General features: G+C 47.3%; 1 protein-coding gene across 1 annotated transcript; it reads left to right on the top strand.

The window, feature by feature from the left end:
* Positions 1 to 29,946: 29,946 nt before the first annotated feature.
* On the top strand, positions 29,947 to 58,669 carry LOC146171615 (uncharacterized). Its single transcript, XM_084586463.1, has 2 exons — positions 29,947 to 30,582; positions 58,316 to 58,669. The coding sequence occupies exons 1-2, from the start codon at positions 29,947 to 29,949 to the stop codon at positions 58,667 to 58,669; spliced, it is 990 nt and encodes a 329-aa protein (XP_084442589.1).
* Positions 58,670 to 72,089: the final 13,420 nt, after the last annotated feature.

Raw genomic sequence — 72,089 nt, 5'->3', positions numbered from 1 at the left:
CGAAAATGGCGGGAAGTAATCACTTTCAGGTCAAGAATTTTGAATGAGTACTCTGTTCCACGCTTTTCAGGGTCCGATCAGGTTTCTTTTTTAGCTTTCGATACGTCTTACATAAAGCAAGGGTTCCTGAACTTTTGTCATCTCCGACTCAACCTCGTGCTAAGAGAAAGGTTCACTGCCTTGACCGCTGCTGATCTTTGTTTCTACTCTCTACCCTATAACTTATTGGCAAGGTGCGGATGAAAGTTCCGGCAGGAGACTTAAGGGTCCCTCGTAGCGCCAAGCACCAGCATCTCGTTACACAAAGTACCACTAGAGGAATGAGATACGTAAAATCGAGCCGTTAGCGGCTTATACCAAGGAAAGCATAGGGGTGTATTTTATATTGATTAATGCAATATTGTACAATCATGGAGGTAATTGATTGAAAAGCGTTTCTTTTGTTTATAGGGTTTAAGGTCTCAAAGTGACTCAGCTTATGAGGGCGGCATAGAGAAAGACTCCTAAAATAATGACCCCTTGAGGTTTTTCAAAGTGCGCACTGGCATCGCACTGCATACAGGCGCATTGTTTTCCGCTTCAATAGAAAAGCTGCCGCCGCGGCGGAGATTCGATCATTTGGGTCAATAGTCGAGCGCCGTAACGACTGAGCAACCGCGGCGAAAAATGAACTTCAAGATAGAAAAAAAAAGCATACATATGGCGCCGGTGTTATTCCAACCCATGGCCTGTGAATTTCGCCGGTCCAGGGCCCTGGGAAACTTTTCAGTTTCGAAGAAGCTAACTGCAAAACGCTGTTGTTCACATGTTCATAGAAGCGGTGTAAGGTTCTGATGCGTGGCTGCAATTTTCTTACAATGATTTTAATGTTAAAACTTTCATCCACAAGGTTCGAAATCCGAACCCAAATTTGTGTGTTTCTTGCCCTTCAAGAGATCATCTCAGCTTAACATAGAGTCACAGGAAATAGAATATTTTCAGAAGGGGACAGATTCGAACCTACAGGGTTCATATTGGAACCGAGTAGTTATCGTCGATCACCCCGTGTGTTCCATTGCCACGCTCTCGCATTGCGCATTGCATGCCGATGCTGTCATCCCCTTTTAAACGCAAAACCTTTCACGGACAAGGCTATTCGCGTGCTTTCACACATATACTTATTTTATTACGTTGAAACGCTACCACGTTTTCCTGTGCTCGCATCCAGTACCTAAAATTGGCACAGAAAACCAATGGGCTGCATTTTAAACCAGAGCTTGCGCAGATCATTCAGTCGAAAAAAGCATGTCGTTGGGATTGCTTTCGCCTTCTCCTAGTTTTGAAAGGACAAGTTGAAATATAAGCACGTGGCTTCCTATCAAAATTGCCAGGAAACCATTCTTGTTTGTGCAGCGTTCACGGCGGTGTCATAACGTTTCGCATCCCATCTGGCATTCATCTGCTACCGAAGATGGAGACTAGTGTGCGGTACGAATTCGAATGCACGACATATGAACTTGCCATTCATTGTAAGTGTAAGCGTCCACCGGGAAGTAAAACAGATACATCACCTTTTCTTCCTCAAGAACCACATCAGCTAAAGACGTTTTTCACTTTGATAAGACTTGTGCCAGTCCGCAATGCCGAAAAGTTGCAGAATTAGAACTCGCTGTTGAAGGTGCTAATGCACGTACTGTTAGCTTAAGCTTAAGTGTCCTCGAGATTTATAAAACGAATCGTTAGGTAGCTGATATAATATAGGATACTCTTAGGTGATTGAAAAATTGAAAGTATAATTATGACATATTAGAAGACAAAGTGATAAGGTCTGATTCCAATGCACACTAAAATTTTGTTTGTTTATAATTTTCTCCTCACATAAAAATAAATATATCATATAAAAATGAGCTACGTTTCAGGAAGTAATTAGCTAAGCACTAGAAGCCTATCGAGGAACGAAGTGCACATCTGTTGATAGTTACCGTGAATTCAAACAATATATGATAAAATTGCGTTCAAAAACACTCTCGGGAAACGTCCTGATATTCTGGGTATTAGTCCGGGGTCCTATCTGCTGACCTGCGGTGACGAGTGTGTCATCTTCTATTTTCTTACGCACTCACATTGCATGTGACAGTCAGTGTTGCAAGCTAACTCTCCTCCAAGCGGCTACCGTGGAAGGCCCTGTGACAACTCAAGTGTCACCTGGATCGTTACCTAACAAAAAACGCTGGGAGCTGTATCATAACCTTCTTACTTTATCTATGATATCAAGAGCCCAGATTAACGGCCGCCCTCGTTATGCCAATCAGCAAACAAATGTAAGGAAAATGAAGGGGTCGTTTACAGGAGGTACTAGGAATGCAACCTCAAAAATCTCAGATCGTGGGTTTGAATCTGACTGACGGGAAGTGATCGGTTTATTTTGCTGTATTACGCCGTAATCATATTGTTACTTCATATTAAAAAAAAAGAATCCTGAATGATTTCCTTGGTACAAGTAGATCTTGGAGGCGTCTCTCATAGCCTGAGTGTGCTCAACCCATTAGGTCATTAAACCAAGCAGTGGGCCTTTCGTAATGGACACCAGTTGAGGTTACGAACGTATTAAGAAGTGTTTGTAATTTGAATCAAAGTAGCTTTTATGAAGAGCGAAGCATGAGCCAAAACAACTGCTCTGCGATTGGCGACAGTGAGCGCTCGCTTGCAGGCTGTCAAGTTAGGTTAGGTATGGAATCGACTAAAGTTGCAGTTGACACTTTGCACGAAAAGGTGCCGTCAGAGGAGTAGCAGTGGCTACCATCGCCGGAGAAGTCTTTAGGCCACAGCTACATTCTGTCTCTGCTCATTTCCTTTTTCACTGATTTAATAAATGCACTGCGTTCCACAGTTTTCGTTTAGGCGGAAAGATGTTCTTGTCCAAGCAGTAAGAAACAAAGAACCACTTCTGGCACGACACACATTCAACGGTAAAACGCTTCCTGACTAAACCATGGTCTCACCCGCAATGAATATGCGCACGGAGATTGCGTACTGTTATCAGACTGTCGACGCGTTGTCAGGTGGTGCGTTTTTAAAAAATATTTTCATGATACAGCCGGTTTGCTCGTGCCACTGGCGACGCCTAAAAACACCGCCCATTTTTGTTTATATAACTGTAGAGCCATCATTTTAGTTATAATCATAAATAGACATTCACCAGGCGGTGGCAGTAACGACCCGCCGCTCTTGGATGATAGGACGGCCATCCACAACTGTAATATGATTATAGGCTAGCGCTTGCTCCACAGCACCACTTTATCGTCGTCCTCTGCAGATAATGTCTTGCAAGACACTGCAGTGACGTGCCGACAGCGTTTTGTTGGGTCAGATGTCACATTGTATTTTCAACAACGGGATCAGGTCTGCCAGCGATTACGTCCCTTCGTCTCTTATGTTTCAACGGTTGAGGGTATTAATGTCCGTGAACACGGTGTTACAGTAGACTGCAGCCGGAAAGCACCGTATCACGTGTCCCAGGAATGAGTAACGGTGTCTGGTTGACAGGCGAACTCGGGCAAAGCTCAATAATTATGACAGGTCGCGAGCCTCGCTAAGGCCTGTCATGGAGCGGCCAATAGCAGCTTTGAGCTACGCAAAGCGTCAGTGTGACCAAAGTAAAATTCCAGCGCAATTTTCGCCTGCAAAAAATCTGGTTTCACTGCCTGTGTGGAGAGCCAGATGAGGACTAATTTTTTGGAAGACTGCGTGGTGGACCATGAGTACTTACAGTCGAAGAGCCATGTCTATGCATTTTTAGGTCCCATGGGACAGATAACAAAGCGTTAACAACAGAAGCGTTAACAGAACAGATAACAGAAGCGTTAACAAACATAAGTACACTCGTGACCACAAGTGGTATTAACATGCAGTCGGTGGCGGAGCTTGCGAAAATTGCATTGCAACGCCATCTACCAAGAGCTGTCTAGGATCGAAAAAATAGTTGTAGTTCCCCATTGTTTTTCAAAATGCATGTGTCGCTGTCGCTAGATGGCCTTCCAACAAAGTTTATCCGAGGTCTTCCACCGGCTTCGTGTTGTATACCACTTTTGCTCACGATTGTACATCTCTGATTCGCTATACACGTGTAGTCACCAACACGCTTAGCGCTTACCGAGCAGGAAAGCTTCCTTCTTCTGTGCAGATCATAAAGGTTGCTCAAAGATGGACGATCGGAGAACAAAATAGCATTACCTTTTGTGAGCTGTAAAAACTGCGAAGAAAGAAGAAACCGCTTAACTCTATTAATTTTTTTGGAGGCGCTAAGACGAGTAAGCAGAATAGCACCATTCAGTGCCGATACAGAGCTGGTACAAACTGAAAACAGATTTAACCTTGAAATTGAAAAACATTTGAATTTGGAGTTGAGAGTGGGCATAGATTCAACGCTGCTTTATAAGGCATCTTACCTTGCTCGCTTTGCTGAGGACGTTCCTCATTTTAGGACTAAGGAGTACGCTAAGCTGTCAGCATAGTACTATTCTAGACAAAAAATTTGGTCCCAGAGAAAGAATTCAAGAAACCAGGTTCCTAGAAAGCAGCTAGGACCTCACTTCCAGGTGATTTCGATCGAGTTGAGTCGGTTAGATGTGCTGCCAGTATACATATCGTGGTCCCGCGTATTGTGTACACACTGGTCTACACGACAGCGGAAATTCATCAAGAAGTGCTTAGAAATGAGCGCGCCCTCGGGCACAACCACCACCGTAATCATATTATAAACTGATATCTAGTATCAGTTCAATCTTTATTAAGTAACTGTACTTCTTTAGTGCAGTATAAGAACAATCCAAAATCACAGGACTAAAATTCCCAGCATCTGTAATAAACGGAAGGGGCTAAAAATATCAAGTGGCCAATGACAAGCTAACGGATGCGTTATATTCTTTGCAATTGAAGCAGCAAAATCAATGTGTGCTTGCATACTTATGAGGGCTGAGTCATCCATTTACCTTTGCTATATTTTTGGCGCACTGGCGGAAAGTGTTGGTGGACTACCGAGATATTATACTGTAGCCTTTTGGAAAACGAAAGAATGTACAACTGCAGCGCAAAACTAGCCTCAAAGGCGACCGCTTCATTCAATTCCCTTGCGGAGCCTGCCAGGCCCCAAGAAGATTGGAGGCATCTTCCGTAGAGTCTTTGCGTGATATATACTCTGCTCCAGCTGATCATGCGGGCGTTGTCTCTAAGCACAGAGCAAAACGCATTATATTTCAACTTACTTTAAACCGCATTCAGTGCGCATCTTGCATACCGTAAAATGGTTTATGTACTATAATGTTAGTAAAGAAATGAAAGGTCAGTTGTTCATTTTCAAGTAAGACGCTCGATGAAACTATAAAGAAGATGAAGAAGACTCAACACGTGAGCAAACGTTGTCGGCTGACCTTCAAGAGACAACTAGTAATCATAATCTTATATCGGCTCTAGACAAACTAATGGAACTGAAAGGCGTGCGGAGAGGTAATTTTCATGTTCTGATACTATTAGTCCATCTCAGACATCGCCAGAGTTGAAGGAAATTTCAAGTTTAGGCAGACTGGGTCATCCTGTGCAGCACTGCATACAACATAGGAAGTCGTCTGATGGCAGTGGATTTTCGAGGGTTTCATGCCTACGTGAATTGAGAATATCTTCCAATTAGAACAACCGAGTTCCTGTGCTTCAGTGCTGTGCCACTTGAAATGTTATGACGTGGTTTTATACAGGCCATAGCGACACCAACTTCGGATAGTGTAAAAAATTCCACAAATCGTACTTGGGGATTCTTTTTTACTTCTCTAACGGCTGCGGTGATTTCCGATACCATGGTTTTATACAGGCAAGGAAGAAAAGGAAGCACGTTTTCTTACGGTGAGACATAAAAGACGAAGCTTAGATACGTACATTTTCACCTTTGGGAAACATAGGAGTAAGCCATATGCAGTCCACACTATGATTTCGCCGAGAGAAAAAGGCGCAGCTGTGCTTCTCGCCATCGCCGGCTGCTTCACTCTCCGGCCAGTGGACGTCGTGGAAGCAACAACAACCGGCGTGGCCCCAGAATCTGCAAACAATCTTCGACCAGAAGGGCCCGCTGTGGAGCAGAGTTACGTACGTATTCAAAGAATTGTTTTCTCGCTAGCCTTTCCCCGGCAATAGTAGTGGAGCGGCCCCAGTCATTTTCAAGCAGCTACGCACAAATCGTACCGAGAATTAATTTTTTTTATTTGCCTCAATGTGAGAAAAGGTGGAGAACCGTGTGGACAATTAATTCGGTTATATGTACAGCTGATTTGGGAGGCGACGATGGCTTCTAAACACAGCTGAACTTTCTCTAGCATTGCTTGACCTCGAAAGCCCTCGGGGAGTAAAATAATTGTGATCATCCAGACATTTAGGACTCTCACTTTCTCTAAACTGTGCAGTTTAACCGAGTGAATTTTTTGGAATCTGGTTTGAGCGCGAATATAGCGAGTTTATAGTGTCGAAGTCTGAAAAGAGCTCTAATATTCTGACTTATTGGGAAACCTACTGAATCAGTTGTAGAGAATCTGACGTCTGTGCGGACGAAGCAAGTTCGTATAGTGACAGTATGAAATATGCTCTGTAGATTTGGCGTCCTTAGGACGTCTTAGCGATCCAATTTTAAAGAATTTGGTTTACCTTCCAACAGAGCGATTTCACTTATAGGGAATGCGCGAAACAAGCTCTGTAACATTTGCCCTGTTAGTATGCCTCGAGTGAACAATACTAAAGGCCTTATATTCACTACAAACGAGCAATTTCATATAGTGAAAGCGCGAAACAAGCTGTATGAAATATGATTCATTAGGTAGCCTTATTAAACTGATTCTATTAACCTGACAGTACTTAAGGTTGCACTTTCTACTTGAGTTCCAGTGAAATATATTTTCAGTTAGTTGGGTTCATAAGCAGCGACTTCCTACAGAGATTTTTTACGCAGACTTATTACTGCGTTCCCACAGAAGTTCAAAAGAAACTCATTTTTACAGGTAACAAGATAATAAGTATTGTGACAGGAGGAACGTTATTTCCCCAAAGAATAGTGAGTAACAAAATAATTTTGAGCAGTGCAGTCTTACGTACCGCGTAGTTTATTCTTTGTCCACTCCATTCACTTCCAAAGCAGCTAATTGATGCCGCGGGTGCCTTCTCATCCCATTTCAAACGACCTTAGCTACTTCCTATGCTTTCATGCTAGGAAACGAGGCCAATGTGTAGGAAGAAATGCAGCATTTATTTTTTGAAGAAAAGTGCTGAAATAATGTTTTGTCCTATATGAATATATAATGAAATATAAAAAAGCAACACCTTAAATTATTCTGTTGTGAGTTATTACTAAAGTGGTGTACGCACGAGAAAAAGAAGGATTACGCTGGTGCTGTAAAACAACTAACCGTGTGGTGTTTTCCAATACGCTTCATTTTATGCTCGGTTACAAACGTCGAAAAGTGTCGAGCCAGCAAATTTCCTGCCTGAAAATATAGTGTCAAGGTGGACGTCTACAAGGATTCAAACTGATTTTCTCAAGCAAGTACGAGCTGGTCGAGTGCCAAATCTGGGACAATTGGCAGAAATCACGTTCTTAGCTCATCTGCCGAATTCTGAGGCCCATGCATTTCGCAGATGGAGCAATTCGCCTTCAAGAGTACACCCGCCAAGCTGGATGTCCTGCGTACGCTGCTCGCCACCTACCCGGACAACACGCGCTTGGAAACTGTGGCGGGTGGCGACGAGCCCGTCTACGCACTGGTGATCTCGGCTCACACTTCTTCGCGTGCCTTCCTGGTGCCGCGCGTGCAGCTGAGAGCAGCTTTTCCCGCGGGCGATGGCATGCTGGTGCGCTTCGCCCGGCATCTGCTCGGGAGGCGAACCTCCGACCCGCATGTGGCCGCACTGGTCAAGCACACCGAGCTGCACTTACTCTTCCATTTTTCGGGGTACCGCTCCACCAGCTTCCACAAAGTAAGCGCTCAGAAAGCTCAAAAGCGGCTCTTTCGTAAGTTGCGCAATCCTGCTCCTTTTTTGCCCACTGACGACTCCAGCGCTTTTATAAGTGAACTACTGTGACGAAAGACAAAAAAAAAATACGTTTAGGAAACATTTATGAAAAATCCGCACCAAATACAAACAAGAGCAGCAAGTAATCCAGTCATACAGGTGCATACAAGTAGATTATTGCATTTTAGAAACCAAGGAAAGTCAGATGCAAGTCATAGAAAACTTTCCGCAAGCGTTCACTGTACAGAAAAAAAAAAATGAATAACGGTGAAAAGACAAAGTGAACTTGCAATGATTGCACTAACACTTTTCTAAATGTTCTGGTGGAACCGAAATTTTCGGCTTTTAGCGCAGTGCTTTGGGCGCACGTACAAGCATATCTAATTGATCAGACAAAGCAGAGCACTAAGCGCCTCAGTGTCCTCACTAAATGGCCCTACGTTCTTCTTTGTCCTGCTTTTCTAATATTTCGTGACCTACTTGCGTCAAAATAAATTTTCGTTTATAGCAACGCTGGAACGTTCGCTCTCTTACGCATAGCTGACGTCAGACCTCCACACTGGATCATCCAAGGCAGCGTTCTTAGATTTTGAGTTGGAAAACTGGGCGGTACGAAGTTGGCCAAAACGATCGCTGGGTGAGGCCATTGAGCTAATACACAGGCGGAAATTTTAAAATACTCTAAACCCTCTTCTTTCAGCAATGCACCAGAAAATAAAATTTCGTTTGCGTTTTTTAAAGACCTCTTTGCATGCATGAAACGCCACCGCGTTTGTAGACGTATCTCCTGCAGGCAGTTAGCAGACGATACGATTCAGCCGCGTATGCAATCTCCTTGCTTCAGACGCATCAGTAGACGTGGTGGCTTTCATATGCGTTCAAAGATGTGTTAAAAACGCATTTTTATTTTCTGTAGCATTGCTGAAAAAAGAGGGTTTGTAGTTTTTTTTTCTTTTGGTATTTCCGCCTCTGCATTAGCTCGATGGCCTCGCCCATCTACGCAGCGGGGGAGAGGGGCGCTTCGGTAGCTTTGTTTTTAAAGCGACGACTCCGACGGCTCCAGAGCATGAATCAGCAGCGATGGACTATGCAGCTGCATTATGTCGTCCTGCACCCCGACGCGACCTCCCAAGCCAACGCGACCTCCCAAGCCCTCGTCGCTACCATCCTGCTTCCGAAAGCCGCCCCTTGGTCCCCGCCCGCCAAGCCTACCAACGACCCCCAAGCCCCAGAAAGTGCGACGCCTGGAGAACAGCAAACAACCGACCGCTCTGCTTCCATTGTGGTGAGGCAGGACACATCATCCGTCACTGCCCGTACAGGCGGATCGGCCTCCGTGGTTTCGCTGTCGACGCTCCACGACCCCGTCCTGGCGAGCGACCACATGAATCAATGACCACATGAAATCAATCAATCAACGACGGAGCCGAGATCGGACACTAAGGCCCACGTGCAATGCGAGGACGCGAACAAGTGACCTTGAAGTTGATATCGACGGTCGCGGAGTCACTGCCCAAGTAGACACAGGAACTGACTATTAAGCCATCAGTGGATCGTTAGCCTCCCAGCTCAGGAAAGGTACGACCGCTAGGGATGGCCCGCTAATTTGCACCGCAGGTGGCAACCTGATTACTCCATCGGGACAATGTACTGCAAGCATAACCGTAAATGGGCGTACTTACCCCCCTAGCTTTTTGGTCTTGCAGCAGTGCTCACGCGACGCGATTATAGGCATGGACTTCCTAAATGAAAATAGGGCTATCATCGACCTCCGATCTAAGCTCATCAAGCTTTCTGCAGACAAAGCCATACCTGCTACGACGACTTCGACGCAACACGTCGCTCTAAACGTCCTCGACGGAGAAATGACCGTGCCACCCCGATCAAGCGTCGCAGTCAGCGTAGGTAGCACAGACATCGAAACCGCTGAAGGCATAATCGAAGGAAATATCCAATTGCTCCTGGAAAGAGGTGTCGGCATCGCAAGAGGCATCGCGAAATTCCGGAGAGGACAAGACCAGGTGCTGGTAACAAACTTCACTGAAGAATACCGGCATCTCAACAAGGGCACGACCATCGCTTTTCTCGACGAATTAGCGGACCTCAAAGAGATATTTACCCTCCACGACCAAACGCTGGAAGACGCACCGGTCCAATTCCGTCAGCCCACATTTGACATCAACCCGGCATTGACCCAAAGCAGGAAAGACCAGATTCTGTCTTCTTCGAAGCTACGGGGAGTGCTTCTGGTAATCATCGAATGTACGACAAACACCACTGGCCAAGCACCGCATTATAACGGACGAACACGCCCGACCTCTGCGCCAAAGCCCTTATCGTGTATCGCCGCGAGAACGGCAGGTCATTCGCGATCAAGTTGAGGAAATGCTGCGTGATGACGTAATCCAGCCATCGAACAGCCCCTGGGCGGCACCAGTCGTTTTGGTCAAGAAGAAAGACAGCACACTTCGTTTCTGCGTTGATTACCACCGCTTGAATAGCATAACGAAGAAGGATGTCTACCCGCTTCCCCGCATCCACGACACTCTCGACCGGCTCTGCAATGCAAGGTACTTCTCATCGATTAACCTGAAAAGCGGATATTGGCAAATTGAGGTCCACGAAAGAGATCGCGAGAAGACCGCATTCATCCCACCGGACGGCCTTTATGAGTTCAAGGTGATGCCATTTGGCCTCTGCTCCGCACCAGCCACGTTTCAACGAGTAATGGACACAGTCCTGGCAGGCTTGAAGTGGCAAATTTGTTTGGTATATTTGGACGACGTTGTTGTCTTCTCGTCAAACTTTGAAGACCACATAAAACGACAGCAGACAGTGTTGGAAGCCATCAAGTCATCGGGACTAATGCTAAAAGCAGAGAAGTGCCACTTCGCCTACGAAGAACTGCGGTTCCTAGGTCACATCGTTAGTAAGGATGGTGTTCGCCCAGACCCGGAGAAAACAGCTGCAATCACACAATTCCCACCGCCGGTCGACAAGAAAGCTGTGCGCCGATTTCTTGGGTTCTGCGCTTATTATCGACGATTTGTCAGAAACGTTTCGCGCACCGCCGAACCATTGACGCAGCTTACAAAGGCTGACGTACCTTTTAAATAGGAAGCGCCGCAAGGAGAAGCCTTCGACGAACTTAAGCGCCGCCTGCAGTGCCCTCCTGTACTTAGCTACTTTGATGAAAATGCCGAGACCGAAATTCACACTGAAGCGAGCAGTGTTGGCCTAGGAGCCGTTCTCGTCCAGAAGAATGCCGGACAGGAGAAAGTAATCGCCTACGCTAGCAGGGCTCTCACAAAAGTCGAAGTCAATTACTCGACGACCGAGGAGTGCCTTGCGATCATCTGGGCCACTTCTAAGTTTCGTCCATACCTATACGGCCGACCATTCAAGGTGGTAAGCGACTATCACGCGCTCTGCTGGCTGGCTAATTTGAAAGATCCCTCCGGCCGCCTTGCCAGATGGAGCCTACGACTTCAAGAATTTGACGTGACTGTAGTCTATAAGTCGGGCCGGAAGCATTCCAACGCAGACTGCTTATTCCGCGCTCCCGTCGACGCTCCCCCGAAGGACGATGACGACGACGCCTTTTTCGGACCGGTAAGCGCCAGCAGATTCGCAGAACAACAGCGATCAGACCCTGAGCTGAAAGCGCTAGCCGATTACTTGGAAGGAAATACCGCTTCCCCTCCTGGTGTGTTCAGGCGACATTTATCATCGTTCGCGTTAAGCTATGGCCTCCTCGTGAAGAAGAACTTCGCACTCAACAAGACCGCGCAGCTTCTCGTAGTGCCTAAAACCCTCCGGCGGGAAATTCTGCAGGCGTTGCACGATGAGCCCACAGCAGGCCATCTCGGATTTGCGCGCACGTTGCATCGAATCCAGGAGAAGTACTACTGGCCGCGACTGCCTGCCGAAGTTGCCTACTATGTGAAGACGTGTCTTGAGTGCCAACGACGCAAGACGCCGCCGATCAGACCAGCAGGACTACTAAACCCGATTCCGCCCCCAATCATGCCCTTTCAACAAATTGGGATGGATCTCCTTGGCCCCTTTCCATCTTCGTCTATGGGTAACAAGTGGATCACTTACCACCTTACCCGTTACGCCGAAGCAAAAGCACTACCCAATGGTACCGCGGCAGAAGTCGCCAAATTTTTTGTCGAACAAATTCTCTTGCGACACGGCGCCCCAGAAGCGCTCATCACAGACAGGGGAACGGTGTTTACGGCAGAGTTGACGCAAGCCATCCTGGAATACAGTCACACAAGCCATCGACGAACTGCGTACCATCCCTAGACCAATGGCTTTACGGAGCGCCTTTAACAAAACAATCGCGGACATGATCGGTATGTACGTCGACGCTGAACACAAAACCTGGGACGCCATCTTGCCGTACGTGATCTTCGCGTATAACACGGCAGACCAGGAGACGACCAGAGCGACTTTGTTCAAGCTTGTGTACGGTATGGAGCCCACGACGACGCTCGACGCAATGCTACCGCACGTAACCAACGAGGACAACCTCGACGTCGCCGCCTACCTGCAGCGTGCAGAGGAAGCTGGACGACTCGCACGGCGGCGTATTACAGACCAACAGAGCACCGACAGCCGACGATACAACTTACGACGGCGCCACGCAGAGTACAATCCAGGAGACCAAGTGTGGGTTTGGACACCAATTCGCCGTCGCTGACTTAGTGAAAAGTTGTTGCGTCGATACTTTGGGCCGTACAAAATCATTCGCCGCGTCGGACCTCTTGACTATGAAGTCATTCCCGACGGAACGTCATCATCACAACGGCGACGCGCAAGCCCAGGAATTGTACATGTTGTACGACTGAAGCCATATTACGCGCGTTAAAGAATCTGTGGTGTTTAAACTTCGCAGTGTTTATGTTTAAGTTGCTTTGTTTTGGAACATCGAGGCGATGTTTTTTAAGGGGGGAGTAATGCCCCGAAACCTTCAAGACTGTATTTGTTATTTTTTAACAGCCGCCGGCATACAGGCTTATCACTCTGATTCTGGACCGCGTATCGGTTCCGTAATCTTTGTTGGTTGTCGCGAGTCACACCTTTATCAGTTTTGTTGTAGCGCAAGATGCACCGAGATCTGACTCGAAGGTTCCGGCCACTCGGGTGTCTTTCCACAATGCTCCAGCCAGTGCTTGTAGCTGTTTGCGACGTTATCTAGATTGTTCTGCGCAGCCTTTAAATTGAGCGTTGACGAGTGTGACGGGCATTCCTTGTTCAAAGATCGACGAGCACGTTTGTTGCTATCGCCGCCGCCGAGTTGCTTCGTTCTTTTGCGGGCGCAAGTCAGCCCAATGAAGAGTTTCTTCAGTGTAATCATTGACCCTTCATTTGTGTCGTCGACCTTGTCACCCCTACGTGACAATATCTAAGAACGTTGATCCAAGGTTATCGCCGCTGTAGAACGTGTCCAACTTTGTGGCGATGGATTGCGAATAAAAGATTAAAAGCGACATTATGTACTATTTTATTTGTCGCGTATCTATAGTGATTTTTTTTCTTTGCATTACTGAGGAAGTAAACTTCAATGAAGACATATCATAAACCTCAAGAAACTCACAAGCATCAGGAACATTCCAGATAAACGCCAAGGAACGCTTGCATATACATGCAGGTAAGCAGTATAAAAACAAATGAGTGGAGAGGAAATAACGAACACAGAAGCCCTCAAGCAATTTAATTACTTTGACAACAAGGTTGTACACAGCATCCTCTTTTGGATAAATAGCAAACAAAATACCAGCATTATGTTATAAGCGTAGCAAAAATGCTAAGCAGAAAAAGAGAGAATAGGGAATGATCGGCTCGTTATGATTCACTAAGAAAAGAAGTCAGCAGTTAGCGAGGCACAGGAAACTATAGGGCATTCTTTTGCTATTCACCCGAATTAATATTTGGTCCATTTAAGTAGAAAGACAAATAAACACAATGTTGAAGGAAGAAGAACGCGCCGATGGTGCGAACCCAACCCACGACCTTGTAATATCGCGTATTGTGCTCATACCAACTGAGCTACATTGAGGACTGTACGACCTTCACCTAGCTTTTTTGGTATTATGTTGGCTGCGACACATGTTAAAAAAACCCAGGGGGTCAAACTTTCGGGAGGCCTCCACTACGGCGTCTCTCGTAGCCTGAGTCGCCTTGCGACGTTAAGCCCTATAAACCAAACGAATGTACGTGTAACAGACCCTTGAGAGTGTTCACCAACGCCACCCTTATCCAGAGCGGCGTACTTGGAACGTCCTGTGTTACCGCCAGTGTCATAGGCGTGATCAACAGAACTCTTTTGCGCTATACCTATGGTAACAGAATTCTGATTCAGTTTATTCAGACAGCCCATGAGGACCCTGTCTTTGTCCATCGTGGCAGTCCCTGGAAGCTTCTTGATTGTCCTCAATAGCAAACCCGTGGATCAGCTCATATCATTCTTGCCCTATGCCAGGCTGCAAATCCTGCACAGTGGGGTGCGCGCGAGCTGCCCTCGAGTGCCCAACGGGGGCACTCGAGGGCAGCTTGTTTCGCGCCCACAATGACCAGCAACTCAAAAGTTTGTTTGTGCTACGGGGGGGAATTAATTTATCACATGGCGTGACATCTTTTCAGCCTGGTATTACATCGTCTTCTCTGCGGGAGGTAAACACACTTTCCAGTTCATGTGCATACTTCTAGCCCTTTACATTGGCAGTTCCACACTTTGGTTAAGAATACCTACAAAGCTGCAGATGGTTCTAGTGCAGTGTAGGGTATTTGCAATCTATCAACAAAAGTGTGTAAGCAGTGGTTATTTACTGTGCGTATGCTGATAACCTTACTGTGTGAATATAGCTTGGAGTATTTCTTCCAAGAGCAAACATTGTATTTTCATTAAATCAGGCTTAAGGTTACACACATTTCAATCACAATTGCCCAAATGAACATCTCGTTAAAGTGTCCTCATAACCCTGCAAGCAAATAAATGCAATTTTATTGGTCTTATTCTTTAAAGCCTTCAATATTCCGCGCGTTCGGAATTATTATACATTTATCAGACCTCCATATTCCTGGTATGATTGAGGTCACGTGATATTGGGAGTTACCAATTTTTCCAACTTAGTAAGGGCTCCTTTATATTTCGGCAAGCAATCTTTTGGGAATAGCCGATTAAAAGCCACGTTATTTGAAAAAAAAAAAAAAAACAAAAGAAGACTACATCATTAATGGTTACTGAAACGTAATGATTTGTGATTATGTTGGCAAAAACATGTCGGACGAAATCTACCCATTGGCCTAAGAACTCATTACCACGGTTTAGAAAAGTCTTAACGAAAGGAATGGGTCCAGGTGTGCGCCTCGGACGCTGGCAGTGACCTTGTCCGGCTGCTGAACATCGACGCCTCGGGTAGACAGGAAGCAGGTGCCAGCGCCGCCTACCGTGGCTCGCGCAGCAGCCAGCGGCTAGTGCTGAGCGGCGTCCTGTTCGCGAACGCGCCAGCGCCACCCTCCGTAGAACCTGACGGGCAGCAAGGGCCAAAGGCTCCCGACCAGGATGTGTTCTCGCACATCTTCAGCCGGTTCACCCAGAAGCAGCCAGAGCTGGATAAGGGCGCCGCGTGTGCATCTCTAGGCACGGAAGCTAACAATGAAACCGTGAAGCCGTCGGCACAACGTAAGGTGAGCGTTTCGCCGCAGAACGACGAATACCGCATTGAAACGCAATGCTCAGCGTTGGGCACATTCGCTGTGCACATTCGCTGCTTCGCTGCAGATTCGCTGCAGTGTGCACATTCGCTGCTTCGTTCCGGACGTCGCCAAGCGCCGTCTTGAGTAGAGTGCGTTCTAAAAGAGCCTGACCAGCATGCAAGTTTTACTCAAGTCTTGCTTTGCAAATGAACAAGCTGAATAGAGACGGGAAAATTATATGGGATAGATTTTGTCAAGTGCTGTTCTCTAATTAAAGTTTCATCCCCACGACCACGCAGAAATATCTATTAAAATGAGATTTATATGACATTCTCAGTTCACCTGAGTTCCAAAAGTGATTAAAATAAATACCCCGAGAAAGAAAGTCAAATGAAGCGCAGCAACCGTCACGTAAATAATTTCTTGAATTAACATTGAATTTTGTTCTCCACGAAGGTAACAGTAGCTGTATTTTCTTTATTGAAACGTCCAGGCTTCCAGAGCGACCCCTGGGCAGCCGAATTGAACTCATAGACAAAGCGTACTTACGACCTTTTACTATTCACTCGTTAATGAGCTTTGTGAATTGCAATGGTCTGATGCGTTGCGCTTCTCTTGAACGGTGTAGGGAACTTGTAGCTGTTTCCTGCTCGGCACAACGAAATGGAAGCTTTCAGCAGTGATTATTGCGGAACTATTGGGTCAGTGATTAGGCGGAGCTTGAAGTGAGAGTAAGTGCAGTTTATGGGCGTCGAATAAGTCGCTTTCTTCCTACCCCTCAATTTGATCACACAGGTTAACTGCTTCGTTGAAATGGACTGCTCCATCATCAGAGACTACAACTAATGGGACCTGGCTGTACGGGACTGTATGTAGCACACTGTAGACGTTGCGACAAAGCGTTGAAAACACTAGCAAAGGAGCAATGTGACTATTGTTTAGTTAGGCATGAAATGCTTGCTTCGAAATAAACGGGAGGCGCTTCCGAAGAGTTTACAGCCAATAGAAGAGGAAGATCAGGCGAGATTGCTTAGTAAAGTGTGGGTTTGGGCCAGTCGGTTATTGAGATCTAACACAAAACGCACGAGCAAGCGCTTCTCTGTACCTCTCCGGTCGGTGATTTCTGCGCTGTGCTCAATCGGAACTGCTCTTTATTCTCTTTTGGAAGCGGAGCCCATAGAAAGCTGTTTGTGGTTTCAGTGGCAGCTTTGTCCCCGTAACTGGAAGAGCGAACGAGGATCGAAGCTGTGGACGAAAGAGAGCGAATGCGGAAGGCAGTGCCGATGAAACTGGGGGTATACCGACCCACGGAATGAAGGAAGGAGAGGCAGTGCAAGCGACAAGAAAAAATCGAAGGAGGGGGGGGGGGGAAAGCGCGAGTAGAAAAGTGTAGTTTTTGGCGTGAGTATAGCTGGAGCACAGGTTCAAACGTTCGTCTTTTCTTCTGCACCTTCCTTCTTACGAGGTCCTTGTCAACTATAGACAGGTGAAGTGTAGATTACACGGAACCGAAGGACGATGACACAGAGAAAGAGACAAGCTAATCTATATACATATATATTGTAAAGCAGCACTTGCACGAACGTCGGTTCCTTTCTAGAACCAGCTGGCACACAGCGCGCGACGCTCCGAGCAGCAGTCAGCGATGATGATGATGATGATGATGGATTTATACAGTTGAAAGAGGTGAAACTTCACGCACTGCGCTCACACAAATCCCCGCCACAAGAATGCGACCACCCTGGTCGCTGATTACAGGGATGAGGGGCGACGGGAATAAGGCTTCATGCGCGAGACGTGGACGATCTCTTCGGAGCAACGACATCGATATTTGACGGTGTGCGAGGGAATAACGCGATAGTTCACCGGAGACGTTTGTTGGAATACTGTATAAGGGCCAATGTAACGATCGAGGAACTTCTCACACAGGCCAGGATTGCGGACTGGTGTCCACAGGAGAACTTCATCACCGGGGGTAAAAGGAGGGAGTTCGATGGCGTTGATCATACAGGGCTTTGCGTTCTTGTTGGGCATCTTCAGTGTTCAAACGGGCACGTTGACGACTCTGGGCCATACGAGTGGCAAACTCTTCGCCCAGAGATTCAGACGTAGATGAGGGAGCAGAGAAGAAGTAGTGTCGAATACTGTCGATGATTGACGGCCATAAACTAAAACGAAAGGGCTATAACGAGTAGTCTGCTGAACAGCGGAATTGTAGGCGTAGGTGACAAACGGTAAAACGTCCCAGTTCCGATGATCAGGAGCGATAAACATGGATATCATGTCGGACAAAGTGAGATGAAATCGCTCGATGTGTCCATTTTGGTCTGAGGGTGGTAGTTAGATGAAGTCTTATGGACGGTGTTGGCGGCACGCAGCACTTCCTCAAGGGCTTGAGAAAGAAATGTCTTTCCACGGTCGCTAATGAGAATACGGGGAGCTCCATGACGCAAAACTATCGCACGCAGGAAAAATTCGGCGACTTCAGAGGCGGCACCGGAGCGAAGGGGGACGGTTTCAGCGTACCGCGTTAGATGGTCGATGGCAGTGACACCAAAACGGTTGCCGTCTGATGTAAAAGGAAGAGGACCAAACAAGTCAAGGGCGACCGTGTCAAAAGGCACAGATGGGCAATGTAGAGGTTGTAGTATGCCAGCAGGAGGGGATGTTGAACGCTTGCGATGCTGGCAAGACGGACATGATGAAATGTATTTGGCGACACTGGCAGAAAGCCCAGGCCAGAAGTAGCGGCTCTTGATACGGTCGTAAGTTTTAAAGTGGCCTAAATGTCCAGCAGTGGGGTCGTCGTGGTAGAAAAGGCAGTGTTGTCCTTGTCTGCATCGTGCATAGGAATTTGCCAGTACCCCGAGCGAAGGTCTACTTAGCGCCTTGGGACAATCTAATGCGTCATCAATACGAGGCAATGGGTACACGTCCTTGCGCGTGATCTTGTTAAGTGCCCGGTAATCCGCGCAGAAGCGGACTGAGTCATCTATATTTCGAACGAGAACCACAGGTGAGGACCAAGAGGTCGTGAATGGCCAGATGACATTTCGAGAAAGCATGTCAGCAACTTGCTCCTCAATTACTTTGCGTTCTGCTGCCGAAACGCGATACGGCCGTCGTCGAACAATAGCAGAGCCGTCCGTCTGTATGCGATGAGAGGTGACGGAGTTCTTCCCTAACGCTGAGGCACACACATCAAAAGATTTTCGGTGCCGCAAGAGGACGTCTAGCAGAGCTGTGGACTGCTCGGATGTAAGGGCAGGGCTGATGGCGGCTGCGAGCGCAGAGGATGTCGGAAATGGAGGCATGGCAGCAGGCGGTGGGGCACTGGAAAGTGTGTTGAGGGGAACGGGATCGGAGTCAAAAATAAACCCAACTGTGGCTCCTCTGGGAAGTAAGAACGGCTGGAGAGTTGTATTCAGGGCCGCAACCACAGCGCAACCAAGGGTGAAGGAGGTGAGGCACGAGGCAAGAGCTAGGCCGTCGGAGGTCCACCGAGTAGCGGGCATAACGAAGGCCTCGCCATCGAGAGGGCAGTCCAATGCCACTATGATCAACTGCTCGCGTCCTGGGGGCAAAACGAAATCAACTTCTGCGAACACGTGTGGTGGTGAACAATCAGAAGTCGGTAATATATCGGGGTCCGCAAGATGAATAAGGCGCTCACGGCAAGAGTTGAGGGCGGACGCCGAAGATAAGAAATCCCACCCCAAGATCATGAGATGAACGCAGGTGGGGAGCACAATAAATTCAATATGATGCCGCTGGTTATCGATGAGAACACGTGCTGTGCATTGGCCCGTGGGCTTCATAAGAGTTCCATTAGCTCCACGAAGTGGCGGACCGATGTATGGCGTTAGAACTTTGCGCAGATGAGAACACAGAGAGAAATGCATGACGGAATAAGCGGCGCCGGTGTCGATGAGGGCCTCAACATACAATCCTTCAAAACTCAATACTAACATATTCGATGGTCGCCCAGGAGGTTTTGTAGATTTCGAACTCGAAGCAGCTTTCCCTCCAAAAACTACTTAGGTTAGTTTTCCGTTCTAGGTTCGAAGAGTTGCGAGGCAGGACGAAGCGGTGACGTGCGTCGAAAAGGCGAAGGGGATCAGCGTCAGGAAGGACGCGAGGGCCGTGAAACATTGGTGGGATCCGGAGGGGAGGAAGAACGCCGGTAAAAATCTGAGTAGGGCAGTGTAGAATCATCAGGCTGGCGGAAGCGGGCACGTTCAAAGGGAGCATAATCCCTTTGCTCGTCTTGCTGGCGGTGGCGACAGACACGGGCAATGTGGCCACGTATCCCACAATAGTAGCACACAGGGCGGGAGGGGTGCCAGGCTGGAATAGGACGGTGCACTGTAAGATATGGTGCCATGGCAGCGACCTGACCACACAAGGATGCCGAACAAGTCGGGGGATCGCGCTGGCGGCTGGTGACTGTCCAGGCAGGGGCAGTCGCAGTAGGAGCAGGAGACGCCGGGGGTGAGCGAGCACCGTTGCCCTCATTCATAGCACAGGGCCGTTGACGCAAGCGAAGGCCTGAATGGAGCTCCAGACAGAACGGGAGGGGGGTCTAAAGCGAGAGGTGGGGAATACTAATCGCACCTCCACCACTTGTAAGGCAGCACTTGCACTAACGTCTGTTCTTTTCTAGAACCAGCTGGCACACTGCGTGCGACGCTCCGAGCAGCAGTCAGCGATGATGATGATGATGGATCTACACAGATGAAAGAGGAGAAAGCTCACGCACTGCACTCACAATATATACATATATATATATATATATATATATATATATATATATATATATATTGCCGCGAAACCTTCAAAACAGTATTTGTTGTTTTTTAACAGCCGCCGGCATACGGGCTTATCACTCTGATTCTGGACCGTGTATCAGTTCCGTAATCTTTGTTTGTTAATGCTCGATGTGGCGAGTCACACCTTTATCAGTTTTGTTGTAGCGCAAGATGCACCGAGATCTGTCTCGAAGGTTCCGGCATCTAGGGTGTCTTTCCACAATGTTCCAGCCCGTGCTGGTAGCTGTTTGCGACGTTATCTAGATTGTTCTGTGCAGCCTTTAAATTGAGCGTTGCCGAGTGTGACGAGCATTCTTTGTTCGACGATCGACGAGCACGTTTGTTTCTATCGCCGCCGCCGAGTTGCTTGGTTGTTTTGCGGGCGCAAGTCAGCCCAAATAAACAGTTTCTTTAGTGCAATCATCGACCCTTCAATTGTGTCGTCGACCTCGTCACCACTACGTGACATCTGGTGGAGGTGCTGGGTAACGATCCCAGTACCTCTCGCCGGTCGACGAAAGAGATCGCGAGAAGACCGCATTCATCACACCGGACGGCCTTTATGAATTTAAGGTGATGCCATTTGGCCTCTGCTCCGCACCAGCCACGTTTCAACGAGTAATGAACACAGTACTGGCAGGCTTGAATTGGCAAATCTGTTATGTATATTTGGATGACGTTGTTGTCTTCTCGTCAAACTTTGAAGACCACCTAAAACGACTACAGACAGTGCTGGAAGCCATCAAGTCATCGGGGCTAACGCTAAAAGCAGAGAAGTGTCATTTCGCCTACCAAGAACTCCGATTCCTAGGTCACATCGTTAGCAAGGACGGTATTCGCCCAGACCCGGAGAAAACAGCTGCAATCGCACATTTCCCACCGCCTGCCGACAAGAAAGCTGTGCGCCGATTCCTTGGGCTGTGCGCTTATTATCGACGATTTGTCAGAAACTTTTCGCGGATCGCCGAACCGTTTACGCAGCTTACAAAGGCTGACGTACCTTTTAAATGGGAAGCGCCGCAAGGAGAAGCCTTCGACGAACTTAAGCGCCGCCTGCAATGCCCTCCTGTACTTGGCCACTTTGATGAAGACGCCGAGACCGAAATTCATACTGACGCGAGCAGTGTAGGCCTAGGAGCTATTCTCGTCCAGAAGACTGCCGGACAGGAAAAAGTAATCGCCTACGCTAGCAGGTCTCTCACAAAAGCCGAAGTAAATTACTCGACGACCGAGAAGGAGTGCCTTGCGATCATCTGGGCTACTTCTAAGTTTCGTCCATACCTATACGGCCGACAATTCAAGGTGGTAAGCGACCATCACGCGCTCTGCTGGCTGGCTAATTTGAAAGATCCTTCCGGCCGCCTTGCCAGATGGAGCCTACGACTTCAAGAATTTGACATGACTGTAGTCTATAAGTCGGGCCGGAAGCATTCCGACGCAGACTGCTTATCCCGCGCTCCCGTCGATTCTCCCCCGAAGGACGATGACGATGACGCCTTTTTGGGACCGGTAAGCGCCAGCAGTTTCGCAGAACAACAGCGATCAGACCCTGAGCTGAAAGCGCTAGCCGATTACTTGGAAGGAAAGACCGCTTCCCCTCCTGGTGTGTTCAGGCGACATTTATCATCCTTCACGTTAAGCAATGGCCTCCTCGTGAAGAAGAACTTTGCACCCAACAAGACCGCGCAGCTTCTCGTAGTGCCTAAAACCCTTCGGCAAGAAATTCTGCAGGCGTTGCACGACGAGCCCACAGCAGGCCACCTCGGATTTGCGCGCACGTTGCGTCGAATCCAGGAGAAGTATTACTGGCCGCGACTGCCTGCCGAAGTTTCCCACTACGTGAAGACGTGTCATGAGTGCCAACGACGCAAGACGCCGCCGATCAGACCAGCAGGACTACTACACCCGATTCCGCCCCCAATCCTGCCCTTTCAACAAATTGGGATGGATCTCCTCGGCCCCTTTCCATCTTCGTCTATGGGTAACAAGTGGATCATCGTGGCCACTGACTACCTTACCCGTTACGCCGAAGCAAGAGCACTACCAAATGGTACCGCGGCAGAAGTCGCCAAATTTTTTGTCGAACAAATTCTCTTGCTACACGGCGCACCAGAAGTGCTCATCACGGACAGGGGAACGGCGTTTACGGCAGAGTTGACGCAAGCCAACCTGGAATACAGTCACACAAGCCATCGACGAACAACTGCGTACCATCCCCAGACCAATGGCCTTACTGAGCGCCTGAACAAAACGATCGCGGACATGATCGCTATGTACGTCGACGCTGAACACAAGACCTGGGACGCCATCTTGCCGTACGTGATCTTCGCGTATAACACGGCAGTCCAGGAGACGGCCAGAGCGACCCCGTTTAAGCTTGTGTACGGCAGGGAGCCCACGACGACGCTCGACGCAATGCTGCCGCACGTAACCAACGAGGACAACCTCGACGTCGCCGCCTACCTGCAGCGTGCAGAGGAAGCCGGACGACTCGCACGGCGGCGTATTACAGACCAACAGAGCACCGACAGCCGACGATACAATTTACGACGACGCCACGCAGAGTACAATCCAGGAGACCAAGTGTGGGTTTGGACACCAATTCGCCGTCGCGGATTAAGTGAAAAGTTGTTGCGTCGATACTTTGGGCCGTACAAAATCCTTCGCCGCGTCGGACCACTGGACTATGAAGTCATTCCCGACGGAACGTCAGCATCACAACGGCGACGCGCACGCCCAGAAATTGTACATGTTGTGCGGCTGAAGCCATATTACGCGCGTTAAAGAATCTGTGGTGTTTAAACTTTGCAGTGTTTATGTTTAAGTTTCTTTGTTCTGGAACATCGAGGCGATGTTTTTTTTAAGGGGGGAGTAATGCCGCGAAACCTTCAAAACAGTATTTGTTGTTTTTTAACAGCCGCCGGCATACGGGCTTATCACTCTGATTCTGGACCCTGTATCAGTTCCGTAATCTTTGTTTGTTAATGCTCGATGTGGCGAGTCACACCTTTATCAGTTTTGTTGTAGCGCAAGATGCACCGAGATCTGTCTCGAAGGTTCCGACATCTTGGGTGTCTTTCCACAATGTTCCAGCCCGTGCTGGTAGCTGTTTGCGACGTTATCTAGATTGTTCTGTGCAGCCTTTAAATTGAGCGTTGCCGAGTGTGACGAGCATTCTTTGTTCGACGATCGACGAGCACGTTTGTTTCTATCGCCGCCGCCGAGTTGCTTGGTTGTTTTGCGGGCGCAAGTCAGCCCAAATAAACAGTTTCTTTAGTGCAATCATCGACCCTTCAATTGTGTCGTCGACCTCGTCACCACTACGTGACAAATATATATATATGTATATATATATGTATATATATATGTATATATATATATATATATATATATATATATATATCTATATATGTATATATGTATATATATATATATATATATGTATATATGTATATATTGTGAGTGCAGTGCGTGAACGTTCTCCTCAATATATATATATATATATATATATATATATATATATATATATATATATATATATATATATATATATATATATATATTGTTAAGCGGGGATCCAGGCACTGGTAGCGAGCAGGACCGGAGCAGGGGTGGCTTAACTTGCAGTCAGCTAGTCCGCAAAATCACTTTCTCTTCCTCCTTCTCGGTGATCTGCCCAATTAATGGGAACCTCTTATTTACAATCTGGCCCTCGCAGAAAAGAGGAGCCATCCTGGCGACTCAAGGAGACGAAAGGAGTGCGGGATCGTATTAAGGTTTCAAACGGTCGACGTGAACAATCTCACGCCCACGGCGGCGAAGGTCAGTGGATGCGGCGAGCGGTTCAATTAGGTAATTCACTGGAGAAGTCTGTTGGAGCACTAGGTAGCGTCCGTGGTACTTGGAAATAAACTTGCTGCTCAGGCCGGGTGGTGTCGATGGGACCCAGAGCCGTACGCGAGCACCGGGAGAGAATTGATGCACAGGGTGGCTGCTGTCGCTGTGCGCTTTCTTCTGGGCTTGCTCGTCCGAAGTAAGCGAGCGAGCCAGCTTGCGACATTCTTCAGCGTGCCTGGCAGCTGCTGAAAGTGATGTGTACTCTGACATATCAGGACGGTAGGGGAGGATGGTGTGGAGTGGAGACGAAGGTTCACGTCCGTACAACAGAAAAAATGGTGAGAATCCGGTAGTTGCTTGAACGGCGGTGTTAGAGGCATAGGTTACAAATGGGAGAATCTTGTCCCAATCAGAGTGGTCGGAGGCGATGTACTTCGACATCATGTCACCTAGTGTGCGATTGAAGCGCTCTGTCAGTCCGTTGGTTTGAGGGTGGTACGCGCTGGATGTCCGGTGGGTGGTTTGACATTCGCGTAGGAGCGCTTCGACAACCTCGGATAGGAAAGATTTGCCTCGATCACTTAGAAGTTCTCGGGGGGCACCGTGCTTCAGAATGAAATGATGAAGAAGAAAGGACGCGATAGTGGGTCCCGTGGCATCCTGAAGTGCTGCTGTCTCCGCATAGCGAGTAAGGTGATCGACGGCCACGATTACCCAACGATTTCCTGCAGGTGTGTACGGTAGAGGTCCATACAAATCGTTGCCAACACGATCGAATGGTCGATATGGGCACGGAAGGTGCTGTAGTGGAGCCGGCTGATGGAGAGGAGGCGGCTTGCGACGTTGGCAATCGATGCACGAACGCACATACTTACTGACGAAGGTATACATACCGCGCCAGTAAAAGCGCTGTCGCAACCGTTCATAAGTCTTAAATACACCCACATGGCCACACTGCGGATCGTTGTGGTGAGATGCGCAGATATCACTTCGGAGGTAGCGGGGTAAGACGAGAAGCCACTTACGGCCATCTGGCATATAGTTGCGTCGATAGAGAAGATGGTCACGAAGGGCGAAATGCTGCGCTTGACGACGAAGGGCGCGAGGAGCCGGTGAAAGTGACGAGTTCGTAAGAAGATCGATTAGTGATGTAAGCCACGGATCCTTGCGCTGTTCTGATGGCATGTCGTTGATGGACAAAGAAGACAAGGCGGAGCTGGAGGCAGGGGACAACGGAGCGTCAGGCGACACTGGCGAGCGGGATAAAGCGTCTGCGTCGGAGTGCTTACGCCCTGTACGGTAGATGACTCGGATATCATACTCTTGTAGTCTAAGCGACCAGCGGGCGAGACGGCCGGTGGGGTCTTTTAGTGAAGACAACCAACATAAAGCGTGGTGGTCCGTAACAACATCAAATGGGCGCCCATACAAGTATGGCCGAAATTTCTGAAGCGCCCAAACAATTGCCAAGCATTCCTTTTCTGTCACCAAGTAGTTGGTCTCGGCCTTGGTCAGCGTTCGACTGGCGTACGCCACAACGTATTCATCAAAACCGGGTTTTCGTTGTGCAAGAACAGCGCCGAGGCCGGCGTCGCTGGCATCGGTGTGCACTTCGGTAGGAGCAGCCGGATCGAAATGGCGCAATACGGGGGGTGAGGTAAGTATCTTGCGCAATTTCGTAAAAGCAGCATCGCAAGCCGGCGACCAGGCAGAAAGATCTTTGTGAGCGCTGAGAAGTCGCGTCAGAGGGGCAATGATGGTCGCAAAGTTCCGAACGAAACGCCTAAAATAGGAGCATAAGCCTATAAAGCTGCGTAATTGCTTGATAGATGTTGGCTTCGGGAACTCAGCGACAGCGCGAAGTTTAGATGGATCAGGGAGGATGCCATCTTTGGACACTAAATGCCCTAAAATAGTGAGTTGCCGAGCGGCGAAATGGCACTTTTTCAGATTGAGCTGTAGACCGGCGTTGCTAAAGCATTGCAAGACGGTTTCAAGGCGAGTTAGGTGGGTCGCAAAGTCGGATGAAAATACAACAATATCATCCAAGTAGCAGAGACATGTGTGCCACTTCAAACCGCGGAGAATATTGTCCATCATGCGTTCAAATGTGGCGGGCGCATTACACAGGCCAAATGGCATCACGTGGAACTCATAGAGCCCGTCGGGGGTGACAAAAGCTGTCTTGGGGCGATCGTCCTCAGCCATCGGAACTTGCCAGTAGCCAGAACGTAAATCGATTGAAGAGAAAAATTCCGCTCCATGCAAAGTGTCCAGCGCGTCGTCTATGAGTGGTAGCGGATAGACGTCCTTTCGTGTGATTGCATTAAGGCGTCGGTAGTCCACACAGAACCGAATAGACCCGTCTTTCTTCTTGACTAAAACGACCGGGGACGCCCAAGGGCTACTGGAAGGCTGAATTACACCCCTACTGAGCATCTCGTCGACTTGCTCATCAATAATGCGGCGCTCTGAGGCTGATACACGATAAGGGCGTTGGTGTAATGGGGCGTGCGTACCAGTATAGATGTGGTGAGAAACAGTTGACGTACGACCCAAGGATAGCTGCTGGATGTCAAAGGAAGCTTGGAATCGGTTCAGTAAGTCGAGGAGCTTGGCGCGTTGATCTGGAGCGAGAGCACTGTCGATGGCTTTGTCGAAAGTAGCCAGAGGCGGTGAAGGAGACGAGGAACGAGGTGGGCTAAGGGCACTGACGTTGTGGGATATTGTGTCGGCACAGGTGGAGAAAACCGGTGGGACAGTCACAAAATTTTCTGACCGAACAGGCTCAGCATGCCCAACGCACTCGCCACATTGCAACGTGAGTGGATAGAACGAATCGTTAGTAATGGCAAGTTCGGTGCGTCCGCTTCGTACACTAAGGACGGCGCAGGGCAGGGGAAGACAGCGTCGCGAGACGAAGAGGGAAGATGAGGTGAAGAGCGCTGTACAGTCTTGAAGAGAGGGACAGTTTATAGGCACAATCGCAGCAGATGAAGGCGGGATATCAGTAGCATCCGCAACGTGGCGTTTGGCTTTCCCAAGAACGTTAGCGGCAGCCGGTGCGGTGCACAACGGAAAAAACTCTACTTCGGCACGAGAGCAATGAATTACGGCGCGACTGCGACACAAGAAGTCTCATCCTAAAATAATGTCATGAGAGCAGTCACGGAGAACGATAAAACTGATGACGTAGAGAACGTTCTGAATGGTAACTCGAGCCGTGCAGGTACCGATCGGTTCGATGTGCTGAGCAGTGGCGGTGTGCAATGAAACCCCAGAATATGGCAGAACAACTTTTCGTAACAAGCGGCACAGTCTAACGTCAATAACCGACACAGCAGCACCAGTATCTACAAGAGCAAGAGTACAAACATTTTCAATGGTAACTTCTATTAAATTGTTCGGTGGCGAAGCAGGACTTTCACTGTTCGACGAAAGCGCAGTTCTTGCCTGCGGAACTGCGTCTAGTGGTTTTCCGGCATTGGCGAGGTAGAACGGCGGCGCATCGGCGACGGAGAGCGACGGCGCGGAGAGGTTGAGCGGTTGTCATAGGTTGAGCGGTTGTCATGCGAAAAGTGGTCAAAGTGAGAGGAGGGCTGAGGTGGCGCACGGGGTGGGGACGGCGGCTGTGCGTAGGCAGCCGGGCTCTGATCGAAAGCGTACGGTGTCGGACGACGGCGGCACAGGCGTGCAACATGGCCAGGGAGACCACATGCAAAGCAAATTGGCTGGTTGTCAGATGTGCGCCAAGGGCGTAGAATAGGTGGCGCACGACGCTGAGTGAAAAATGCGCGCTGAGGCGGACCATACGATGGCAAAGGCGTAGGAGGGGTGGTCTTGCGGTAACCTCAGCATAGGACAGTGGTGTAGGTCCGGACGTCGGAACAGCGTCGGCATGAATGAGCGGAGCTATCAGTGGTGTGGAATGAGGAGTAGGTTGTCGAGGGGGCGGAAGTGCGTCGGCAACTTGTTCCTGAATAACCTGGCGTATGGTCGGAGCCAGGTGTGAGCTGGAATGCGGAACGTTTGAAATTAGCGATAATTGACGTGCAACTTCTTCCCGTACGAAGTCTTTAATTTCTTGAATTAGTGTGGAGCTGACAGGGGCGTCAGACATAGCCGCGATCGTGGCTTCAGGTTGTCGAGGGACGATGCGTTGCCGACGAAATTCGTCGTAGCTTTGACACATCGTGACAACTTCACTTACAGTACGGGGCTCTTTTGCCATCAGAATGTTGAATACGCCTTCGTGGATGCCCATCATGACGTGGCAAATCTTCTCGGCTTCAGTCATTGATGCGCTTACACGATGACACAAATCTAAAACGTCTTCGATGTAGCTGGTAAAGGTTTCTCCTGTCTGCTGCCTTCGCTCGCGCAAACGGTGTTCGGCGCGAAGCTTGCGGACCGCAGGTCGACCGAAGACATCAACAAATCGGGATTTGAACGAGGCCCAAGTTGGAATGTCAGCCTCGTGATTTGTGAACCATAACTTTGCTACTTGGGTCAGGTAGAAGATCACGTTGTTAAGTTTTAGGACGTCATCCCACTTATTGTGGGTGCTTACGCGTTCATACGAAGAAAGCCAGTCCTCGACGTCCTGATCGTCGGTACCGCTGAAGACCGGTGGGTCCCGCTGGCGAAGCACCCCGGAGCATGGAATAGAAGGGGCCGAGGTAGCGGGGCCGGTGGTGTTAGAGCTGGAGTCGGTCATTGAGGTAGGAATTCGGCGGCTGCGGAGCTCCAGAGCGAATAAATGGAAGAGAAATCCCGCGACCTCCACCAAGTGTTAAGCGGGGATCCAGGCACTGGTAGCGGGCACTGGTAGCGAGCAGGACCGGAGCAGGGGTGGCTTAACTCGCAGTCAGCTAGTCCGCAAAATCACTTTCTCTTCCTCCTTCTCGGTGATCTGCCCAATTAATGGGAACCTCTTCTTTACAATATATATATAGCATAAGTAAATAGACGTACTTGGTTGCTAGAGGTTATACAGAAGTAAAAAATTGCTTCATACTGTTTCCAAGTTTATTTGGAGTCGACGTTTCTGCAGGAGCCCTGACTTTCTCAAGACTAAGGGTACGTGGTTCTTGTTCGTCTTCTTATTGTGTTGGCAAGAGGTGATACAAACAGAATATGGGCACACACAGGTGAACCATCTGGGCACGCACAACACACACATACACACACACGCGCGGAGAGCAGGGCAAGCCTAAAGGGTCATCCACCGAAGGCAACGGCCGCCGGGAGTCATCTGTATACAATACATCTGTATACAATATATATATATATATATATATATATATATATATATATATATATATATATTGTGAAGAGGAAGAAGTACACGACGAACATTCTAGGCAGTGACATCGTGATCGCTGCGCGTGTTGGACCTGACGGTGTTCGCTGTCGCTGTGCTCTCTGCTGATCTGCCCAGTCCAGCTGATTTCTGATCGAGTCCTGCTGATCTGCTCAATAAACCCCCATCTTACATTTGGTGGAGGTGCTCGGTAAGATCTATTCTGTCGCCCTGGAACTCCGCAGCCGCACATTACCACCTCCTGCGATGCCTGAGGACGTTAACCACCAAGCCGTACAAGTTGGATCGGCCATTATCTGTCCTGGCTCCCTCCGCCAGCGAGACCCCGCCATCTTCAGCGGCACTGACGACCATGACATCGAGGGCTGGCTCCCATCCTATGAGCAAGTGAGCGCTTATAACAAATGGGACATGGAAATGAAGTTAAGCAACGTGATATTCTATTTTACCGGCGTAGCAAATCTATGGTTTCGCAATCATGAAGTGGACATTCCATTATGGTCCGTGTTCAAAGCTAGCTTCGCTGAAGGTTTCGGCCTTCCGGCTGTCAGGAAAGTCCGCGCTGAACAGCGCTTGCGTGCGCGGTCTCAGCAGGTTGTTGAGAATTTCACAAGTTACATCGAGGATGTCGTCGACTTGTGCAAGCGTGTGAACGCACAGATATCAGAGGCCGACGAGATTAAGTACATTCTGCAAGGCATTGATGACGACGCTTTCCAGATGCTCACTGCTCGAGATATCCGCACCGTCGCAGAATTGGTCACACTGTGTCAAAGTTATGATGAACTGCGCAAACAAATGGCCATAACTCGCGCGAACACCATGCACTCTGAGTCGCCGCTGATCTGCTCAATAAACCCCCATTTTACATTATATATAATGGTGTGTGCATGTGTGTGCGTGTGCGCGTGTGGGGGAACCCTAACAGGAATATCGAAGCATATACACAACATAGAAGTGACTTCACTTGCTCTTTTAGAAATCTGGCGGAAATCTATGCGCAGCTAGACAAGCTTGCGAGCTCACAGCTCTCTCTTCACAGCTTCTCCAAAACAGGGTCCTGCCTTCTACCTCTGTCGAAACCAGACCAAGAACCAACTTTTACAGCGCGATGCTCTTTTAATTCGCCCCGGTCGAAAGTTCCAGAAATGAGAACAGTGCTGTTTGAAAGTGCAAACCTTGCTGAGTGCACGACGTCCTTCTCTTCCCTCGGTCTGCCAGAACGTGATCGAAGGAGAAAGTAGGACACAGGGCGACCATGCCTTCCTTCTCGCTCGTGCCAGACCGTTGTCGTCAGGGGTGGGCGAATACTGAAATTTTCGAATACAGATTGAACGCCTCCGCCTTCTTTCAGGGGGCTCGGGAGCCGCACACCGAGCGACGAATGACCACAAAAGAATGCTGCCTCCGGAACAAAAACACTTTAATTAGGTTAGGAAAACATAAACAGAAGAAATCAACTGGGTTAGAGTATATCAAGGGATAGATGCAAAAGAGGGGTCTACTGCAGACGTTGCACCGGCGAGTAAACAAAGTATCCGTGTTCTCGAAAATAAAAAGAAACACACCACTCGCGGACACACACGCGCGCGAGCGAAAATAAACGCCCCACAGGCGAATTCACTCACGTAGGTTGTTCCTCCGGCGGAAAATGGCCGCCGCGCCGCTCATTACAACGCCCGACAAAGTAAAAAAACCCACCGGCGCCGATCGCTCCCCGCTTATTTAGTCTCGGGTAAGGATCATGTGCACACACCTGTGCACATGTGGCGTAACATGCGCAGAAGGTCGCCGGCTCCGTCCCGCCGGGCGCGCTCGCTCCATGTTACGCGACCAACACGATGTAATATGCATATAAAAAAAAAATGTCTTTGAATATCGAATGGAATGTATGTTACCTGATGAGTGAAATAAATGCGACATATAAAATACTGGACATACTTATGCACGTTTATACCAGACTTCACAAGGTATTTGCAAATGCAATTAAACTATAGTTGCCAGAAATAGATGCCCTAATGGAAAATTACTATAAGTTTGGTATGACTTCCATATACCCGTTCTCTGTGCAAGAAGGACCTGCATGAAACTGGGTAGCACCTCATATCGCTGCTGAATGTAGCAAAAACTTGTTGATTCGGGCTTGAAGGGAGCAGGAAAAAATGTCAGAGTTAACCGAGAGCCCGAATAATGAAATGGGCTTCGATAAATGCCAAAAACCATTTCCATCACAGGAATTATATCTCATGAACCTCCGCGCGGTCATTGTCTTCATTTGAAAAATGGAACCGAAGTGAGAACAATGTTTTGTTTTGTTTTTCTCATTTACGTCAAGTGCTTCGATCTGTGCACACTGCTGGGCAGGCCCTTCTCATAAAACCGCCCCGTCGTGTTTCGAGGATGCTTCACTGCATTGTAACACGGTCGCGCATTGCGATGAAGCGCACAGCATGGCGAAACTGCGGTCAATCCGAAAATTTTGGTGCATTTGGTAACTTTTGAATATTCCGAAATTCCGAACGTCACTTTTCCGAATACAATTACCACTTGTATAATGATAAGTATGTTGGATTCGTATTCAAGATTTCGAATATTCGTACACCCCTTGTTTTCCGCTAGGCCTGCTACAAATTTATTTACTTGTTTATTAAGGCCAACCAAGCATCACATCATGACACAATATCAGTTTGGGTTTACAAAAAAAAAAAACCGATCTACAGAAAGCGTCTTGCTGGCGCAAAAAGAAATCATTCTTAATGCTTTTGAGCGTGAATTTGATACACTTGGAATATTTGTAGACTATTCAAAAGCATTTGACAAAATAAATCACACCACGCTATTAAAAAAATTGGAATATTATAGTTTCAGAGGCTGTTTTTTATATCTCATTAAGTCTTACCTACAACACCGCCAACAAAGGGTACACATAAATAAATCTTGCTCCAGTTTCAAACCATTATTCCACGGCGTTCCGCAGGGAAGTATTCTCGCGCCGCTGCTTTTCAACCTATATATTAACGACCTTGTTAACATAGATTTGAACACTTCATTTGTTATTTATGCCGACGATACAAGTCTATTTTTCTCACATCACAGTTTACCCCTGCTTGTTAAGAAAGCGAATGAAGTGCTTGATGTACTAAACACTTGGAGTCAAACTAATTCTTTAACTATAAACGTCTCGAAGACAAAATCAGTTCTTTTTCGCCCTAAATATAAGCCAGTTATTCGAATATTCTCCTTCGACTAGGTCTTTCGGTCATAGATTTGGTACCAGTTATAAAAACGTTAGGTGTTCTTTTTCAAGAGAATATGCAGTGGAGCGCGCATGCTGACCTTGTTCACTCCAAACTTTCGCGAATAGTAGGTATTCTTGCACGCTTTCGTTATTTTTTGCCAAAGCACATTACATTGCTCTTATACAACTCCCTTTTCATGTCCACGCTATCGTATGGTTATTTGGTATGGGGAACAACGACCTACACAAACCTGTCCAAAGTCTATCGACTACAGAAAAAAGCTGTAAGAATCGTCATGAACCTTATGACGCACACATAGAACACCTGACCTTAGATTAGAACCATTACCGAACCTGTTCAACGCAATTCTGCTAAAACGTTATCATACTTATCGCATAAATAGTGACCCTTTCCTTGAAACACTTGCAACGCTGACTCCAGTTGAAACAACGTATGGCACACGAAGCAGTCAGATTTGGAAGATTCCCCATGCCCGTACCAACTATGGCTGCCAAATGTTGATGTACATGCTACCACAAGCTCTTAATTCCTCTGTTAATAAGTCCAGCTAATCTACACAAAAGTATATGTCCTCAAATCAAAATATTGTTAACACATGCAGTTCTGTACCACCCAATATTAGTCCTATCCTCTAAATGTACTTTGTAATATATAAAGCCGCCGTTATGTTTATAATGGCTTTTTCTTGTTTTGTTGCGTTTTGTCCGCTGCTGTATTGCACTGTAAGTGGGGTGCTAGCCTTTGTCAAGCCATCGCAGGCTTTTTGCTAGCACCCTGCAGCATCACGAGTACTGTATAATCAGTGTTGATGCTAAATAAAATTATTTGTATCTGTATTAAAGCCTTTATTGCCTCATCGTTGCTGTCAGCAAGTGTCACGCTTTTGCGGCGTCTCTGATTTGTCGAGACTGGATAACGTCATGGATGTCTCGACTCATCACAGAGCACCACCACAGTATGCGCGAATGAGTGCCCTATACGGCTAAAGGCCAATCAATGATCAGTTACTAATTAAAAATCAATAATTATTATTCTATAACAAATTAATACTAATTATTGGCTAACTATAATAGGTATTGATTAGTTGCAGTTGCGTAATGAATTATCATTAATTATTTCCGTGCACCCGGTAATATCAACCACACAACAGTAAACGTTGAACAACTGCCAAGATACAAGGAGCGCGATCTCGTCACCAATGAGCTGATGTCATCTCCCCGAAATGCTTGCACCTGAGGACAGGCACTTAGGCTTTCGCCTTTCATCACTTTAGTCGCCAAAGTGTCTTCGAATTTTTTATTTATTTATTTATTTATTTATTTATTTGAGGCATTATTTCAGAAACAGTTCATCTTGAATGACCTGGCGCCCTCTTCTGTGGAGGCGAGGACACTCGCCGCGGTCAATTGAACGCATTTGAGAGCACAAGGTAGTGGTGTGGTAAAACAATAATAATAAAATTTTATATAAGAGCACGAAGCCCAGTCGCGATTTTCTGAGCACTGAATTGGCCTCGGATGGATGGATGGATGGATGGATGGATGGATGGATGGATGGATGGATGGATGGATGGATGGATGGATGGATGGATGGATGGATGGATGGATGGATGGGTGGATGGATGGATGGATGGATGGATGGATGGATGGATGGATGGATGGATGGATGGATGGATGGATGGATGGATGGATGGATGGATGGATGGATGGATGGATGGACGGACGGACGGACGGACGCACGGACGGACGGACGGACGGACGGACGGACGGACGGACGGATGGATGGATGGATGGATGGATGGATGGATGGATGGATGGATGGATGGATGGATGGATGGATGGATGGATGGATGGATGGATGGATGGATGGATGGATGGGTCGTGGGTGGGTGGGTGGGTGGGTGGATGGATGGATGGATGGATGGATGGATGGAATATAGGAGCGTCCCCTTTGAAACGGGTTGGTAGCAGTAGCTATCATGCTCATTTTTCTCCCTATATCTTAATTATTGATTTAGAATGGTTAACTAAACCATCATTCTATTTATTAAATTTTGCTCCTACATTACTAACATTATGCCACTTCTCTGCTTTTAAGCCACCAATCTTCCAGGCGTTTTTTCCCAGTTTCCACCGCCGGTTTATTCACCCGGCCACTGTTATCTCTAAACCCCAGAGCTTCAGGAACAGTGATTGCGCCTGCATCAACTTCCGGATGGATACCATTACATTTGAGTATAACATGGTCAATTGTTTCACTGGAGTTTCCACATACAGCACATGAGTCGTCTCCATTGTTGAATTTCTTTTTGTGGCTGCGTGTTCTAAGTCACCCTGATCTAGCTTCAAAAAGTAGGGCACTGCCTCTTGAGTTATCAAAGAAATCTCCTTTCCTGATCTCCATTTTCCGCTTCCGGTATAATTCCACACTCTGTTTCTTTTCCATCGAATTTATTCAATTTTTACCTTCTGTGTTTTTCACCTGTTGCTTAATGCTCTTTATTTCTCCTTCCTAGTGACTAGAATACTTACTAGTTAGTTTCCTAGTTCTTTTCCTCCATTGTGAGTCAACGCTTTTTAAGTACAGGTATTTAAATACTTTAGTTGCCCATCTGTTACCGTCCAATTTCCTCAGGCGTTCCTCATATAATATTTTACTCTGAGCTTCCCGTACTTCGAAAGATGCCCAGCCCATATCTCCCTGTACCGCCTCATTTGTAGTTTTGACGTGGGCACCTAGTGCTAATCGTCCAACGGATCTCTGATTTATTTCTAATGTCGACTGTACCTCTGATTTTAGGCACAAAACCGCATTTCCGAAACTAAGTCCGGGCACCATAATTCCTTTCCAAATACCCCTCAAAACCTCATACCCATTGTATCCCCACGATACCTTATGCTTCATTATCCCGGCATTCCTTCGCCCTTTGGCCTTAAGTGATTGCTCATGCTTTCCAATGTATGCCAATCCTTCGTTTACCCATACCCCCAGATATTTATATTCTGCTACTCTAGGTATTTCATGGCCTTGTATTTTAAGACCCTGATCAATTGAGCCGTTGAAAATCATCAGACCCGACTTAACTGCGCTGAAATTGAAGCCTAGAGCGTCCCCTTCCTCTCCGCAATACTTAACTAGAGTTTGCAATTCTTCCAGGCTCTCAGCTAGCAGCACAATATCGTCTGCATACATAAAAATGGGGAGGCGCTGCTCTATCACCTTTCCACCTAATCTATAAGACAGGTTAAAACCTAGGTTACTGTCTTGTATCCTCCGTTCCAGGTTTATCATATAAGCATGAACAGCACCGGTGATAGAGGACAGCCTAGTCTTAATCCTTTGCCTACTTTGACATCCTCCGTACTTCTTATCCCTTCCCACGTAATTTCTACTTTGTTATCCCGGTATATTTCCTGTAGGAACTCTATTATCTTATAACCGATACCTTCTTCTTTTAATATGTTCCACAAGAGTTCCCTGCTTACGTTGTCGTACGCCCCGTTTATGTCCAGGAAGGCCAAATACAAAGGTCTATTTTCCACTCTAGATATTTCGATGCATTGGGTAAGCACGAACAGGCTATCATCTAAGCGCCTACCATTTCTAAAGCTGTTCTGAAGTTCTCCAAGTATCTTGTTACTCGGAGGCCTCGGATGGATGGATGGATGGATGGATGGATGGATGGATGGATGGATGGATGGATGGATGGATGGATGGATGGATGGATGGATGGATGGATGGATGGATGGATGGATGGATGGATGGATGGATGGATGGATGGATGGATGGATGGATGGATGGATGTATGGATGGATGGATGTATGGATGGATGGATGGATGGATGGATGGATGGATGGATGGATGGATGGATGGATGGATGGATGGATGGATGGATGGATGGATGGATGGATGGATGGATGGATGGATGGATGGATGGATGGATGGAATAGAGGAGCGTCCCCTTTGAAACGGTGTGGTAGCAGTAGCTATCATGCTCATTTTTCTCCATATATCTTAATTATTGATTTAGAATGGTTAACTAAACCATCATTCTATTTATTAATTTTTTGTTCCTACATTACTCACATTATGTCACTTCTCTGCTTTTAAGCCACCAATCTTCCAGTCGTTTTTTGCTAGTTTCCACCACCGGTTTATTCACCCGGCCACTTCTATCTCTAAACCCCAGAGCTTCAGGAACAGTGATTGCGCCTGCATCAACTTCCGGATGGATACCATTACATTCGAGTATAATATGGTCAATTGTTTCACTGGAGTTTCCACATACAGCACATGCGTCATCTCCATTGTTAAATTTCTTTTTGTAGCTTCGGGTTCTAAGGCACCCTGATCAAGGTTCAAAAAGTAGGGCACTGCCTCTTGAGTTATCAAAGAAATCTTCCTTCCTGATCTGCATTTTCCACTTACGGTATAATTCCACACTCTGTTTCTTTTCCATCGAATTTATCCAATTTTTACCTTTTGTGTTTTTCACCTGTTGCTTAATGCCCTTTATTTCTCCGTCCTTGTGACTAGCATACTTACTAGTTTGTTTCCTAGTTCTTTTCCTCCATTGTGAGTCAACGCTTTTTAGGTACAGGTATTTAAATACTTTAGCTGCCCATCTGTTACTGTCCAATTTCCTCAGGCGTTCCTCATGAGATCGAGCACAGTCGCCACCTAGCGGCATAGCAGCGAACCCTACCCAATGTGTATGCGTGTTAGCGTCGCGTGCCAGCCCACAGTGATTTACGTGCGCGCGTGCGCCGTGTACAAGAGTTCATCTTGTTTGTTTCGCGGTTCCTGGGTGCTTTTGCTTACCTATCTGCCTCTTGCAAAAGAAATATGAAGAAGCTAATACCCCGCGCTCCATTAAAAAAAAATACTTGTCCATATCGAGTATGTCACGCTGGAAAGGACATCATCAGTCGCGGTCTTCGGCGCTTGCTATTTTTTGACAACCGGTGTCTCAAACAAAGCGCCGCTGTTGTTAGGCGCCGTGTCAAACCAAAACAGGCTGCTGCCATCAATACAACTTAACGTAAACGCTCAAATATTGTATATTCCTGTTTCTGTTTGGAATACAGCAACTACTGAAACATGCGACCGCAGACTACTGCATAGCAAAATTCAGTTTAAACAAGCCACTCTGCCTTCTGCATCCACGATTGAGTTTTCTGAGTACTTTTTTTTTGCTGTTAAACCTTCGTCCCAATGTCTTAGTGGTAGGGCGCTCGACTGCTAATTTTGAGAACGGGGGGTGCGTGATCCCGGCCGTTTCGAAAGTCGCAGACTACCATGCCCAAGAAATGTAAATCCGGGGCGAGCACGAGCCGGAAGAGCTACCGCATCCGGTTACCAGATTTCGGGAGATAACCTGTGTGTACCAAGAGGAAAGGTGCAGACTGCCAGAACCTCACCCCAAACTCACCAGGCAACAACAGACGATCCTGCGTCGAGCGCAGGCGGGATCGCTTGCGCATCCCGTACTGATGAACCGCATTTACCCTGCGGAACAAGATATGCCCTGTCCTTTATGTAAAAACGAAAAAGGCACCCTGCCACACGTCTTGGCAGAATGCAAAAACCTCAAGACCCCCCTCTCCTCCCTTTCCCGCCAATACCCACAATCCCCAACCCCTTGAGCGACGGGAGACCTTGTTATCGAGCCCCACCCCATCCATCGAGCTCGCACTGATGGACAGGGGCTAGGCGCTGCTGGGAACATATGGGTCCCGCAACTAGGAAACCACCCCACCGAATTATTTCGGGCACAATCAATGCTGATTCCGCCTCCTTAAACAATCCCACGTAGTCAACGACAGCGTGGCCCGCCCCTACATCATCTGTCATATAGCCGATGTCGCATGGCGCGGTGAACCCATATATGCATTTCATTTCTTCTTTTTTAGAGCGCAGCTCTTTGGCGTCCGTTCCTGGGTTTCGCGTCGTCGTCGGCCTCGTAACCAGCTCCGCCCCCCTTTCATCCCCCCAGCGCTAGCAGCGACCGACTGATACCGCTGGATGCCGCTGACGCCGCTAGAGTCAAGATAACGTGACTGCATAGACCACCGTCGCCGCCATGCAGAAAGAGGAGGGGAGGGTCCCCCCCCCCCCCTGTTCCTGTGTGGCGGATAGGGTGCTCTTCAGTTGCCGACGCGCCGGTTATTTCACGTAGGCCCCGGCACGTCGACGAATACGTGACCACCTTCCCACGGCTAGACCTGGTTCTTGGCGCTGCGGAAGCGAGGGTATCATATTGTTTGCGTCGGCATCGGCGGCGTTGTCCCTGAAACCAACTCCGCAGCTGGAGTTGACTCACTATCGGCGTCAGCAGCATCAGTCAGTCGCTGCTATCTCTTCCCTCCTCCCTTTATCGCGTTGTCCGCTTGCTGCGCGCGCTTCTGCCCCCATCGTTTGCCGCTGGGTGTACACGCCGCCCCCCTCCCCCCCTCTTCCTGCGAGTCTCCGGTTGTCAAAGCGCCGGCTCGAACTTAATTCCTTTCTTCGCTCCTCCTCCAATGCAACCCCTGTGTGGTGGCAATCAGAGAGCCAGATCGGTGGCGGCGGATCTGTATATGTGCACCACCCGAGCCGAAATTGCCGCTGCCGTTCACCACTGCGAAATTATCTGCCAGTTCTTTCTGAGCCATGAGCGAGACGACCGGTGGAAGTCCTCCGTCTGCTGCTGCTGCTGCTGCTAAACGAGCTGCCAGAGCAGAGGCCCAGCGGCGAGTCGAACATATATCAGTCTATTTCTCCGACCACAAAGCTTCCTTCATGACTGTCAAGAACTGTTAGTGGAGTCTTTGTTAAAGAAATACGTGTGAAAAATAAAAAAAAAATTCTGTGATAGCGCATACATGTGTTGCTCGATTTCTTTGCCTCAATCTATCGAAAAGGTGAAACAGCTTATTTGCTGCGCTCAAATTTCGCATTAGGAAGTAACGTAATCGTCGGTAATTTTTTTTCTGTTAAAGGATTCTGCGCATTCGTAACAGTGGTAATGAGCACAATTCGCTTTAGAGAAATGCTCAAGCGTTTGATAAACAAATATTCGCAGCACCTGTTACACTAAATATTACATAATACACATAGATCAATGTACACTGGTAGCCCATTAGAATCATTAGAACCTCTTTTCGCTTGTGCTGTCTTTCGAGCAAATTGGTTGTCTCTGACAAGGCGGGTAAAATAGCTTCATACGGGCTTCACCATCCGTGTTTAGTTCGGGAATAAATACATATTTCGTCACATGATAAGATGAACTCAATTTCTTTAAGGATAGTTTTACATCCGGCACCTGCTTTGGAAGTAAACGACAGAACCACCCCACGTCGCGGTTCAACAATAATTACAATGATAAAGAAATCTTCAGTCTTCAAAATTTCTTCCAGAACATGACAGCTACTAAGCGCCGTTTTTACGATGTCTTCGCAGCTACTGATTCGTAGACGTTACTGAAAATTAATCGCTAGTATCATAAATTTTCTCAAATGTGTAAAAGTTCTGTCACATGGAGAAATTCATTGTCATTGAAAAAAAAAACAATTGCAGTACTAATTTATTATTTATAAACATCACACGCATCTGCAATTCCTGATACTCCACTCGGTTTCAGGAAATCATTTAGTCATTTCACAGTATAACACCAGATTATCTGCCGCAAGAAGCATCCGCCTTGTTGTGCGCTCGGCAAACTCAATCCACTCACAGCTCTATACACGTGAGCAGTGAGCTTTCCTGTGCGGCCGGTGTTTCCTGTACAGTGTCGGCGTAATCTCATTTTTGGGGAATACTTGTGCCTGGTTATCTAGCCAGAGTTGATGTCCACTCAGTCTATTACAACACGCCCGACAGTACGCTGTCAGTGCTACATTTAACCAACTTAATCCTCGAGTCAAGTACGATATAATGAACCAGTCTGCCTCGATTTATTCCAAAGTACTGCAGTACGGACCACGAAAAGGAAATAACAAGAAGAATACGATTGGGATGGAGCGCATTTGGCAAGCACTCGCAGATTATGACTAGCAGCTTACCGGTATCGCTCAAGAGGAAAGTATACAACAGTTGCATCTTGCCTGTACTCACCTATGGGGCTGAAACGTGGAGGCTAACCAAGAGAGTTCTACTTAAGTTGAGGACAACCCAGAGGGCTATGGAACGAAAAATGTTAGGGGTAACATTAAGAGATAGAAAGCGTGCAGAGTGGGTCAGAGAAATAACTCAAGTTACCGACATTCTAGTAGAAATTAAGAACAAGAAATGGACATGGGCAGGACATGTAGTGCGAAGAGAGGATAACCGATGGTCGCTGAGGGTAACAAACTGGATTCCAAGGGAAGGAAAGCGTAGCAGGGGGCGGCAGAAAGTTAGGTGGGCGGATGAAATTAAGAAGTTCGCAGGGGTCAAGTGGATGCAGCTAGCACAGAACCGGGTTAAGTGGAGAAATATGGGAGAGGCCTTCGCCCTGCAGTGGGTATAATCAGGCTGATGATGATGATGATGATGACTGCAGGTCAGAGCACGAACCTTGTATCTCCGTGGGCTTGGCACTAAATTTGAGCGTCTCACTCGTATAAAATGCGAGCACGCCGTTGAAAAGGCGATAAGGTGTGATGTTCAACTATAAAGCCTGTGAGCGCCGTGTAACGCAAAAAGTATGCAAAGCGATGCCAGTAAATCTAAAAGACGGGCGGTTGCGTGCCTTGTTTTCCTAAAATCCACGCATTTTATATTTTTGCTGCATTGGCGAAATTTTTCTGCAATATTGGAACACTCTAAACAGCAAATCGCTAATGCATTGTATAAGGCACGTTTCCATCGCCAACATACCGCCGTAAACTCGGAAGCAGACATACGACGGGTGCGTTTCAGCGGGCGCCGCCGGCTGCCGATCCCCAGTACGAAGCGGCGGTGGCGCCGCCTCTAGGTTGATCTCACGGCGAATAGCTCGGCGGGCTTCCACTGGTCCCAGCCGAACATTTGTGAGCTAAATAACCAGCCCTTACGAAAATGGGTTTTGAGTTTCTGGTTTGGTCTTAATGTTTTCTTAATGAGTACAAAGGAACTCAACAGACATTCAATACCTTCTGTGTTTTAGCAACAGCCTTAAGCCAGATCTTCAATTGACATTTCACATTATTTTTCTTGTTTTGAAAATCGAAGCTTTTTTTTGTGAACTGCTACTGTGTAAGCACAGAATGTGAAAACTCAACGGAAAGTATAATGTGTATTTTCGTGGTCATTGCGACCGCTCATTGAGAGAACACGGTGTGTTTCAACTTCAAACAGTGCAACCTGAGCATTTCAATATAGAAAGAAATTATTATCAACAATCAGTACATGTGCATTACTAGTACTGCTTGATGATTTTGAAGTACATACACATAATTAATGAGGAACAACATATTTTTAAAACAGTTTAATGAATGCCACATGCCCTTGCATTACTACAGGACAGGAAGGTGGCCTGAAATGATTGAATTCAAAACTAAGCATAAATTGATCATTTGACAGGAATGTGCGTTTACATTTAGTTTCACACATGCTATGTTTGTAAAGTAATCACTCAGAAGGAGACAAGGAAGAGAGTAGTTTACCGAGTGATGAACCCATGAGAGAAAAAAAATAACATACAGCGCTTGTAATGCATGCTATTTTGCGTGTTTCTCAAGCTTTTGATTTCCTTCTTGCTCTGCGTATAGATTAGCCGAGCCCACCGGTCATCGCATCGCTTCCCGAAATGTTTACATACAAATAATATTTAGTCACCAGCAAAATAGTGTCGTCGCTGCTGCGCTTGCCATTATTGAAGCTTGGTCGCACTTTTTTTCCTTGAAGGTTTGTGCTACAGCTCCGTGTTCAGCTAAAATTACGCTCACGGTAGCAAAGCACCACCAAACAGCCGGCGCAGGTAAATTTGCCAGCGATGCCAAACATGTTAAAATGATTCCAGTGCACAAAAAAGTGCGCTTAGGCATCCAAAACATTAGTTGCCAGTCGTGGGAGCCGGCAGCAAGCTCCAATGGTGAAGAAGTTGTAATTGTTAGAGCGGCAGCAATGGCCTGTACACTTCAAAACGCTTCAAAACATAAAGTCCCAAGCATATGAATGCGATCATGACATAACATTCAAAAATGTTTGAAGCGTTCCCAGTTCCGGCCTGGCCAAGTGGTTAGCGTAGAAAGCCACGGAGTGCAATGTACCTAGCTCGAAGCGCGCTTGTGCGGCAGTTTTTGTTTTCGCTTAGTTTTTATTATTTTTTTAGCTTTTTAAAATGCAGTTCACGTGCTTCGTTACTTTTAGCTTTTACTTTTTATACAAAGCGTTTTTTTTTTTCTCTCCGGGCGACCAGTGCCACCAGTGCGGCGCGTGACAGTATACCGCGTCCCAATAAGCCCAGTCTCCAGCGTCATACTGGGCCCATAATCAGGTATGGCACTGGGGCACTGGGACCCAGCGGCACTTGTTTTTGTTCCCTCAGCCCGCCAGCTTCGTGCATAATTATGGCCCTAGACGCAGACAAAAAAAAGCTTATCGTCCAAACGGCCTTTCGAAACCGAAAGTCCCTCTAGAAAGCGGCAGTAAAAACAAAAGCTAGAAAAGCCACCGATAGGTCAATTCGATCCGACCCGAAGTCGCCAGCGGCGGAAAGTGGCGGCGGCGCCATGATGCCTTTGTTGTCGTGTGGTGTGATTGTAAACGCTATTTCCTTACGCTGTGCTGCTTTTTTGTTCTGTGGTTCTTTGAATGGGCCGCAGAACTGATATGTGACATGTGCACTTTGATAGGCGTTGTGAAGTACGTGATGTAGTGGTTCAGTGCCGTACACCGCTTGCACTGCGCAACGCCGGCATCAAGAATGAAGAAGGAAATGGACTGGCGTGATTGTTTGCAAATGTGAGTACGATGCTCGAAATTATTTTTATTTAATATTGCTATTGAATGAAGTACGTGTTGTTAATACTATTTCGTGTGGTCTCAAAATTTCTTCGTAATACAAGCTACAAACTCGACCCAGCCTGCTTTATTGCGAGGGCGAGCCTATCACTCTTCGGAACAAGAAACGTGAACGTTTGGGCGAGTTGGTCAGACATGCTTGACATGAACGGCACGGCAGAAAGATTTGGCGCTTGTCCGTGTGTGTTCTGTGTCTTCGTCTCCTCCTGCCGCGTCATTCAAGTCAACTCTTCAAAAGCCGTCGCTTTTCATGTGTATGTTCGTCCCTAATGCGAAGCCGTTGTACGGTATAAGTATAATGTTACGGTGTATATTTCTAGATATAGTTGTAGCTAGTGTGTGTTGGATGCACGACAGGCTTCGTGATTGGATGTGATCGGTACCCCGAACGAGTTTTAAATCTTTCATTTTAGGCTAAAAGCGCCTATTTTTCTCACAGTGGGTGCATTAATACGATGATTACAACCAGCGCACGAGAAACAGGTTGTTGCCGTAGCACATCATTCAGGGTGGTCGCTGGGGCTTGCGTGCTTGATCAAAAATAATGTAAATCATGGCTGACGCCAAGGTACAAACTCACGTAGTACTACTGTAGTAGAATGACGATTAGAAAGAATTATTTGAGTGACTACACGTAGTAAAATGTGCATGTCAAAAGTAATTGCTTTCATTACTACTGTTGTGTTCCAAATGCTGTGCTCGTCCGTTCTGTTGTGACTGGAGTAGTGCGCGCTAATGAACAGGTCCGCACCCCTCTTCGCGCGACGGCCTCCACGGCGGGCTCTCTCACTCTCCTCTAGTTCTGGGAAGCAAGCCCCATCCCCATCTCCGGCCTCCGTTCCCTCCGTTCTTCGCCCGGCAGTTCGGCATGCGACTCGGCCGACGCTTTTCCACCGAGTCCTGTCGGCCAATGTATGCGGACATCTTGCGACGTCCCCCAACTAATTCCACACAATTACTGCAACCCGACCAAGGCTCACTGTATTCAGCCCACCCCGAGCCGTACATCGCCAACCACCGACCACCCCAGCGAAAGGAAGACCTGTGGCGTGCCCCAAATCGGCAGCGCCTGTGCTTCCACTGCGGAGAACCAGGTCACCTGTATAATCAGTGCCCATATCGACAACTGGGACTGAAGGGTTTCCCCATCGACATGCGTAGCCCTCCTTTAGGCCAACGACCCCAGGATATTGAGGACTACGTAGCCCCGCAGCGCATGGCGCCAACCTTTAGACGAGAGTCACGATCTCCGTCTCCACGTCGTCCACCCTCGCAACGTAGCTCCTCCTGGATGGCGCAGCGCTGGTCGCCTAGTCCGAGCCGGGAAACCTAAAGACAGCGACCTCAGGGGGCAAGGCCGCTTCAAATCGACGCGACGAAGACCCCCCAACAACGCGACCTGTGAGCGACCGCGACTTGACGGCCCCGACGACAATTCGTACACGTGAAGATAGACTCTCGCTGGATATACCCGTCGTCCTCGATGGCTATAAGGTTAGCGCATTGGTAGACACTGGTGCTGATTTTTTTATTTTAAGCGGGAAGCTAGCGGCGCTTCTAAAAAAAGTGATGACGCCATGATCTAGCACGCAGATTCGAACCGCTGGCGGGCATGTCGTAACTCCGAGCGGTCAGTGCACGGCGAGAGTCCAAATTCGCAACTCCACGTTTGTTGTCAGCTGACTTGTGATACCTGACTGCTCCCGCGACTGTATCCTTGGTGTCGATTTTCTCCGGGAATATGGGGCCATTATCGATCTCCGGAAGCGTACCGTGACCTTTTCGACCGAGAAAGCTGATGATACTGACACCGCAGACCGCCAAAGCCGCGCCCCTCTTCGAATTTCTGCCGAGAGCGTTTCTATTCCGCCACGTTCCAGTGTTTTTGTGACTGTTAACTGCGATGAACTACGTGATGGAACGGCGGTCGCTGAGGGCAACCAGTCCATTTTGCTCACCCACGGCATCACCTCGGCGCGGAGTCTCATCCATCTCCGTAACGGCCGATCTGAGGTCCTGGTGACTAACTTCACGAACGAACCCCGCCATCTTTTCCGCGTTAGCACAATCGCATTCGCCGACGCCTTAGCGGACGTTTCTGAATGTTTTACGTTCGGAGAAGTTGAAAATTTGCGCCCATCCCTTGATCGTCTGGATATTAGTACAGATCTCTCGGAAACACAGCAGCACGACCTGCGTTCTCTCCTTCTAAAATCCAGTGCTTGTTTCGCGACGTCATCGAAAATTCGGCAAACGCTTCGTGTGAAGCACCATATAATTACTCCCGACGATGCCCGCCCTATACGCCAGCAGCCGTACCGCATCTCAACGACGGAACGTGAAGCGATTCAGATACAGGTTCAGGAGATGCTTCGTGATGTTGTCATCCAACCCTCCAACAGTCCGTGGTCGTCCCCTGTCGTGCTGGTGAAAAAAAAAAGGATGGCACCCTTCGCTTCTGTGTTGATTATCGAAAGTTGAACGACATCACTAAAAAAGACGTCTACCCGCTGCCCCGTATCGACGATTCGCTCGACAAGCTTCGTCGCGCCCAGTACTTCTCCTCCATTGAATTGAAGAGCGGGTACTGGCAGATTTAGGTCGATGAGCGGGACCGCGAAAAAGAAGCTTTTGTCCCCCCAGATGGACTGTACGAGTTTAAAGTGCTGCCATTCGGCCTATGTTCAGCGCCGGCTACTTTTCAGCGCATGATGGACACCGTTCTCGCCGACCTCAAATGGCAAATCTGTTTAGTTTATCTCGACGACGTTGTCGTGTTCTCTGAACTCTTTGGAAAACACCTCGAACGCCTTCGCGCAGTATTAGATGCCCTCCGGTCAGCTGACTTGACGCTCAAGCTCGAGAAGTACCACTTTGGCTACAAAGAGTTGAAGTTTCTCGGTCATCTTGTGAGTGCCGCAGGCGTTAGCCCAGACCGCGACAAAACTGCCGCTGTCGCCAAATTTCCCATTCCTGCCACGAAGAGGAGTTTAAAACGTTAACTGGGTTTGTGCGTACTACCGCCGCTTCATCGCCGACTTTTCCAAGATAGCCGCACCCCTCACCCGCCTCACACGGGATGATACACAGTTCGTGTGGGCCGCCGAGCAACAGGAGGCTTTTGCGGAGCTGCGCAGACGACTGCAAACGACCCCTGTTCTTGCGCACTTTTATGAAGACGCTGCCACCGAAGTCCACATCGACGCCAGCAACATCGGCCTTGCCTCTGTATTCGTTCAACACCAAGCTGGCGTGGAAAGGGTCATTGCGTATGCCAGCCGCACGCTGTCCCGCGCTGAAACAAATTACTCCACTACGGAAAAGGAATGCCTCGCGGTGGTGTGGGCAACTATGAAATTTAGGTCTTACCTCTATGGCCGCGCGTTTAAAGTCGTTACTGACCACCATTCTTTGTGCTGACTGGCCAATCTCCGTGACCCATCGGGGCACCTAGCACGATGGAGCCTTCGCCTTCAAGAGTTTGATTACTCCATTGTGTACAAATCTGGTCAGAAGCACGAAGATGCTGACGCGCTCTGGCGGGCACCCGTCGGATTTGTCGATAACGTCACGGATGACAGAGGTTGTCTTGGACTAGTGAATGCCTCAGACATAATGACCCGACAGCGAGCTGACCCAGACCTTCGAGCTGTCATTGACCACCTGGAGAGTCGCGCTGCTGACGCCCCCGCCAGTTTGGAAGGCATCTGTCTGCATTCTGTCTTCGGAATGGCGTTTTATTCGAGAAAAACTCCAGCACTATTGATCGAGCGCACCTCCTTGTCGTGCCGGCCGACCTTCGCGACGATATCCTTTTTGACTGCCACGATGAGCCCACCTCCGGCCACTTGGGCTTTGCACGCACACTCGCTCGAGTTCGTCAAGCCTATTATTGGCCTAAACTTTCTGACGCCGTCCATCGCTGCGTCAGGGGCTGCCGCGAGTGTCAACGTCGAAAGGTGCCTCCTCTCAAGCCCGCGGGTTTGCTCCAACCTATTATTCCAACTCGGACGCCGTTTGACCACATCGGCATCGACCTACTGGGTCCATTTCCGCTGTCATCGATGGGTAACAAATGGATTATAGTCGCGACCGATTATCTCACACGTTATGCGGAAACCAAGGCAGTGCAGAGGGGCACGTCAATTGAGATCGCTCAAGTCTTTATGCAGCAAATCGTGTTGCGTCATGGCGCACCATCCCTAGTCGTAACCGATCGAGGCACCGCGTTTACGGCACAGCTCATGCACGACGTGCTCGAGCTTAGTCATACCAGCCACCGAAAAACTACTGCATATCACCCGCAGACGAATGGCCTCATGGAGAAACTCAACAAAACCATCGCCGACATGATCGCAATGTACATAGACTCGCAGCACAAAACCTGGGATGAAATTCTCCCCTACATCACATATGCCTACAACACGGCCACTCAAGAGACGACGCGTTTTACACCATTTCGCCTAGTCTACGGACGTGACGTTCAGACGATGTTGGATGCCATGCTTCCGAGCTGCACAGATGATCATCCACTCACACCAGACGCCGAGCAGTTTGCTCAGCGCGCTGAGGAAGCCCATCAACTTGCCCGCATTCACATTCAGCAACAGCAGGGCACGGATGCACGCCGCTACAACCTCCGTCATCGACACGTCGCATACCATCCTGGAGAGAAAGTTTGGGTGTGGACCCCGGTGCGTCGGCCCGGCTTGTGTGATAAACTAATTTCTCGTTACTTCGCACCTTACGAAGTTCTGCGCTGAGTCACGGAAGTGACATACGAAGTTATTCCAGTAGGTACTGTGCAGCCCTCGCGTCGGCAACGACGCTCCGAGGTCGTGCACGTTGGCCGCATGAAGCCCTATTTCACGCGGTAGTGCGCTATGCGCTTGTTTCGTTGTCGCGTAGGACACCTTAACCCGCCTCCGTTATCTATGCTGTCCATGTGCTGATCTTTGTTTTCGCTTACATTGGCCATCGCTCGCGCTCCGTCCCTTATTTCTTTTTTTTAAGAGGGGGAGTAATGCCACCTGGTGTCACCATGTTCTTGCTGCGCCTAGAAGAAGAGGACACTGAAGTTGACTCGCGTGCTGTGCGCCGAACTTTGCCTGCTGGTACAGCTTCGTCCCGTCGTTTTAGTCACGTCTAGCCCTGTTGTCCGTGACAATACGCTGACACGTCGGGCAGGCGCCTCCTCTCTTGCCTCCTAGCTGGTCGGGGATGGGACCGTGAGCTGTTCGTCTGAGCATACCTCCATTTTCCTCCTCTCCTGCCTGCGCCTGGTTCACTTGCTTGACGCACGGTGTAGAAGCGATCTTTGCCCGACAGAATCGAGCTCATGTAAACCCGGGCGGGCCGGGCTGGCTAAGCTCGGCGACCGGCTCCCCCCTACCCGACTCGCTTTCGTCGGGCTCATGTATACAAGGCTATACAGGGAACAGTGGCACGCCATCACCTCAACCAGCTGCGTGGATATACTGCGCCTTCCGAGAGCGGTCCGGCAGCAGCGAGGACATCTGAACCATCCTCCCACATAGCCTGGCATCTCTCCACAGAAGAAATGACTGCACCCAGGGCAGACCTACAAAGCACAGCGGGCAACATCCAGCCTACAAGTGGTCCTTCCCTGTGCGCACATAGCCAGCGCGTCTCCACGCGTCTTCGCCGACCCCCTGCACGCTATCTGAAAACTTTTTGAGGGAGAAGGAAGGGTTGTGTTCCAAGTGCTGTGCTCGTCCGTTCTGTTGTGACTGGAGCAGTGCGCGCTAATGAACAGGCCCGCACCCCTCTTCGCGCTTCGCCGGGAGGACTCGCCGCCTGCCTGCGCTCAGCGGGACGCCCCCCACGGCGGGCTCCCTCACTCTCCTCTAGTTCTGGGAAGCAAGCCCCATCCCCATCCCCGGCCTCCGTTCCCTCCGTCCTTCGCCCGGCAGTTCGGCCTACGCCTCTGCCGACGCTGGTCGCACCCTCTTATCTGTTGAATAATACAAGTTAACAGTTTAACAATAGCGCGTACGTCTTTTCCTACATCGACGACGCGCAAACACGACAACTACATAACACTTTATATTTTTGACGAATTATACGGATCTAAGTGTTGTTCACAACACACAGGCCGAAATAAGCTTTCAGTGGGCAGCTGCATTCTTTGGTACTTTGCGTCGTGGCTTTTCATGGAAGCGTTGAAATGATGCAGCAGTAAACAGTTTCAAACGAGAAATGAAAAAGTCATTTCACCTTCCTTAATGTCATGTCCGCTATGGTTTCAGCTAATTTGACTTTAAAGGCCTTTATTTGTGCAGAGTTCTTTGGTTGTCTTAGAACCAAAGTACACACATTTCTCAATACACCAGCAGCGAAATTAGTTTTATGTTATTGCGAGTATTTCGGAAGAAAAATGTTTGACCGACATCAGTGCGTAAGCAGCTTTTCTCTCCATGCACTTTTTTTTGCAACTTTGATATCAACTAGGATTGAGATATGCAGGCCCTGATAAATATATTTTATGTACTCAGAGCAAAAAGAAGAAAGAGTGCAGAATGCCAAGCATATTTCTGATTGTGTGAGAAAGTCACAACTTAGAAAAAAAAATTCAGAGGTGCCACAAATGTGAAAGGAGGCGGTTTTAATTTTTTTTTTCACTGCGGCTGTAAGGCGAACCTACATAGAAATTGCAGAATGGTGAACCACTTAGATGGTAAAATGTTTACAAATATTTTTTTTTTCATATACGAAATGCAACACATTAAACACGGTCCCAAATTTGGCGCATTCAAGCATAATAGTCTTATTCAGCAATTAAAGGAAGAAACACCATTCCTAATTTTTTTTTAAATTTAAGGATCAAGTTTCTAGGAGGAGATGAAAATGAATATGAGACAACATGTTACATTGTATTATTTCCAGCAACGTTATCAAAGCTGAAACTTCATAATTTTTCTCTCATTGGAAGAATAACCTAAACTAACGGCACAAAAGCAGCAAATAGGCTCCCCACTCCTCAAAACATTGCCATAAACTAACCCTGTGACCTTGGCCATAAAGGAAAAGCAGACCTGATCACATTATTGTGAGCCAAAGCTGATCTGAGACGTACGAAGGGTGTGGCGGCATCACTATCCGTGAGTGTGGATAGACGCTCGTAGCACCGCCCTTAGCAATTCAGTTGGAAATGACAGTTTTCAGTTTTTTTTTCGCAGTGCATCAACGATGACCTTCACATCCCCAGCTCCTTGCTCTGTCTTTTTGCTGTTAATATACTTGCTTTATTTTCCTTTTGTAATAGGCGTTTATTCATAAAATACACGTTGGGGTCTTTTTGCCCCTATTAGTTCAATTTGTTTCTTCGTAGCTTTGCAAGAGCAGGCATTTCCACACTATTTATTAGTTTACTGTTCAGTTTTGCCAGTCAAAAGTACTCCTAGATAAGGAAATCAGGTTCTCTTGCTTGAGAAATTTGAACAGAGCTTAAACAGAATGGCGACTTGTGAAACATCTGACAAGGTCATGTTGGAGTGATTTAATAATATTTGCTTTGAAATGACATCCTACGCATCTTCTTTTTTTTGCTCTAAATGCACTTAGCTATGCTAAATGAAGAAACTTGCCATTGTTGCAGTCTCAAGGTGGGAAATTTCAAAACAGTTGTGCTTATGCATTCATAATAGTGTCACTTTAAGCTGCTGCTTGCACCCACAAATGGCTTGTACCGCTGCATACTGCTTATGTAACAATCCGACAATTGCTCATAATAATGTAATTACATATGCTATCTCCTAATATCAAAGGTCTGTCTTGACATAAGGCTAAATTTTAGCAAAGGGCATTGTGTTTGCTACTTATGCACCTTCATTCAAATACTTGCAATGATGCTTGAGAATCTGCATGTTTCATCTTTGATAACATTGTTGGAAATAGAATAACGCAATATGTTCTCTTCAACTCTTTTTTCCATCTCCTCCAAGAGACTATTTCCTGAAATTTTAAGACAGTTTGTGGAGTAATTTATTAGCTGATGAGGTCATTTTTCTTTGAGTTTTGAAGGAATCTACGTTGTTCAAATATGCCATAATTGGGAAAATGTTTCATGTCTTGTCATTATATGCATAACAGAAACATTCATACACCTTTTAAGCACCAATTTTCTTATACATTCTGTACCATTAAAGTAGGTGCACCTCACACTCGTGGAGAAAAAATGGGATTCAAAATAGCCTCTTTTGAATCATGACCTTTTCATCTTTAGGGAAACTGGAAAGGATCTCCTATACAAAGGAGAAGCAAACCATGCAGACTGGTTACACAGTACATTGCATTGAGGCTGAAGTCCAGTACTTTCTTAATTATGCTTTGAGCAGTCCTCCTAAAGCTGTTTGCCCTGAATTCTTGTAAATGTAGGTACTGAATATATAGCTGTGTATCTTTTCATTACTGGAAAAGGAGTTGTGTGCTCGGTCTCACTTGTCGATTTTCCCCTCTTGATATACGCAGTTATCTGAGCACTTAAGACTGGCCGATTCCTGGAGCCTACCTGCAGCTCACCTACACCCCACAGCATGAACGGGGAACACACTAAATCATCTACCAGCAAGCACACTGCGGTGCCCTTCTGCAAGCCATCACCACATTCTATGACACGTTCAGGGATGCGTGGTTAAGTACACAACCTAAGCATAGCTAAAAATGGTGGTATGAATGAATAGCTGCCTTGGTTTGGTTGCTTCATCTCTTTCTTTTAAATCTTTCTTTTAATAATGGTGTAGTCAGTGAAAAAAGTCATTCTGAAGAAAACTTGTTTGCATTGTTGTGTATAGCAAAACCAAAGCTCGTACCATGTATGATGTATCTGAAAGTTATGGTTTGGTGTTTTCTCTGTGAACGGTACAGCATGCTTCTCCCATCAACTGTTAACTATGAGGGTTTGAAATGTACAGGTGCCAAGAAAACACTGTGGGGCATGCATGCCTCTTGCGTTTGAAATTATCTCATATGTTTTGTAGAGAAGATATGATAGTTCCTTGGTTCCACATGTGAATGCTTCAACGGTATGTGGTGTAAGCTTATCAATGAGTCTGAAATGAAGCTTGAATTATTTTAAGTATTGTGAGCAGTAATACAAAGCGATTTCATTTTGTATTTGTTAGTGTACACGCGCGACTACTTCACGACAATTCCGCTTCACCTCAAAAATGGCCTGTTTCCATGCTGTGCAGGGAAATAGTTTATTTCCTTGCATAGCATAGACAACAGGCATGCGAATGGCATCCGAGCCATGCTGCACGTTGTGAATAAAAAAGAGCATTTTCACGGAATGCAATGTCTGCTTTTGGTTTCTGTAACTAAAAATACCGGCGCTAACTCGGTTGCATGTAGTGCCGGCAACCAAGATCACATCAAAAATCAAAGTGAAAGCCACCAGACACTCATTGGTCAATACTTATGAAGAACTCACAAGAAATGCGCACATTAGGTACCAACCAGAGACACAGTGGCCAATTTGTTTTAGACACACAGTAAGAACTCGAGAAACTTCAGTTGAAACTCACAAGACTCTGGTGACTCTATTGTGAAAGAGCAACATACTCTCATCAGACACACAGAAAAAGTTTTATAAGGGAGTATACGCCCACATGAAGGGATGCGTTGCGCAGTGATAAAATAATTAAGGGGGAGCGCTGTGCTTGTATACAGACTTACCTGTTAGTATATCCCACCACAATCCTGCCTTTTTTTCTCCATCGCTCCCCTTTCTTTTATTTCTTTTTGCTGTCCACTCAGCGCCTCAGTTTCCGCCACTGCAGCTCACGCGTATGGCAGATGCAGCGGCTGGCACGAATATTTTCCTTCAATATTTTAGTTATTTTCAGTGAAGCCATTTGGCTTAGATGGCTACCTACGGGTAGGTAGGCAACAACGGGCGGAAGGAATTGATTAATTAGAGGAGCAGGTTAGGCCGACTGTGACAGTTCCCGAACTGCAGTGGCTGCAAAAACCCCAAATGCGTTGGCCCGGAGTTGCGTCTCGTCTACCGAAGTTGTCGCTCGACGCTCGCAGGAGAGGGGATAAAACATGTCAGGAAAATATGTGTGGCACCTCCTGTGTGAGGAACAATCTCCCTCTTTTAAGGCGGCTTTCCTCCTGAGGTGTCGTCGGTAGTTACTTTAGCTATCACTATGAGGCCAGCGTCGGTAGTTGACATTGAGTATTGAACATTGCGGCAGCACTAAAGTCACTGGAACTCTGAAAGTACCGTAGTTGATCTTTTCAACAAATGGGGGGTACTTCGCTAAAAAGAAGAAGTGGTGGACAGCACGGTGCGCAGGTCCTGTACCTCCCTTCATGGAAAAGAAGAACCTTAACCAACAATTCTACTAGTACCGCACCTGTTTTCTCTTCACCACGGCGCGATCCCGTCACCATGGATGGTCCATTCGAGGAGACGAACCGCAATCAGCCCAGTGTCGGGCGACGTTCAGAGTTTGTTTCATATCGTTCTGTGTGTACAAAACACGAATAACGTTGTCGCTCTCAGTCGCCCAGAGTGCCGAGGTGTTGCGCCTTCAGATGTAGCAACAGAAGAGGCAAAGCCCGATTTGCCATCCCGAACGGAAAATCTGCCAAAGAAAGCATTTGGCTGCATGGCATTCGCCGCGACAATTAGTTCCCAACAAATGACACCCGACACTTTGAGGTGAATCTTGTACGAACTCACCATTTCTTAGTAGAGATGCCTTATTCTTAATTTTACAGTTTAGTTTGACATCCCTGTTTAGTCTCCACAGCATGTTTTGTTGCACATTTTTTATCGTCACAGCAATGTTTTCGGAGACGTTGCAAGCTCTTTTTTCTGGAGGTAATTTGTATTGGGTAAAGAGGCTCGCAGCTATATCTGTGCTTTGGTAATATATGTGGCTCGTTTTAATTTCTCCCTTAAGTAAAAAAATAAATTCCCGAAATGACACAGCGCCATAAAGCTACTGAGCGTGACGGTTTCATGTCAAAATAAACCATTTTAGGTCCTTTAAGGTGCGGTAACATTAGGTATTACAACAAACTGTTACCGGCAGCAAGGAAAGGACATGACGGGAGGCACCGCGCTACTTTTCCAGTACGATTGCTTGAGCGGTAGGAATGAAAGTTGGGCTTCGAGTACAGGTCGCTGTGCGTCTAATGCCTTGCAAACATGCTAGGAAGCAGGGGTCGCGCACTAATCTCTTGAGTCACTTCAAGAGCATCACGTTAGCCGACTGTTTCCATTCGCACAGCGCCAAGCCTTCTCTCTTTCTACTAAGCGGCATCTCTCTTCTCCCCCTTTTGTTGGTAGTCGCAATCGGGCGGCCGCCAATATAGAGCGTTGCTTTCGCGCCAGCGTTCTCAGGGGCCGCCTAACCTCAGTGTAACGCAACAAGACGATGAAAAGTGCAGACTAGCATGAAATGGCGAGCGCTCTCTCCTCTCTAAGCGAGCTCTCACATGATCGCGGCTTATATGACTGCTGCAAACAGTTTACCTAAAGCATGCATTTGTGCGCCTGTTAAAATCACTTGCTTCGGCAGGCAGAATAACCGGCGTTGCTGAAACAAATGAAGCGAGCTTGCATCTTGCTGTGCCCGGGTATTGAGGAACGCGATCATGGCTAAGCAGCAGTCGTACGACGCTTCAAATGCATTCGCGAACCCTCAACATTTTTAAGATTTCATTCTTGAACACTTTTATTCGTTACTTTCCGCGCCAAAACGGTCAACGAAGCGGCTGCAGGGCGGACACCACGAGCTATTGGCCTCGAGATCGAGCAGAGTCGCCACCATGCGGCTCAGCAGCGACACCTACTCAGTGTGGATGCGTTTTCGCGTCGCGTGCCAGCCCGCAGTGATTTACGCGCGCGCATGCGGCGTGTACAGGAGTGTTTTTGTTTGTTTCGCAGTTCCTGTGAACTTTTGCTTACCTATATGCCTCTTGCAAAATAAATATGAACAGTCTATAACCCCACGCTTCATTAAAAATATATATATACTTGTCCGTATCGAGCATGTCATTCTTGAATAAGGAAATCATCCATCGCGGTCTTCGGCGCTGGACATCCTTTGACATGCAATGTCTCAAACGAAGTGGTACTGTCGTTACCGCCGTGTCAAAACAAAAAAGGTCGTTGCCGTCAATAAAAGTTAATGCAAACGCTCAGAAATCGCATATTCCCGTTTCTGTTTGGAATACCGCAGCTACTAAAACATATGCCACCGCAGACTGCTTCATATAGCAGAATGCAGTTTTTACAGACCACACTATGCCTACTATGCTGTCTGCATGCACGATAGAGTTGTGTGAGTACTTTTTCTTTTTTTGCTTTTCAATCTCTGTCGCGGTGTCTCAATGGTAAGGGCGCTCGACTGCTGATTTTGAGAACGGGGGATCCACTCACAACCCTTTCGAAAGGCGTTCCTCTGCTGTGGGATTTGACTGCACAATAAACAATCCCACCAAACCAAAACCAGCCTCTGAAATGATCCGTCATAGCCGATGCCGGTTTCATGCGTTAAACCCGAGCCAATGTGCATTTCTTTTCTTTTCTTTTTGTTGTTGAAGGCTTCTGTGCATCCATAAAAGTTTTAGTGAGCACATTTTGCTTTAGAGAAATGCTCGAATGTTTGGGAAACATACTCCCTGCACCGAATTGTTACCCTAAATATTACATAATACACGTAGAGTAGCCTATTATAATCATTGTAATCCCTCTTCGTCCAAGTGCTGTCTTCCGACGAAACTCGTCATTTCTGACAAGGGGAGTAAAACAGCTTCATGCGGGCGTAAATATTAGTGTTTTGTTCGGGAATAAATACATTTTTATAGTCGCATGATAAGATGACCTCCATTTCTTTCGGAATAGTTTTATATCCGGCATCTATTTTGGAAGCAACCCTAAAATTTTACTTCGCATACGATTCAGTCACTGCTAAATAATGAGTGATAAAGAAATTTTCAGCCTGTAAAATTGCTTCCCAGAACATGACAGTGCCCATGCGCAGTGTATAACGATGTCTTCGCAGCGAGCAATTCGTAGCTAGCACTTTAACGTTACTAAAAATTAATCGCTGATTATTATTGTAAATTCTGTCAAGTGTGTAAAAGTTCTCTCACACGGTGAAATTTATTCGCATTGCAAAACAAAATAATTACACTACTAATTTACCGTTATATATTAACATCACATACATCAGAAATCCCTTATACTTTCCTTGGTTTCAGGAAATCATTTACAGTTAGTGGCGCATGCATTAATACACTATCAAATTCTATGACAGTGGCCGCAAAAAGCATCTCGGCAAATTCAATCCACTCAGCGCTGTACACGTGAACAATCAGCTTTCCTGTGCGGCGAGGTTTCCTGTATAGTGTCGGCGTGATTCCATTTTTGGGGAATACTTGTGCGTGGTTGTCTGGGCTAGAGTTGATATGCACTCAGTCTAAAGCAACTCGCCATGCAGTGCGCTGCCAATGCTACATTTAACCTGCTTAATCCTCGAGTCAAGTACGATGTAATGAGCCAGGCTTTCTCGATTCAATCTAAATTACTGCATGTCAGAGCACGAACATTGTATCTGCGTGGGCTTGACACTGAATTCACCGGTCTCACTTGCATGAGACACGCGCAAACTGTTTAAAAGTCGATAAGAAAAACAAAGCTGTCATTAGGCAGGCTCAAGCATTAGGCGCGTGAGCGCGGTACAGCGCATGAAATGTGCAAAGTAAATCGAGAAGACTGGTGGTTCCGTGCTTTGTTTTCCTAAATTCCGCTCTTCTTCTGCTGCATTGGCGAAATTTGCTGCAATATTGCAGACATACTGCAGAAGACACGTTTTCATCGCCAACAAACCCGCCGTAAACTCGGAAGCAGGCCTACGCAGCGGGCGTTTCTGCGAGCGCCGCCGGCTGCCGATCCACACTACCGGAGTGACGATGGCGCCAACTCTAGGTCGATCTCGCGGCGAGCTTTCCTCGCCTAGCAGACGACGCGTGCGCTACGCTGGACCATTTCTGGCAACAACAGCCCAATGTTGCCCGCGCACCGCCCGCTTTTTGTGGTAGTTTCACTGGTTTTATGCAGCACGAGCGCCATCGATGGCTTCGTCACTGCGTACGCGAGGGGAAAGAGGCTTTCGGCATCGGGAACTCGGCACGCGCAGACGCATCCTTGCGGGCTCCGTCTAGCCGGTAAGTACACCGTTGGTCTCGTGGAACGCATCATGCCGCCTCAGCCGTCCGGAGAGGCCGTGAAGAAGGCCGGAAAGGCTTAAGAGGGGTTAGGTTGGGCATAGCGCTAGCTAGACGACTCTAAGTCGTTGCGATCAACAGTATCTCTTGAAGGCTAGTTGGTGTGACATTGCGCAACCTAGGCGCCGCCGCAGCCTAGGTTGCGTCCGTTTACCTTCTTCGGCCGCGTACCGAAGGGGGTGAACAACACCGACATTTGCAAAGAGCTGGTGAAGCGATTTAGCAAGGCCGAGATTGGAGGTGTGCAGGATTTCCAAGCTGGACGCTTCGAGATCTTTCTCAGGAATAAGAGGGTGGTGCAAACCTTCCTCGCAGATCCCGTCATCACCGTGAAAGGCACCGCCGTACGCTTCGCGTACCGCGGTAAGCTAAGCACAACTGTGCGTGTGTTTGGTTTTACAAACGACCTGGGCGTGAAGGAGCTGCGAGAGGCCTTGGAGCGGTACGGACCCGTGGAATCCATCTCCGCCGAGTAGGTACCGGAGTTCGAGGGCATCCCGAGCGGCAACCGCCGCGTTAAGATGGACCTGCGGCGACCGCAGGTCCATCTTTCTGCAGGTGGCCGAGTCCACCCTGCAGTGCGAGTACGAGGGGGTCGCACGTGTTTGCCGGCGCTGCGGCGCTAGTGACCACGTCCGCGCTGTGTGCGATGTCCCGTTGTGCGCACGCTGCGGGGCCTTCGGCCACGCTTCGTGTACCCTCCCCTGCCCTCAGTGCGGCGCGGACCACGTGCTGATAAAGTGTGGTGCGAGGACGTCCGCGTCCGTGGCTAAGCACGCCATGGTGGTGGCCGCTGCAGCCGCAACTCTGCCGCAACCCGCCCAGCCTGCTGCCAGCGAGCCGGCCGACACACTGTCTTTGGAGCAACCGCCGGAGGACATCGAGGATTACGAGGAGGCTACCATCAGCAACGCAGCCGCGGTGAGTGACATTCGTCTCACCGCGTCGGAATTGTCTTCGCAGGCCGCGCCGAACTGCCTTGCTCCTCGAAGTGACCACGCACACCACGGCCCTGCTGACCCCGTCGAGCAACAAGCGCCGCCATTGGCCGAGAGTTCGCAGCACGCGGCGCCTACGCAGGACGCAGCCGACCAACTCGAGAGACAGACAAGCGGCAGCCTCGACCAATCCGAGGACGAAGTATTCACTCCCGTCACCCGGAGGAAACGAGGCAGACCGTTGCCACGAATTCGTCATCGTACCGCTTCCGCGAGCAGCTCAGCAATATCAGGAGCCGCACCCAGGCGAAGCGGCGTAATGAGCGGTCACTATCACCGCTGTGCGAGACCAAGGGTGTCAGTGTTGCGCGATGTGTGCTATGCGGTGGGGCCTTCCCAGGCCAGTGCGACTGCGCAGAACAGAGCTCCTCGTCAGAGGAGGGGGCAGATGCCCCGTGACCGTAACCGCCTTCCTGGCGCGTGGCGGCCCTTGTCCGGGTAGGACCTTCGCCCGAAAACAAAACACTCTCCCCCCCCATTTTTGGAAGGGGAGGGGGCCTTGCCGGGGGCGTCGGATGAATGATGATAGGCTGATGGATTATCTGCGATCCTGGGACGCGGCACCCACGGGTGCCAAGTCCCCTTCCTATCTGACAACGGCAAGGCGAGGCCCCGCGAGACTTATCCCGCCGGCTCGTCCCATGCGGCCTCGGAGATATTCCCTGCCCTAGCGTGGGCGAACATTCGCTCGTATCCTTGATGGCCAGTCGGACGACCTAGATTCATGAGCGAGCTGGTGTTGTTCTCTTTGTTGCAATACGTGTTGGTTGTCAGCGCGGGTTGTTCCTTTGTTCCCAAGTGCGCGGCCCGCCATGTCCAGAGTGCCCTCGCTAACGCATGCGATCACGGGGTGAGATCGGCAGTTTGAACGGTTAGCCGCGAGTAAGCGGCGAAAACGCTTTATTCCCACTGCCCCGCATTACAGAAATGAGGATTGCTTGGCTGCGACAGAGTCGCAACGAGGCCCCTTTTGTTCGCGTCAGCATCATGCGTAGACGGGAATTATAGTGCACAAGAGCATTGTACTTGAGCATAAACCGGATGTTTTACTCGCGCGTACTCCCCCTGTCGACACTAGGCGCCATCTGCCGACGCGCGCGCATTGAACGCGGGTCTGTGCACGGCCGGTCTCGAGGGAGAGCGCGCGTTCTTTCTTACGGCCTTCTCACTCGCCGCGGGAACAATAGAAACTTTTCTCCTTGAGTTACGCTCTCCGCCGCCGCATGGGGCGCGACCTACTCGCTGTTGGCTCCGCATCTGCTTCAGCGGCGGCGGGTGGCTTTTGCATGGTTTCGCGCTGTCGCTCGCTTGTATCGTGGTGAGTGGAGCCCCGAAATGAAATAACACGGAAAGTAGATACTGCAGCGGCATGGTAGCTACTTTTGTCCATTTTAATCCGAATTTTTCCCAAGCCTGCACAAGAATAGTAAAAAAAAAACTGATCACATCGAAGCTTCTTCAATGCTAACATTACAGCAACTCGTCTTGACAGCAAAACCGTCTTTCTGCGTAAGGTGCGACACCATCCATACATAGCGCCGAAGATGAAAATAATTTCGTAAAAATGTAATGTAAGTTGCATAATGCTTGCATGATATAAAGTATTAGTATAACAGTCAAAGTAAAGACTGTAAGGTTGAGTTTTCAATGTTGTTATAATTTATATGTTAGCAAATGTGTTGTATTTAAACATTATTTTATTTTGCAAATAAATGCTCTTTTAATAAAATTTTACATTATGCTTATTATGAAAACAATAAAAAAATGGTTTGATATTCATGACACCACTTGTGCTGAGAGCGGTAAAAAGAGGCTAATAAATGACGCAGCTGGTGATACTCGATTGCAGTGGCTGACAATGAATTCAATTGCTATATCGAAAGCATCCAAGAAATTCTAAACCGTTAAAGAAGGAGACTTTCACTGAAGAAATATTTCAAGAAATGCTGTTCATCACGAGTCTACGGTACAAGTGGGAGAATACCTCCTGGGGAAATGTGTCGGCTCCGTCCTCATCAGGAAACACAATAGTGGCCCCATTGAGGCTCTCTTAGGGAAAGTAAAGCTGATGTTACGGCCCTCGCATTTAGCATGTCGTTCTCTCCGCACATTAGTGCGGAGAGAACGACATGCTAAATGCGAGGGCCGTAACAGCGGCCCTTCACCACATTATCAAGACGGACGTTTCATCTTGGAGCAAAGTCAAGGCAGTTTTCGTCGATGCCAAATAAATCGTTTTTGCTCGGCCACAATCAGTAACCGAGAAAATGATGGAATTGTAGTGGCATCTCCTGTCATCCCATTAGTTTAGCTTACGTCGATGGATACATTGATAAGTTAATCAATTACCTCGGGTGTGACGCTGCGCTATCTTTCTTGAAACTAGCAAAAGAAGCAGCCCCATGTACACTCTTCTATGAGGATAAGAATTCTAGTGGACTGCATTATCCAAAAACAGAGTTTATTGCCCTATTGGACAATGTTTTCTTTAAAAAAGTATACTTCTGCATCTAACACACACAAATGCTCTCGAAGTACTTCAAATCCTGATTCAAGCAGCGCAATTGAGAATTCGCCAATGCTAAGTTGTCCTGAAGGAATTAACAACAGTCTATAAGGTCCGCTTCTTTGGTATCTGAAAAATTTATTAGAATCCTTCTTGTCAGTTATTGCAAGAAAGTGACAGAGAGGAATTACAGGCCAGCTCCCTATATGAACAAACCGGCCAGAAAGATTGAGACTGAATTTTCTAGCCGCAGGTCGCGTTTTGATGAATTGATGAATATGTAGTACAATATATATAACTTTGAAGGACAAATATGTTTATTGTTTGCCGCTCTTTTCAATAAGGCATTACTGTTTATGCCCATGCCCTTGATTAAAAGTTGTTTATCTATGCATTAAACCGACTACGTCTGTTGTACACGTACGTGCGTCAGTCACGAGACTACATCTATATATATATATTCCGTCTTTCAACCGACTGATTTGTTTTGAACGAAGCTAGAACAGCTCACTCCACTAGACAACTGCAATTTTAACTATATGCGTAAATTTGGTTCCTTACTCTGAATCTGAGACGCGCCTTGAATTTTCGCCGGTGCCTCTTTTGCTCTAAACGAAAACAGAAGCGGTTGACAGAATCTCCAGCCAACAGTTTGCCATGCACTCACGCCAGGTCGCGCTACACCTGCGTACAGCTTTCGAATGAACACTGCATAGCCTGATAAATTTATTTCTGTACATAAGTTAGGGGTAAAAAATGTTGAAGTAAGTGTACCAGCTTCATTCGACTGTACTCAGCCGCACTGACGAAGGCGCGCGCGCGCGCGCGTGAGCGGTGTTGACTATATTTTATTCCTCGTAAACGATAAATTTTAGATGATGATTACGGCGTCTTTGTATAAACCATAAAGGGTGAAATGTCGGACCGGCCGGTTTCAACTGAGGCGCGCGGAGCGAAGAGCGAGCGCACGTTTCCCTTGCGCGTGAACGGCGGTAGCAGAGGCGCATGGATGGATGGATGGAATATAGGAGCGTCCCCTTTGAAACGGGGTGGTAGCAGTAGCTATCATGCTCATTTTTCTCCCTATATCTTAATTATTGATTTAGAATGGCTAACTAAACCTCATTCGATTTATTAAATTTTTGTTCCTACAATACTAACGTTATTTATTATTTATTTATTTATTGATACTTCAAAGGCCCCATTTAAGGGGTATTGCATGAGGGAGTGGTTGACGAGTACATGAATCATTCGATGGATGATCTGAAGGTTGATGGGTCGGAATGAAGTACGACGGTGTTTGCCAAGTCATTCCAGTCACGTGGGGTGCGAATAAAAAAAGATGACAGATGCGCAGATGTCCGGGCAGGTGGAGGGTAAACGGTCTTTTCATGATGCGTGCGGCTGGATGTATGGTGGGCGGGGCTGATGACAGACTTGAGCAGGGGGTGATGGTAAAACTTGTGAAAAAGGCAAAGTCTAGCAGTTTTGCGTCTGTGCGCTAAGTTAGTAAGGTGCGCATTTTGTTTTAGTTCAGTGACACTTACATGATAGGAATAAGCCGAGTATATGAATCTTGCCGCGCGATTTTGTGTTTCTTCTAGTATGCTGAAAAGGTTATTTTGGTAAGGATCCCAGACTGCGCATGCATACTCTAGTTTGGGACGAATAAATGTTAGATAAGCTAGTAACTTAACTGATGGGGGAGTTGCGCGCAGTGTTCGCCGAAAAAAGCCGAGCACGCGATTAGCATCGTTAGTTACCTGCGTTATATGATGGGACCAATTTAGATCGCGGGTTAAATAAATGCCTAGGTATTTATACGTTGATACAGCGACGATTTCGGTGTTGGAGATAAAGCATTTTGATGATGGCAGGGAGCGACAACGATGGAAAGATAGTAATGATGTTTTCTTCGTGTTTAATGACATTAACCAATTATTGCACCAGGTTGTTACGCTTTCGATGTCCAGTTGAAGAGTTTGGGAGTCATTGCTATTAATTATAGGACGGTAAATAACGCAGTCATCTGCAAACATCCGGATGTTAGAGCGTATGTTAGATGGTAAGTCATTTATATAAATAAGAAAAAGCAGAGGCCCCAGGACGGTGCCCTGGGGAACGCCGGACATAACAGATGTACGTGAAGATGAATATTTATTAGCTAGAACAAATTGTTGCCGGTTAGTGAGGAAGTTGCGAATCCATTCTAAAACAAAGGAATTAAGGTTCAGGCGGGTAAGTTTTAATAAAAGCCGGTTATGAGGAACTTTGTCGAATGCCTTTTCAAAGTCTAGGAACAGGGCGTCAACAGGAATGTTAAGATCAATGTTAGAGCTTAGGTCGTTAATGAACAATGCTAACTGAGTGTCGCAGGATAAACCTTTGAGAAAGTCGTGTTGACTGGGGTGAAAGAAGTGGACCGATACTAGGAAATTCATAATATGAGAAAAGAGGACATGTTCCATCAACTTCGAAGGAATGCTAGTGATAAATATGGGTCGGTAATTATGACGTGAAGATGAAGAACCCTTTTTTGGAACTCGAATGACTTTGCCCACTTTCCAGTCATGTGGTACAACACCTGATAACAAAGATTGTTGAAAGATATGAGACAGTATGATACTAGTAATATGCTTCGTGTTTTTCAATACCTTTGCATTGATGCCGTCAGTGCCTGCTGATGACGTTAGATTTAATGAGTTTATAAGTTTCAAAATACCATTGTGTTCAAAACTGATAGCAGGCATTAGCGGGAAATCAAAGAAAGGGAAGTTAGGGAGATCACCGTCTGGTTCGTGGGTGAAGACAGAACTGAAGGTTGAGTTCAGAACTTCAGCTACGTCTTGTTCTGCGATAGGGTTACTGTCATCGTCGCAAAGTGTAAGGGTATTGTTGGAGTCGGGATTGATGTGTTTCCAGAATTGACGAGGATTTGTGTGAAGCATATTAGGCAGTGTAGATGAGTAAAATGAATGCTTGGCTTCGAAAACTTCAGAGGTGTAAGATTTTTCGGCATCGTGGTATTTTTGCCATGTGTTGGGATTGTTTGTTCTTGTGGCGGATCGGAAAAGCCTTTTTTTCTTGTTGTTGAGACGCTTGAGAGTGTTAGTAAACCATGGTGAAGTAATGCGCTCAGTTATTGTGATTGTGGGAATGTATATTGAAATCAGCTCACGCATTTTGTCCTTAAAAAGTGACCAGTTAGTTTCGAGTGTGCGTTGTTCAAAGTCGATTAAAAAATGGTACAGAATGTTTCGAGCTCATTGTTAATGCTTTTGTAATCGCCTTTATCATAAGGTGTTATTATTTTGGTAGCTTTTTTTGGTTTGGGCCGGTGGCTAAGAAACGTGGCGTAGATTACTGAATGATCACTAAGTCCCGGAAGATATGATAGCATCGATAGGGATTCTGGGTGAGAAGTTAGAATCAGATCTAGAATGTTAGACGATTGTGTAGTTTGCCTTGTAGGGGTGGTGATCAGTTGAGTTAAAACAAATGTCTGGCACGTGTTGATAAAATCACACTCTGAAGAATTTGGAGACGACTGAGTTGGGTTAGACCAGTCTATTGCGGGAAAGTTAAAATCGCCTAGTATGAAAATAGAAGCATGTGAAAGTTTCGAAGTTGCTATGTGAAGGGCACTGTGGAATTGGGGAACGAACGAAATGTCACTATCGGGGAGACGGTAGCAAGCGCAGATTACTGTTGGCGGAAACGAGGCATTTGAGCAGATAAATAATATTTCGAGAGAGGACTCTACATTTCAGTTGTCGCACTGAAGGTCGCGGTGTGTGGCTACTAAGACACCCCCGCCTCGTTTGCCAACACGGTCGCAGCGGAAAACATCAAAATTTGGAAATATGGGATGCACTTCGTTATTGTGTATTGATTCATTTAACCAGATTTCAGTTAGTACGACAATGTTGCATCCAGTGGTGTCAATGAGACTTGCATCGCGTTTTGGCAGAAGGCTTCGGATGTTAGTGCACAGAAACGAAATTGAATGAGGTAGCGAACAATGATGGGAACTGGCTGAATGCTACGGAGAGTTGCCTGTGCGATCACGCGTGTTAATAGGTACCACCTGTTGTGACTCGTGATCGAATATATATGTAGTATTTCCTATTTTCATCGTCTTTTGTCGGAGAGTGAATTTTCCTGGCTGGGTTTTTGCAAATCGGATGAGTTTCTTACGGACTAGGCGGGTATTTGGGGAATAGTCTTCAGAAAGGCTGTAGTCGGTTCCTTTTAGTTTCTTTGCATTAGTGAGGACTTGTTTCTTTACCTTGAAATGTGCGAATTTTGCTATTCGCACATTTGTCACTTCTCTGCTTTTAAGCCACCAATTATCCAGTCGTTTTTTGCTAGTTTCCACCGCCGGTTTATTCAACCGGCCACTGTTATCTCTAAACCCCAGAGCTTCAGGAACAGTGATTACGCCTGCATCAACTTCCGGATGGATACCATTACATTCGAGTATAATATGGTCAATTGTTTCCCTGGAGTTTCCACATACAGCACATGCGTCAGCTCCATTGTTGAATTACTTTTTGTGGCTGCGTGTTCTAAGGCACCCTGATCTAGCTTCAAAAAGTAGGGCACTGCCTCTTGAGTTATCAAAGAAATCTTCCTTCCTGATCTGCATTTTCCACTTTCGGTATAATTCCACACTCTGTTTCTTTTCCATCGAATTTATTCAATTTTTACCTTCTGTGTTTTTCACCTGTTGCTTAATGCTCTTTATTTCTCCGTCCTTGTGACTAGCATACTTACTAGTTAGTTTTCTAGTTCTTTTCCTCCATTGTGAGTCAATGCTTTTTAAGTACAGGTATTTAAATACTCTAGCTGCCCATCTGTTACTGTCCAATTTCCTCAGGCGTTCCTCATATAATATTTTACTCTGAGCTTCCCGTACTTCGAAAGATGCCCAGCCCATATCTCCCTGTACCGCCTCATTTGTAGTTTTGCCGTGTCCACCTAGTGCTTATCGCCCAACGGATCTCTGATTTATTTATAATTTCGAATGTACCTCTGATTTTAGGCCCAAAACCGCATTTCCGAAAGTAAGTCCAGGCACCATAATTCCTTTCCAAATACCCCTCAAAACCTCATACCTATTGTATCCCCACAATGCCCTATGCTTCATTATCCCGACATTCCTTCGCCCTTTGGCCTTAAGTGATTGCTCATGCTTTCCAATGTATGCCAATCCTTCGTTTACCGATACCCCCAGATATTTATATTTCATGGCCTTGTATTTTAAGACCCTGATCAGTTGAGCCGTTGAAAATCATCAGACCCGACTTAACTGCGCTGAAACCGAAGCCTAGAGCGTCCCCTTCGTCTCCGCAATACTTAACTAGAGTTTGCAATTATTCCAGACTCTCAGCTAGCAGCACAATATCGTCTGCATACATCAAACCGGGGAGGCGCTGCTCTACCGCCTTTCCACCTAATCTGTATGACAGGTTAAAACCTAGGTTGCTGTCTTGTATCCTCCGTTCCAGGTTTATCATATAAAGCATGAACAGCACCGGTGATAGAGGACAGCCTTGTCTTAATCCTTTGCAGACTTTGACATCCTCCGTACTTCTTATCCCTTCCCACGTAATTTCTACTTTGTTATCCCGGTGTATTTCCTGTAGGAACTTTATTATCTCATAACCGATACCTTCTTCTTTTAATATGTTCCACAGGAGTTCCCTGCTTACGTTGTCGTAAGCCCCGTTTATGTCCAGGAAGGCCAAATACAAAGGTCTATTTTCCACTCTATATATTTGATGCATTGGGAAAGCACGAACAGGCTATCATCTAAGCGCCTACCATTTCTACAGCCGTTCTGAAGTTCTCCGAGTATCTTGTTACTTTCTACCCATGCTTGCACCTTTAATTTCACCGCCTGCATGGCTAACCTGTACATAACAGATGTTATGGTAATCGGCCTCTAGGATTTTATGTGCATCCTGTCTCCTTTCCCTTTATAAATCAAATTCATTTTACTCTGACGCCAGCTGTCCGGAATTTGCTTATTCGTTATGACTGTTTTCAGAGCTTTTAACAACGTTTCCTTACTTTTTGGACCGAGTTCATTATTCAGCTTGATCGGAATTCCATCTATTCCTCTAGATCTGTTTTTAGGAATATTTTTTTCTGCCTTTTTCCAGTTTAGATTGGTCAGTTCAAAGCTGCTTTGTATTCTGCTACCTTGTGTTGCTTCCTGATTGGCGGAGATTACCCTATCGTCGCTCTTAAATGACTCTGCTATAACTGATGTAATGTAGCTCACTGCGTCGGCTCCCTTTAAACAATTTCCCTTGTTATCTTGAGTCCGATCCTGCTTTATTTGATTCTTCTTCCCTAGCCAGCATATATGGTTCCAGAATTTTCTTACTCCGCCTCTAGAGGCATCGTGTATGTCAGCCATCCAGCGATCGGTGGACTGCCTTATTTTACTTTGGACGAGGGCCTGCACCTGAAGTTTGTTTTGTCGATATGATTCCCATTTTTGGTCGATTTCCTCCTGAGATACCTGTGCTTTCTTTGCCATTCGGTGTTCTCTTGAAGCAGCCCGTCGTTGTTCAATAGCTTCCCTGATTTCCTTATTCAACCAGCTCCGTGGCTTCCTCTTTCCATTCCAGCGGTTTGCTACCTTAACCTCCTGAATTTTCCTCCTTATGAGCAGTTCTACCTGTTCATAATCCCAGTCTTCCATGGGGCTTTTCTCTATTGCTTCCTCTATGTCTGCTGCTATCTGCGCTATTTGATCGTCGTTTAATTTTTCGTTTACGTTTTGTCTAAGTTCCATTTCTCTTTTCATCAAGGGCCTCATCTGTAGACTAATACGTTTATGATCACTTCCCAGACTATACTCCCCTTCTTCGTCTATTTCCATTTTTGGGACCTTGCTATAAATTTCCTGCGACGTTAGACAATAGTCAATGGTCGTCTGCCTGTTGCGGAATTCCCACGTGATTTGGCCTTCACATTTTGTTTTTCCATTTACTATAACTAGATCGTGTCGCTCACAGAAATCTAGCATTAGCTTCCCGTTACAATCCTTGTATCCATCCAGATCGTCGATGTGGCCGTTCATGTCCCCCAGTAGAATAATATTGGCCCCGTTTCCAAGCTGGCTTATATCGTCACTGAGACATTTAACAAGGTCCTTGTTTTCTTGCCTGCATTGATGTCCTGTTCCTAAATAAACTACCCCTAGCCATGTCCTTATGCCGGCAATTGTTCCTGAAACCCAGATATGTTCTTTACAAGATGATTTAATTCTTTGCCACTTTGTTCCCTTGTGTATCAGCATACCTACCCCTCCACCCTTTTTTTCCGTTCTCGTTCTGTTGCACCCTTCCCAGACGTAGCCTTCTATAAACGGCGGATCTTCTAGATCCCTGAGATGAGTCTCGCAAAGAGCGTATACACCTATTTTGTCATCCTTCAAGTGCTGCTCTATCTCTAGTTATTTCGCTCTTTTTCTACCTCCTTGCATGTTTGTGTAGCTGATCCTAGTGTTAAATTTCTTTTTTGTACTTTTCTTTCTCGACCTACTCTTTGCCATTTTTGGGGGCTCAGCCTCCATTATTACACTTTCTTCTGCTTCACTTCTAACTACCACTGTGCACGGAGTCCTCGCGGACCCCCTAAAAAAGCTACAGCCCTGCCTGCCAGGCGCCAGCCGATCTCTGCTCCCACCCTTCTGTTAAAATGAATGCCATCTCATGCGCAGCAGTGGGGCGGTGGCGACCCCACTGAGGTGCGGTGGGCGGTGAAAACAGACCCCATTGGTGAGGCCGTAAGAGAAGAGAAGCGCGCTCTCCCTCGAGACCGGCCGTGGTCTGTGTCGTTAACGCGCTTTAGCACCTACGAATGCCTGGTATGCATCTCCACTCCTAAGTTTCTTTTGTGCCAGAGTTTGTTTCAACCGCAGTGTTAGACGCGGTATCCGTACGTAGCTTACCATCCAAGTTAAATCACAGTTTATGATAAGACGGTGTTTTTTCCTCTGTCTTTTCATCAGGTGTGGTAAGCGGGTTATTATTTTTTCACCTTTTGATTTTGTGCACGAGATTATGAATTTATTGATTTCACTTGATGCACAGTGGTCCATGCAGATATCGGCGGGATGCTTAGGAACAACGCGCGTTTTCTGTCATCGGTGGTTCGTCTTCTGTTTTGTTTTACTGTTCCTGTGAGCGAATGTAAGCACGGACGCCGGCAGCACATATTGGTGTTTCCGAATGTTGAAGAATATCAATGCTGTCGCGACATACGCATAGGGAGAGTTTTATTTAATAAGTAACCTCGATACTATTCCACACGAGGATATTTGCGAACATTTCAAAGGTTCCACATTTTGGACATCACTGACGTAGATAGTGTGGAGCTCCGCAGCCCCTTTAGGTGTTTTAAACCGCGTGCGCATCTTTCTATTTGTATTGTGTTTGCACGGGCAGCGCGAGTGCGCATGAGCAAGCAGATAATCTTGCGGGGCGTGATGTTAGCGGCCACAGACGAGGGTAGATAAGCGCGTCAGAAGCCAGGCGCGGGGCTTTTCTTGCCCCGGCGGAGAGGCCGGCGCGGGGCAACCGGCGAGCGTCATGGGCCAGCAGGGTGTGCTCGGACGACTGAAAGAAGATCGCCGACGCGAAGATGGAAGCAGTGCCTGCAGGAACATCCTAGGCGTATTTCTCTGAGTTGCTGTCCCGCGAGGAGTAATCTTTCTTGTGTCGCCGTTAGCGCTTTGGCCCCATTGCTCGTTTTATTCGCTCCGCAATGTGTTTTGTTTCGCCGCGGTAAGGCCTTGACATTCTTCCCGCTTTCCGTTGTTCAATTGTCGCGCGCATGAACAGCCTGTTCTCAGCGCAGTAGCGCCTTATGTTTCTCTGTTTTGATTTTTTTTGTTTATTCGGAATAAACCGGTGTTTTTAAGAGACTGGATTTGTCACTCGTCGGGCGAGACCATGGCTCGCGGACCCGTTTTTTGAAGACGAGGCCTTCAATACACAGTCCCACTTTTAGGCACCCGTACGAACGAATCTGCGACGCCTAGGGGCAGCATGTTTGACTCGGGACACAGGGGTATCGGATTCTCACTTGTTTATACTAGAAATCTGAATCCTTTACTTTTATAGCGTTATGTCATGCACATTGATCTATGGGAGTTGAAGCACGACGCCGCACGCTCATGGAAAGACAATAGAACTCCGTACATTATGTAGAATTCCTTGGTGCATATAGCGCACAAAGAACCTATCTGAATGTGATGTGTTCCTTTCATATTTGGGTGGCCGGACACTTCGATTTTTGAGACCACTGAGCGAAAAAAAAACGTTCTTGCGTTGGGAAGCAACCATGGATCGGATAGAGCAACAAATAATGCTGACGTTTATAATTACAGGCTATGGAATTCGGCCGTACCAATCTGAGTACGCGCCACCCTTCTGTGCCGGCTCGATGGCGCTGTGGATAGGTCTCTCGACTACCGAGTCCGGAGACCCAAATTCCATTACATGGGCGGGGGTCACGTTTTCATGGAGGTGACGGGCAGCGGGACTGTGTGTTCTTTGATGTTAGTAGGCATTTAAAGAACGTCTGGTAGTAAATTATTTGCTGGCCTTCCCTTAGGCATGCATCTCACTGCCTGAGCCGCTATCGAACATTTAAACCTTCAAACTAAACCTACAACTTAATTTTACGCGAAGCGTATAGAGCTCGCTCTGTATAATTTGACACCCTTGTATCGCTAGCCACACATGTTGCCCCTAGACGTCACACATGCGCTCTTACGGATGCCTAAAAGCAGGACTGTGTATTCACGTCGGTGATGTCTAAAATGTGGAACCCATTGAAATGTGTGCCAATATCCATGTGTAGAATAATGCCCAGGTTACTTTTAAAACTAAGCTCCGCCGAAAATAGGTCCCGACAGCGTTGTTTGGTTCTCTCGCGGATCCTTGTTCGGATACCTGCATTTTGCTACTGGCTTAGTTACTCTTTTAATTTTGGGTCTTTATTAACCGATATATACAGAATATTATACGGTTTTACACGAGCATATTACATGCAAGACCACCAAACAGTCATAAATAACCGCTGTAACTGAACAATACACGTGCCTCCATAGTCTAGGAGCATCGCTGTAACGTAGGAGTCCCCGTAACCCAGCGTTTGATAAAACGGTATTGACGAAAATACGCGCGCGATGTCGTATCGTAAATGTGATGCAACCGTTCCTCGTGCAGGGTTCACGGTGGTTTTACCGGATTATTTTTCCTATCGACGGTTTTCCTCGGATAGGGGCATGTGTCCACTGATAAGTGAGACAGATGCTGCACCTTGTTTTCCTCGAAAACCAGCATCAGCTACAAAATACTAAAAATT

This window comes from Amblyomma maculatum, unplaced genomic scaffold (assembly GCF_055883805.1).
Source record: "Amblyomma maculatum isolate TAMU_Amacu unplaced genomic scaffold, ASM5588380v1 scaffold_19, whole genome shotgun sequence".
Classification (NCBI taxonomy): domain Eukaryota; kingdom Metazoa; phylum Arthropoda; class Arachnida; order Ixodida; family Ixodidae; genus Amblyomma; species Amblyomma maculatum.
The sequence above is the reverse complement of the archived record's forward strand: the minus strand, read 5'-3'. Positions and strand labels throughout refer to the sequence as shown.

Bases quoted from the DNA above. Each gene is read 5' to 3' on its own strand.
- LOC146171615 (XM_084586463.1), top strand. From the start codon at position 29,947: ATGCCTGAGGACGTTAACCACCAAGCCGTACAAGTTGGATCGGCCATT. The intron at 30,583-58,315 runs GTGTGTGCATGT...TGCGCAACCTAG, and splicing joins ATTTTACATTATATATAATG to GCGCCGCCGCAGCCTAGGTT.